This window comes from Salvia hispanica, chromosome 4 (genome assembly GCF_029641045.1).
Source record: "Salvia hispanica isolate PSC_SH4W2 chromosome 4, Shi_PSC_v1, whole genome shotgun sequence".
Classification (NCBI taxonomy): Eukaryota; Viridiplantae; Streptophyta; class Magnoliopsida; order Lamiales; family Lamiaceae; genus Salvia; species Salvia hispanica.
The window spans coordinates 49,095,627-49,167,715 of NC_142695.1; the positions used below are offsets into that span (position 1 = coordinate 49,095,627).

At 35.2% G+C, this 72,089-nt stretch overlaps 4 protein-coding genes, 2 long non-coding RNA genes and 1 pseudogene across 7 annotated transcripts; 3 read left to right on the top strand and 4 right to left on the bottom strand.

Annotated features, from left to right (window-relative positions):
• The first annotated feature begins 3,839 nt into the window (after positions 1-3,839).
• LOC125193966 (calmodulin calcium-dependent NAD kinase) lies at positions 3,840-7,319 on the top strand. The gene is made up of 8 exons (XM_048091937.1): positions 3,840-3,925; positions 4,005-4,172; positions 4,248-4,471; positions 4,746-4,804; positions 5,823-6,026; positions 6,100-6,543; positions 6,740-6,884; positions 6,954-7,319. The coding sequence occupies exons 1-8, from the start codon at positions 3,910-3,912 to the stop codon at positions 7,194-7,196; spliced, it is 1,503 nt and encodes a 500-aa protein (XP_047947894.1). The 5' UTR covers positions 3,840-3,909; the 3' UTR covers positions 7,197-7,319.
• A 9,539-nt stretch (positions 7,320-16,858) lies between these two features.
• LOC125193969 (DNA-directed RNA polymerase subunit 7-like protein) lies at positions 16,859-18,351 on the top strand. The gene is made up of 2 exons (XM_048091940.2): positions 16,859-17,110; positions 17,610-18,351. The coding sequence occupies exon 2, from the start codon at positions 17,619-17,621 to the stop codon at positions 18,171-18,173; it is 555 nt and encodes a 184-aa protein (XP_047947897.1). The 5' UTR covers positions 16,859-17,110; positions 17,610-17,618; the 3' UTR covers positions 18,174-18,351.
• A 161-nt stretch (positions 18,352-18,512) lies between these two features.
• Positions 18,513-23,532, bottom strand: LOC125193967 (phosphatidate cytidylyltransferase 1). Of its 2 annotated transcripts, none has more exons than XM_089056500.1 (12): positions 23,388-23,532; positions 22,305-22,504; positions 21,824-22,074; positions 21,386-21,537; positions 21,065-21,206; positions 20,383-20,539; positions 20,018-20,065; positions 19,846-19,932; positions 19,548-19,676; positions 19,403-19,459; positions 18,852-18,935; positions 18,513-18,776 (listed from the first exon to the last, which is right to left on the bottom strand). In XM_089056500.1, the coding sequence occupies exons 2-12, from the start codon at positions 22,386-22,388 to the stop codon at positions 18,687-18,689; spliced, it is 1,281 nt and encodes a 426-aa protein (XP_088912626.1). In that variant the 5' UTR covers positions 22,389-22,504; positions 23,388-23,532; the 3' UTR covers positions 18,513-18,686. The 2 variants fall into 2 exon arrangements, with proteins under 2 accessions (XP_088912626.1, XP_047947895.1); XM_048091938.2 differs by having other exon boundaries at positions 23,319-23,476.
• Positions 23,533-30,272: 6,740 nt separating this feature from the next.
• On the bottom strand, positions 30,273-32,027 carry LOC148929351 (uncharacterized). The gene is made up of 3 exons (XR_016128714.1): positions 30,772-32,027; positions 30,594-30,661; positions 30,273-30,517 (listed from the first exon to the last, which is right to left on the bottom strand). It is a non-coding gene; the product is annotated as an uncharacterized LOC148929351 (long non-coding RNA).
• An 8,336-nt stretch (positions 32,028-40,363) lies between these two features.
• Positions 40,364-42,123, bottom strand: LOC148929352 (uncharacterized). Its single transcript, XR_016128722.1, has 3 exons — positions 40,868-42,123; positions 40,690-40,757; positions 40,364-40,613 (listed from the first exon to the last, which is right to left on the bottom strand). It is a non-coding gene; the product is annotated as an uncharacterized LOC148929352 (long non-coding RNA).
• A 12,043-nt stretch (positions 42,124-54,166) lies between these two features.
• LOC125193968 (auxin-responsive protein IAA14-like) lies at positions 54,167-55,726 on the top strand. The gene is made up of 5 exons (XM_048091939.2): positions 54,167-54,441; positions 54,514-54,710; positions 54,794-54,929; positions 55,130-55,191; positions 55,410-55,726. The coding sequence occupies exons 1-5, from the start codon at positions 54,272-54,274 to the stop codon at positions 55,445-55,447; spliced, it is 603 nt and encodes a 200-aa protein (XP_047947896.2). The 5' UTR covers positions 54,167-54,271; the 3' UTR covers positions 55,448-55,726.
• A 13,763-nt stretch (positions 55,727-69,489) lies between these two features.
• LOC125195303 (aldehyde oxidase GLOX1-like) lies at positions 69,490-70,668 on the bottom strand (annotated as a pseudogene).
• Between the last annotated feature and the right edge of the window lie 1,421 nt (positions 70,669-72,089).

A 72,089-nucleotide genomic window follows, 5' to 3' on the forward strand; every position in this document is an offset into this window, starting at 1 on the left:
TTAGTAGAATATAAGTCTCACTTATGTATAAGTTTTAAATGATATGTGGGTCAAATGAATTAGTGGAATGTGAGACACTTATGATTTATAATGGAGACTCCTATCCGTTGACATGCCAAATAGAAAAATGAGACTCCTATAATCCTATTCTTAGAATTTGGAGTATGTATTTTTCATGTTTCTAAGAACTAAATTAGTACTACATTTTTATAAATAAATTTAATATCTATAAGTCAATCTATACCGAACATAAAAAGTCTAGTACTACTACTAAATCAGAATCAGAATATTTTTCCAATAGTACTCCTAGAATTAAAATTAAACAAACGAGGCTCAAATATAAGATAAGTAATCTATTTTCCTTTTTAACTTTTCCTTTTACTTTATACTTAGATAGTTAGATTCATCTATTTATACTTTTTTTTGGTATCCAAAACAAATAATGTCATTTCTAAAAAAACATAATTATTTCTTATATTTTATTCATTTTTTTTTTATTTCTCATATCTTATGAAGTCTCCGGCAGCTATGGTGAAGTATATCCCTTTGTGCTCCGGCTAAGATTTTTGAGGAGGGTGAATGGAAGATAACATCATCCGTGTACCCTAACTACAAATTAGTATGTATGTGGGGACTGATTTTTGAGGGCCATATGGCACTTCATTAATGAGATTTTACATTATTTAAAACACAAATAAAAAAGATTTTGGATTATATAGAGTACTCTTATGTGCGTTTATTTCTTACTCATCCGAAACAATTTTGGAATTACTCATTTATTTATTACTCTCTCTGTCCCAAAATTTAGTTATGGAATGAGTTTTAAGAAATTGGTGGAGTGTGTAATAAATGAAGTGAGGTAGTAGTTGTTGAAGTGTGTAATAATTGAGTGAAGTAGTGGAAAGTGGGATCCTTTTAGGGCATCCACAATGAGGCGGAGGATGCGACGCCCTAAGCCCCGCCCTATGCGCTGCCACATCAGCATTTTATCCTCCGCCCCTTCTACCTGCAATGAGGCGGACTATAGCCCGCCCTAAGCCACGCCCTAAGCATTTTATCTATTATTTAAATATTTAAATACTTCAAAATTTGGAAAAAAAAAAACTTCATTTCATTAAAATTAAAACATTACAATGCGAAATAAAAAAACTACAAATTCTCAACGGTGGTTGCGGTTCCAAACTTCTTCAATCATGTCGGTCATCAGCTGAATATGATCTTGTTGGCTACGCATTGAGGTCTGTCGCTGTAGAACCTCACCGAAGCCCAGCGGTAATCCTCGAGTGACAGACGGGGTCACCGTGCTGGAGCTAGATCCGGCTTCATCATCCACCCAATCGGTGACATGTCCAACTTCTTGTTCGACTATCATGTTATGCATGATGATGCACACATACATGACGTCGGCGATGACTTCCTTGAACCATAAACGCGTCGGACCTTTCAGGATTGCCCACCGCGATTGGAGCACCCCAAAAGCTCGCTCCACATCCTTCCGCGCAGACTCCTGCTTTGCCGCAAACAAGACTCTCCCGTCACCAATTGGGCAGCTGATCGTCTTCAAAAAAACAGGTCACCTTGGGTATATGTCATCAGCCAAGTAGTACCCCATATGATGTTTGTGGTCCGTCTGCAGCCATCCGATGTACTCAAATCGTTGTTGTCGGGATTCATTTTTGAGAAGATGAGAGAAAATAATTGAAGAGAAATTGGAGAGATGTGAAATGGTAGAGAATTGTGGTGTTTAAATAAGAAAAAATTTTGGTAAAAAAAAAAAACGCGTGAGCATCGTCCGTCACATCGTTCGCGATGCCACATTGGCGGATGATGCGACGGACGATGAGCATCGTCTGCGGACGATGGTTAAGCCATCGTCAGCGAAGCCACAGTGGCGGACGATGCGACGGGTCCGTCGCATCGCCCACCCCATTGTGGATGTTCTTAACTTTTTGTGTGTTTAGGATTTTGTTTTGTTTTATTTTTATGAAAATAATGACATTTGAGTGTAAATTTTATCAATAATGAGGATAAATTTTATGTCCAAATATGATAAATTATAAATAAAACTTTTAAAACAAGACTCTAAACTGTGACAAGGGGAGCATGATATAAAGATTGAACCATTTTCAAGCATCTGTACCGTGCGAAAAATCTTGAAACTGTAACAAGAACCAAGTCCCGTTGACTGAATAGAAATGAAAGGACATATCATCGCTACAGCTGTAATTACAATTCTCCACTCTTAATTATTTACTGAAAAATTATTTAAAATATCCATATCTAGATCCAAATGTATACGATGGAGTATTTGCCATGCCAGTATTTTAATTTAGTTGATCTTGATCATCATGATTCGATACAATAGTTCTCAGTTATTTATAATTAATTTGATCCGGTTGTTACCTCACATTTACACTATAGAATTGATATACTACTAAAAACTTCAACTAACAATACATCATACTACATGCCAACGCATCTTGTTATAATTGTTATAAGAGTATAGTAAATGATTTGATTTGAGAAGTTATATATCTATTCTTTTATTATTTTGGAAAAAAATATACGTATGTACTACTTTCAGAAAATATAAAGAAAGATGGATTTTAAATTGATTTTAAAAAAAAATAATTAATACATATAATCCTAGACTTAACACGATCTAGAACTATGACGAACATTTATTGATACAACTATACAAGTATTCTTTTCATCATGCTTGGTTTATTGTCTTAAACTTATCTTCAGATTAGTCATCATCAACACGATAAATATGTCGTAATATGAGAATTAACATTCGTACAATTTGATCCGTCAGCTCCGACGCAATTTCATACGATTTAAAACAATTTAAATAGTACTACTCCATAGTAAATTAGAACAATTTACATGACAAAGTTTGATGAAATTGGCTAAGAAGTGGAGAAAAGAGGGAGGTGTAGTATATTTAAAATCCCATTGTAGAGTTTACCCGTTGTAAACAATAGTAAAATATCTTAAGGCCCTCTTCAAAAGAAAATCTAAAGGTGTCTCTGTCATACATCACCATACATTGATAAAATGCAAATGTATCATTATAAAATTGTTGATGACAGCGTTTTTATGGTAGTTAATTGGGTTTTGGCATTTTTTTTATTCTTTTTAGTTGGGATTTGATTTTATACACGTATTATTATAAAAATGTATCGTCAAAGCTTCCCAGTAGCAAACTTCATATTTTAATTTTTTTAAAGAAATGTTTATCAAGAAGATTTGAAATGATATGAGAGGTTGAGATGATTGGCTTTGGTAGTTGAAAATACATTAATGTTCGTGGATTAATTTATTTTTAATTCGAAGCAATATGTCCGCATTCGCAGAATTAAATCATTGAGTTGATGCTGGTCCACTATGAATATATATATATATATATATATGGAGATGTATTCAAATCCTTTTCATATCTTTTGTCTTTTTACTTATATAGGGATGTACTAAGATGACAACCCTCTTTATTGTAACACCATACCACCATTTTAGGCCATTAGATCTAAAAATCGTGTGCTTGTCATGCTGTCACGTGTAAAAATACGGAAGAGTAAAATAGGAAATTTTTAATTTTACGTTACCAGATTGCAGTGCTGTTCATTGAATATTGCAGTCTTACCACAACAATATTGCAGTTTACCACGACTGCAATATCTAATACTGTAGACTGCAAACCCGTGTTTTTTCACGAAACTTAATCCTAGGCGTCCATAGATGAGATCTAACGGACTATATTGGTGGTATGATGTTATCCTATCTATGGTGACACCCTAATGCACCCCTATATATATATATATAATGACATATCCACATATGAATTAATTCTTCCCTCTTCCGGGAAGCTAAAGATGAATATAGTTTAGGCAAGTTTTTTTGTTGTGAATGTCAATGTCTCGAGGTAACATAAACATACATAACATATAGTATCTCGATCGATCTCTTCATATTATCAATAATCATAATTTTTCATTTTGTAGGTAAGATTGTTGGTGCAACCGCCGTTGGTCTCGCTGCCGCCGCTGTGATACACTTCCGTCGCCGTCGGTCCACACTCTCCAAACATGATTTCAACCACCTTGCTCCGCTCCTGCAACAGACGGAATCCGGCCGGCTTGGAAAAATCGAGAAATTTTCCCATTATCTTGGTATTTATTTATGCTATAAATATGGAGTAAATAAATTATACACACGTGTTTGATTTTGATTGGATAATATGGCAGCAAGGCAGATTGGATTTGAAGATGAAACAGAGTGCCCACAGCTCATAAAATTAGCATATGAATACCTCAAGAGATCCAAAGGAGTTGATGATAAAATATATGAATATTTCGCCAAACACCCAAATGCAGAGGATTTGTATGTTAATTTGGTTGAAGAACTTGAAAGATGCATTCTTGGATACTTAGCTTTTCACTGGACTCATGCCTCTCTCTTGATTACCCAGGTCCTTTTCTTTCATTTCTTTATCAGATATAATTTCCAAAATCATGCAATATTTTAAATTTTAGTTTTAAAATATTCTGGACGCAATTGCCCCCAGATTTTGTAGAGAAGTTGATATACTGTGGGGAAATGTCGTCCCAAATATCATTAATAATATTGAATATTTTTCATAATTAGTCTAAAGTTAGAAATCAAATGGTAAAACATTAGGACAACGTATCATATCGTCAACTTTTATTTTAGAAAAAGTTAATAATGTGGAGATTAATTTGCAGATACTGAGCGTTGATTCTGAACAGAAAAGGCTGAAGGAGTTTGTAATGGCAGCTACAAGGTTAGACTTCACCATTTTACTTCTTTTTTTTTTTATTAATCAGTAGGCATGAATAAATTATTCTGGTTAGGTACCGGACTTTTGAATTATATTCATGGTTAACAATGACATTAAATTATATTAAGAAGTAATAATGTTAAAATAATGCCCAGCCCTGCGGCAAGTCCCGATCCATCTCCTAATACATACTCGCAAACATAATAAATGATGGTGGGGTCCATCACTTATATTTGTGAGTGTGTATTAGGAGATGGATCGAGATTTATCGTAGGTGATCCTCTCCGATGATTAACTTGGATTCCAAATATCTTCAAACGTGGATCATATCTGGCTCATCTCAGTTTGATTTTGGTCGAATCAACGGTCTGGTCCCAACCCATTAAAAAAAATCTGGCATCTCTATCCATTTAAATTGATAGCTTATTTTGAGGAATGAGAACCATCGACAATGGCGATATTGCAGCTCTGTCCCAATCTTTTTGAGTTGTGAGATTTGTCCCCGTTCTTTGTTTAGTCCTCCATTATCAACTGCCTCTCTCTTTGAATGCCGGCGATACCCTGGGCCCACCAGTTTTCATTTCGAAATAAAATAAACAGTAAAATCCTATATACTAGTACTATACGATTCTCATATGATTGCGACAAAATTGCCTCATGACTAGCTTGCAATAAATGCATGATGCCAAACATAACCTTCCATAATTCTTACATATATACTGTACTTAAACAATTAGTTAGAGCTGTCAGTCTGTCACCAATTCAGCCCAGCCACTCGTTTCAGTTTCTATTTCGATTTCGAGCAATGTAAATATTAAGGGATAAATAACTTTTTGTCATGTCTAGATATTTGGCTTATGGCAACAAAATACACTATAGTAGTATAATAAAATAAGTCAGATACTAGTACATTATTTGAATATCTCTTTACTTGAGAAATAAATTCTTTTGTGGAGTAATCATATTGTTACACAATTCTTTTTCACTTCCTCATTCCAGTATTATTTTATTTTTTATCCAGGAAGCTAAGGTTTGATAAGACGATAAAGGACCTGAAGGTGACGAGAGTATTCTCGACACTAGTGGAGGAATTGAAAGCAATCGGAGCTGAACCTTCGGACGTCATGGCTCCGGTGGCTCTCAGCCAACGGAGCCCCGTCCTCCTCCTTATGGGCGGCGGCATGGGCGCTGGCAAGAGCACTGTCCTTAAGGACATCATGAAAGAGTAATGCCCTTTATAACTTATTACTTACCATTTCTAGTTAACTTCATGAAAATTAAAGTGTGTAATTGTGTAGATCATTCTGGTCGGGAGCAGCAGCAAATGCGGTGGTCGTGGAGGCCGATGCTTTCAAGGAGACAGACGTCATCTACCGTGCCTTGAGCTTAAGAGGCCATCATCAAGACATGCTTCAGACAGCTGAACTCGTGCACCAATCTTCCACGGATGCTGCATCGTCTCTCCTAGTGACCGCCCTCAACGAAGGGCGGGACGTCATCATGGATGGCACCCTTTCATGGGAGCCCTTCGTAGAACAGACTATTGCAATGGCCAGAAACGTCCACAGACGCCGCTACAGGATGGGAGTAGGCTACAAGGTCGAAGAGGATGGCTCCATCACAGAGAACTATTGGGCTCCAGTCGAGGAGGACGAGGAGACCATCAAGGACAGGAAGCCTTATAGGATTGAGTTGGTTGGAGTTGTGTGTGATCCCTATCTTGCTGTTGTTAGAGGAATAAGGTCAGTTTCATTTGTTTTTTTTTTTCCTAAATGAATGAAATATATTGGTGAGTTTCATTTGTTGCAAACTCAGTTGGATGCAATATATAAAAATAAATCCATGAGGCGGACAATATCTAACTAATGTGCAGTCGACGGCCCTAATAAAATAAATGGACCTTGCTATATGATTTTCAATATTTGAATCTTGTTGCAGGAGAGCAATACAAATAGGGAGAGCAGTGAGGGTGCAATCACAGCTGAAATCACACAAGAGATTTGCTAATGCATTTCAAAAATACACTGAGCTCGTTGATAATGCTAGACTATATTGCACCAACGTGCCGGGAGGCCCTCCTAGGGTAAGCCCGATCCATCCATGATTACGTGAAATGTCTGGCTTTGTCACTGATGATATTGATTTTGTGCAGTTGATAGCATGGAAAGATGGAGGAAGCAAACTGTTGGTGGATAGAGATGATATAAAGAGTTTGACAACAGTGAAAGAGTTGAATGAGGAAGCAGAGTCGATATACGAGCTGTACAAGCATCCAAGCACAATGTACGAAGCTGGGTCAGTTTGGAATGATATAGTGCTGCAGCCAACTAGGTCTGCGCTTCAATTGGAGCTTAAAACTGCCATCAACACCATTGAAACTCATGTTTCTTCATGAGATTCTGACTCTGTTTTTGTTGGTTGTATTGTTTCATGATCTAATTAACTGTATGAAAATACTTCCATGCATTTTACCCTTTCTTGTATTAACTTCACAGTACAAGGAAATTTTAATCGTGAATGTCACGTGTCAATTTGGAAATTTACAATTAACTAACTATGATGTTTAAAACATATAGAGATAATTAATAAAGTTATTTGTCCAATTGTCCTTAAATACTGAAATTCCACAAGACAATCTAAATACTGCTTTCCACATTTCTTTTCATCACACCATCATAGTGCAATTTTATTGTGAAAGTCTCATCTATATTTAACACAAGTCAATTTAATAACTAAACATATTCATAAAATTAGTTCCAAGCATTTACATATTCTTTCCGCCCCATAACACCCAACACAGATGAATATTTGAATTGGGATCATCGTCAACCAATATACGATCATAGTATTATAACACACAAAAAAGTACATAGGACAATATAGAATATATGGACCACCATATTCCATAAAAGGGACCACACTCACTTTTCAAAATTGGGGAACAACTTCGAAATAGGACCACGAACACTTTCCGAAGGTAAAAGAAAATGAGAATCAAATCAAGCCAACCTTCTCTATTTTCAATCGGGGGATGACTTCTAGTGCTTTGAACTTGATCCTCCTCTCAAAGGAGGGATGGATGTCGCGTGTGCGACGACACCCAACTCATGGGGAAGAAGATTCCCGCTAACGATTGATGATTAGTTTCAACAAAAATTCAGAAAACTGAGAGAACTAGGGTGAGTTCGTTGAGTGTTCTTGGGTTGAATGAGAATGAAGAAAGAGGAATGGGACAAAATGCTTTTTTAAGATTGGAATTCAAATTTTATATTTTGGTACAAAAACATGTTGATCATTAGTTATTGACAATGCCATAACAAAATGGCAAAAAATGGACCAATCTTATAGGTTAGGGATACGGAAGCACCAATTATAAGTTATGTACTAAAATCGTGAAATAATCATATGTTTGATAAGAATATAGTATAAAAATAAAATTGCATTCCACTAATCTTTTCCCCCAATTTTCCTTTACATTTTTTATAATCCGCACAGAATCAAAGTGCGACTATGTACCATGGATGAAGGGAATATTAATTTGATCTGAATTTAAAATCATAAGACAATATGATGAATGTTTATAGGACATAAATAATATAATGAAATTATGATTTTGTGAAAATCTGATTAAAAAGTTATGAAGATAGCAGGATAAATTCGTAAAACATATGGGATTTCTAAAAAATGATTATGGGCTTTTGGACCCACTCTATGTGCCCTAACATATAAGTACTCTTGAAGCAACCATGGTAACTGCTCTATTTTTCTCACTCCGTCCAATCTGTATTTGAGACTTTTACTTATATATTTCAGGTAGGTGGTGGTCAGGTGCCGAAGAAGAGAACGTTGAAGAAGTTTAGCTTCCGCGGGGTTGATCTGGATGCTCTACTTGATATGTCCACCGATGATCTCGTCAAGCTCCTCAGTGCCCGACCCAGAAGACCCATATTCCTTTCTATTTTACGTTTGGTTTATGTTTCTTTCTCGGATTTAGAATGGAATTGTACAATCGCAAGTGGTTTCAGATACATATTGTTAATTAGAATTTGAAGCATTCCTATGTTATTGCTTGAGTTAAATAAACAAATTATAGCTCTTAAATTGTTGATTTCTTTGGATTAACTTCTGAATGTTGAACGAGCAGTTTTCAGAGAGGTTTGAAGAGGAAGCCCATGGCAAGTTGCGCAAGGCAGTAAGTGGTTGCATCTTCACTTTTTATAGGCATTCATATCCTTTGGTTTGTGATTTTCTATGTCCTAACTGGTGTGGAATATATGAACTATTCCAGAAACGTGAAACCCCAGCAGGGGAGAAGCCGGACTCACGTGAGGAACATGATCATTGTTCCTGAGATGATAGGGAGTGTACAACGGAAACACCTTTAACCCTCTTGAAATCAAGCCTGAGATGATTGGCCATTACCTCGCTGACTTCTCTATCTCCTAGACTCCTACAAACCAGTCAAGCACGGTACGCCTGGTATTGGTGCCACCCACTCCTCACCATTCATTCCTCTCAAGTAAAACTTTGCTCGTGCATTGGCTAGGCTAGCTTTTTGAGTGTTTCTCAAATTTTGTAATTCTCATACCCAATTTTGCATATTGGATAACTATTTTGTTTCACCTTGTTTTAGTGTTACTTTTCACCAACTAATCCTTGTTTTGTTCATTACAATAGCACCCAAAATCATTAGCTTACTTAGCTCTTATTCAAGAAGATTCATTTATCCCAAGCTACGCTTCTTTCTACTCACTCCTTGTTGTCGCATTTAAGTATTTTCTACACTAACATCAAACATTTTCAACAATCCTCTCCATTCATTCTACTAGAATGTTGTAATAATTGAATGAACAATTACATAAAGCTCTCTACGATGATTAACCGAGAACGATGGAGAAGGAGCATAAACTGTATAGCGGAAGCGTACCTTGATCCATAACGAATTGAACAGTGGAATTGCTTTGCAGTGGCTATGGATCTTCCAAACGATCAGAGACATTCTTCGCAATAGTCTGCCGAGAGAATACAGAGATATCGAATGTTCTTCTGACGTCTGGGGACCATAACCCTAGCTTATATTTATATTAAATATAAACCCCTTTATTTTCTATTCGGTCCCTCATCTAATAGAAAATCACTTTATGGTATCTACACTTATTTTCATAACAATTAAATACACTTTAGCCCAAACTTTAATCTTTATTGGATCACTTTAATTGGGCAACTGAAAAATAGCCATACACATTAAATTAATCATGTGGAAGCCCAAATTTCTAACAATCTCCCACTTGGGCAACACATGACACCAAATAAATATGTATAAACCGAATGAGCGCTCAAAAGTGCTATCACATAGTGTATTTCCGAACAATCTTATTATCAACCATATCGACATAGGACTAAAGGGGCAGTCACCATATTTTTTCATGATTAAACCCATCAGTAATCACATATGCAAATATAATCAACAACAGATCAATTATGGAGTGTAGCATGAAAATTTCATGCAAGGTGATCATACATGCCTATTTCCAACTGGTCCTCCCAAATTGAGATCAAACCCAAAATAATGGACAAAACATAATACTTTATTTCTGCAGAGAATAACATGAGTTTTATAACTACATGTTCAAAACACAATATAGAGCAATAACCAAAACTACTCCCACTGAACGAAGGTATCCTTAAACAACATAACACCCATTTGGGCTACTTGCCCATGAAAGACCTTAGGACCTTAGGTGATAGTCCCTTAATGATTGGATTTGTAATCATCAAATCCATTCCCTTATGCTCTATATGTATTTGTCCATTCCGAACCCTTTATTTAACAACCAGGAAATTCCTGTTGTTTTAGAATATAATACTGCAGAGTTATTGTCACAACATAACTTAAGCAGTCTTTCAATACCTTACAATATGCAGCCTAGTGACAAAATTTCACAGTCATATTCATTAACTAGATGCCCCAAAACAAGTTACGAATTCTGTTGTCATGGCAGAAGTAGCTACAAGTGTTTGCTCAACACTTCTCCACGAAATGGCTCTACAGCCAACAGACACACGTAACCTAAAATGGATCCTTTACTGTATTGGCATCTAACAAAATCAGAATCAAAATGCCTAAAGATCTCTCCAAATGATCTAATTTTCTGTATGCGAGCATGTAATGCTTAGTTCTCTATAAATATCTCGTAACCCGTTTTGCTGCTTCTTAATGATCCATATCGGGTTATTGAAATATCTTCCCAACATATAAACAATTAAAACCAAATTGGGTCTAATACACACTTGAACACACATTAGGCTCCCACTCACCGAAGCATATGGAACCTTCTGCATTTTCTAAATCTCAAGATTTATCTTAGGGCACTGAATGGGACTAGGTTTGTCTCCTTTAGTCATAGGGGTATTTCTTTACTTGCAATTATGCATCTCAAATACTTTAGGCACCTTTTCGCTATATCCCTTCTGTGACAATCGAAAATTATTTCTTTCGATTCCAAATACAAAAGAGGCTTCCCCAAGATCTTTCATTTCAAATTTCTTCGCGAGAAAATTCTTGGTGTTAGTGCAACATATTCTTATCGAAAATTATTTCTTTCGATACACAAGAAGATGCATTTTCTCCCACTGAACTTGTAATACACACAACCATCAATAGCATTCTTTCTGAATCCAAATGAAAAAACTACTTCATAAAATTTGTGGTACCATTGACGAGAGTCTTAATTGAGGTTGTTGAGATTGACTTTAAATGATATCATCCGCATGAAATTGAATGTTTACAACAATATCATCTTGAGGTTCTTAATATGCTTCTTCTTCAATGATAGTAATTGATACCTGATCATTGTCAGAAGCAGTAGTAGGTGTCTATACAGACTCCTCCTCAAAAGTAATGTTCCTTAACACATTCTTCCCCCCAAACTCAACATCCTCAAGGAATACTATATTTCTCGTCCCAAAAATTAGTTCCTTTTGTGGGATCATAAAGTTAAAAAACCCCTAAATTTTTCTAGAAGACCAAAGTGAGAATATATGCTACAGTCTTTAATGCCTTTCCCTAAAGCGAATGCGACAAGGAAGAATGATAAATCATACTCCTTCGCATATCTTTAAGAGTTTTATTTCGTCTTTTAGCTACACCACTCATGCTAGGCGATCCCGACATGGTGTACAAAAGGACGATCCAACACTCTTCAAAACAGAAGGCAAAGGGTCTTTGACATTGTTCACCTGAGCAGTCACATCTGTCGCAGTATTCGCCACCACGATCAGATTTGACTTTCTTAATGCCTTTGTTGAGTTGGAGCTCAACATAAGCCTTGAATATTTTGAACGTGTCTAAAGCCTCAGACTTTTAATAGATTAAATGTAGGTGCCCAAACAAGAATATTCGCCTATGAATGATATAAAATATTGTTGATCATTCCAAGAAACCGAAGTGAATGAACCACAAATGTCCGTATATATCAATTCTAAAATGTATAGCTCTATTGGCACCTAATTTCTTAAGTTTGGTCTGCTTTCCTTCGATACATTAAACACACAAATCAAGTTCTGTAAAGATAAATGTATTCAATACAACATATGATACAAGTCTCACAATCCTTTATTTTGAGATATAACCAAAACACTTGTGTCATAAATTAACCAAATTCTAATTCTTTAATTTTTTTTAGTCCCTTTTGATTCAACATGTAAAGCTTCTGAATATGAAGTAACATAACTGAACATACAAAGATTGTTATATGCACTTAAGGAAACAGTGCCCACAATACTAGAATTATTTGAAGGAAGAACTTTACTATTTCTGAATGAACAAGAGAAACCAAATTTGTCCAAAGCAGAAATAGAAACCAAATTTTGTCTAAAAGACAGTACAATAAGGTATCCTTCAAAGAAAGAATAATTCCAGTCTTTAATAACAATCTACAATGTCCAATAGTCTCTACTTCCACCGATTTGTCATGTCCCACATAGATGTATCTTTCACCATCAATTGACTTTCGGTAGCTCAGACAGTCTTGCACTGATAACCTTATGTGAGTAGTAGCACCAGAATCTACCCACTAAATATCATTAGGGACTAAATCCAAATTAACTTTAGAACAGACCAAACACAAGAATTGTAACTTCCTTTGCACGCCAAGCGTGATATTTACAATTCTTCTTTTTATATTCATGTTTACCACAAAAGAAACAACTATCATTATCTTTATGTTGTTTCTTTTGTGATCAACCCTTATTCATAGTAGCATTCTCAATACACTCTCTTAATGCCCTTTTACTTTATTTCTTGAGATACTGACCAGACGTGCAACACCAAATGCACAAGCAAGTCTTTAAAGTTCAAGCTTTAGTGAAGCAACGTGAGACATTTGCATAATGTGCTCCCTTATGTTGCCCTTGCCCTTATACTTTATTGAGATCAAGCATGCTTGTCTCAACCTTATCGTTTTTCACAAAACGTTCCTTAATTTTGGCAAGGTATTCACTTGGCCGTAGTGATATACTTTGATGCAGTGCCTCGAAAGGCTTCTGGGATGCTACACCTAATGATCAGTAGACTTACACGATTAGAGTATTCCCACTTCTCATAGTTTCTCCTTTGATAAGAAGCACTATAGTCCGTAGGAGAAGTAGGTTGTTCAATCCTCAGCGCGTAATCTAGATCCATGCAACCCAGAGCAATCAAAATACAATCTTTGCAATCCCTAAAATTTGACCCATTCAACACTAACATATTGTTCATGTTGGAAGAAACTGCAAAAGCAGACATCATAATTGAACAGAGAACAAAACCAAATAAATTGTCATGCTCACATCATAAAATTCAAATAAAATGGTAACATCTCGAGGTACCGACACAAAATTCATACCAAGTCTTTGGACAGTAATATGAACTTGTAAGTGGTAACCTCTATGTAGTGATCAAACACTGACAATAAAATCATGTCAAGTAATGTCCACCTTTGGGCATCACAATTACTTACACAAAAACTGGATAATTGTCACCCATTTATCACCACAGATATGTATGTATCTCGTGCCAAATAATAATCTTCCTTTGGGCCGACTAATATCCGCATTAAAAATACACACACATCACCGTCCTAATATTCGCAATAAAGAAGTCTAGACAAGAGAGGTTACTTTTGCAACGTCTTGTTTCGACTAATCTACTTTGAACATTAGTAAAACATTACGAGGTTTCGAGCACAACATCCACATCAAGTCTTTTGACAGTAATGTGAACTTGCAAGTGGCAACCTCCTTATAGTGATCAAACACTGACAATAAAATCATGTCAAATAGTGTCCACCTTTGGGCATCACACTACTTACACGAAAACTGAATAATTGTCACGTATTCATCACCAAAGATATGCGTGTATTTCGTGCCAAATATTAATCTTCCTTTGGGCCGACTAATATCCGCATTAAAATACACACATCAATAAAAGGAACATGAGATGCACCAAAATTATTGAATTTAAAATTTTAAAACTGAATACAAACACTCGCAAGGGAGTCGTTTATAATTTTCTGGAATATAGTGGCCAGCCAACGAGTCACTGGGTTCGCGTACCTTGCGAACTCAGCAAGTCGCTAAATCCTGACGGCCAGCCCTATAACTCCCCAGCAAATCGCAAATTGCTGACTCCTTATGGGATTTCATATAATTTTTCCAAATCCGATTTTCATTAAAATCGACAAAATCCAAATTTTGATGTTTCCCAAAATTGCAACCAACAAACATAAAAATATTCAAAAACAACATCAAAACAGCCGAACAATACCATATAGCTCAATTCATACCATGACAATGAATTACCAATAAAAAGAATTCCTAATTTTTCAATCTATCATCCGAAGTTCCAAACAAATACTATATACGTGCATAAAAAATGCCGAAAAGGAATTCACGCAGCACGAATACATCGCCATACGTTAAACTTATATACATATATTACGTACGGCAACAAATATATATATATTTGGCAACAAATAAACCATAATCATGGAAACATGAATACACCGCAATAAAAAAAAAACGGAAATATGCCAATATGGAATCAGAATTATTTTAATCATGGCAATCATCTCAATTTACATTAACATAAGATACGACAATATTCTTAATACACAACAAAAGGAAAGAATCAATTTGTTGTAATATTTTAATAAGGCAGATTTGCACATAATTGAAAAAGATTCTCGGCCATAGCAATCCACAATCAAAACATGCTTTGAAACACGTGTAAAACAATAACAACAATTCAATTCCGTAAATTAACGATTCAGAATGCGCAACGATAACAGAAACATTGTACCTTGATCCAAAATTAATTCGACTCATACGAAAAAACAGATTGAATCACAGACAATGAAACAATAAAAACAGCCGCATGATTTTAATTTTAAAATCGAAAAACCATAATTCCCTTTTCCCAATTCTCAGATAATCATCAATAAAGTGGCTCTGATACCACTTGTTGTAATAATTGAATGAACAATTACATAAAGCTCTCTACGATGATTAACCGAGAACGATGGAGAAGGAGCATAAACTGTATAGCGGAAGCGTACCTTGATCCATAACGAATTGAACGGTGGAATTGCTTTGCAGCGGCTATGGATCTTCCAAACGATTAGAGACATTCTTCGCAATAGTCTGCCGAGAGAATACAGAGATATCGAATGTTCTTCTGACGTATGGGGACCATAACCCTAGCTTATATTTATATTAAATATAAACCCCTTTATTTTCTATTCGGTACCTCATCAAATAGAAAATCACTTTATGGTATCTACACTTATTTCCATAACAATTAAATACACTTTAGCCCAAACTTTAATCTTTATTGGATCACTTTAATTGGGCAACTGAAAAATAGCCATACACATTAAATTAGTCATGTGGAAGCCCAAATTTCTAACATAGAACCCTTTTATGTTTCGTATGAGAAGTGATAATAGCGATATGACATTTTGATATTTATGTATAAAATGACATGGATATATTTGGCTTAATCGTGAATGATCAAAGTAACCTTAAGAATGAATCTAGTCTAATACATAAATTTTAGTTTGTAAAATACTGAGATATAGGAGATGATATATCAGTATGCGTATCACAGGATAAGTGAGCAGCGTTTAATTTGTAGTGTTTGATTCACAAGAAAAATTACCAATCATTGTGCTAAAAATCAAAATACATGTAAATGAAATGATCATTCATTATGCTAAACATTAAAATACAAGTGATTGAAATGACTATTCATTGTGCTAAAAGTCGAATACAAAATATTGGTAAGTACATTTTACAAAATAAAATAATTAATATAATTAAAATATGTGTAATATTCTAATGCTTATAGCACCCTAATCCAAAATCAAGATCAAATCTCCACTCTTAGATTTTAAAATGAGTGGATGAGATTAAATCTTACGAATCTCAATAAATAGTAGACAAAATATCAATAAAAGGGTAATATCGTCATTATGTTATCATATGATAATTTTCGTGAATGTTTTTTTATATCAACATAGTGTATTACAAATATCAACAATATGACATAAGAATATCAACACTAGTACAAGAAAATATCAACACATATTTATTGAGATTTTTACATGGTTTTATTGAGATTTTTTATGTATTTGTTGATAAAATTCTGGTTATTAATATTTACGAAAACTAAAATAAAAATAATCAAATTTCATCATCCGAACGTCATCGGAACATATGCAATTGAGATCTCGTAAATGAAAATACAAAGACACGTGTCAAAGTTTTGTATTGTTTCACAGAAGTGGACCTAGTTCGGTAAATGACCAGCTCACTCCAATTTCCAACCTTTTAATTATTTTAATATTTAATCAATTTTATCTTTATATGTTAATCAATTTAAGTACTATAGAGTAAGAAATTCACATTTTTTTCTTGACTAACCATATTAGCTAAAACTCAAGAAATTAAGATTAAGATTGAGAATTTTTGACAAATACTGCGACAAATCAGTACAGATGGTCGAAACAAATTAAAATCATGTAAACTAAGAATTCGGAAAAATCAAATGACACAAATTATGCACAGAATTGCAACACGCAATGCTTCTTTCAAAATTCCCCCTTTCAAATTTTATCATTTAATGACATCTCAGATCCGTTTCTTTTTGACAGACAAATTATGTACAAGCAAGGATCTCTCTCACTCTCTCAAACCTGGGCTGAAATTTTCTCCGTAGCAGAGTATCAGCTTTGCTTTTAATCAAGCTGCCTGTTTTCGATTTTCATCCAAGTAAGAATTTTCCACCGATGTATCAAATGCACCGTTTCAATATCTAGTTTTCTATAGTTTTATTTTGGATTTCAGTTTATTTGACGCTTATAAATTCATGAATATTGTTAAATTCCTGCTTCCCCCTCCTCCAAAAAGGTGTATCTTGTAGACTCATCGGATTAGGATTGCGATTATGTGCAGTTAAAACTGTTTTTTTAACAAAAAAATCTATTTAAAATTGTTAATGTTGGCATTAGATTTGGTGTCACAAATTGATCTGTGTTGTCCATGGCGATCTGCATACACACCACATTTATTTGTGGGTGTTTTGGCCCTTTGGAATTGTGAGTTCAACTATAATAAAAATCGTGTCTTTTATTTGTATACATAGAGATTATTGTGCCTCTATGAGTTTTCAAGCAACAAATGATGGGCCATTTTATCGTTTTGGTGAACTGAAATGTTATGTTTTTTTAATATGTCTGCAATCGAATTATCCCTTTCTTGTTGTATGTAGGTCACTGATATGCTGCGAGAAGTAGTATTAACCCATCAAGTGTGGGTTTCTGTTAAGAGTGTGGACATAAACAAAGAGATCCTAGCAAGCTATGTAGTTGGACGCTCTCTAAAGCAATTGTCCAAAGACAAGGCCTGCAAACATGGCTACATGCTTGCGGTAACCAAATTGATCCGTATAGGGCGCGGAGAGAACAAGCTCTGTCCAGAACACATTCTTTTTCCAGTAGTCTTTCGCTGCCGAGTCTTTATACCTGTGGCTGGGGAGGTCTTGACCGGGGTAGTGCAACACGTGGTTATGGGTGGTGTCTTTCTCAAATCTGGACCCATGCACATGGTTTACTTATCAACCCGACTTATGCCAAATTACTTATTTGTTCCGGGGGAGAGAACCTATGTTCGGGACGACTCATCCAAGATTGGGATTGGTGTGGTGGTGCGATACTCCGTCTATGCTGTTAGGTGGATTGAGGACAAGTATAGGGAATTTAGAGTTCTGGCAACTATCGATGCGGATGGCCTTGGGCCGGTTGCTTTGAACGGCTTAGATGGCATAGCTTCCTGAAGTACTATTGAGAATGAGAGGTATATGCTTACAAGTTGTTTGTAAACGTGTCCAAGACTTTAACTTATAGTGTAGAAGAAAAATGGGAGCTACATCTTTAGAGAAGCTCTGTAATTCTTATCTTTTTAATTATCATGAGAGTATCTCTGTGGATATGTATGATTTCCTCGTTGTTTTAGTTCATTAGTTCTTATGTGTTCTCATTTGAAAATTCTCTACTAGCTTGTGATTGATCAACTTTGACCAAATTCTAGTTTTGCATACGAATTAGAACATGTTTATTTCATCAGATTTTGCAACGTATCAAAATGTGCTCAAGTTTTTGCTACACATTGAAACTCCAAAAAAAAGTACTAGCAACTAACCCACAAATTCAGAAGCTACACAAATGTGCTATACAATACCGGCAACCTAAAATCAACATCACAGAGCATATAGAAATGAAGAAAAAAAAGCAAAAATAAAACTAAAACACATGGCTAGTGAAAGCAAAGGCTTCTTGAACTCTGAGATTCAGGATTCTCCAAACTGCTTCTCCATGATTATCTGCCCGAGTTTTGTGTATAGTGCTCTCTGTTCCTCAAACGTCAGGTTCATTAGAATCTACAAAACCGACACAATTTTCAGTTATAAGGAGCAAACAATTGTATTCCTGTGTAGACGATCACAGGCACATACCTGGTCCATGATCATCTCGATTGACAGGCTCTGCGGTACAATGAACGATTGGTGATATATGTATGCAAAGACAGCCATCACCATCTGCATATTTGTCAGTGTTAATAACCAGAACATGGGAAGTACCTTAAGAGGACATAATTGTTACGAAATCAGTTCAAGAATTTAAGTTGGACGCAAATGTCAGCAACTGTTCAGACCAACTCAAACATCATTAAGACATTTATCAACTTCCAACTCAATTAAAAAACTACCTACTGCTTCTCGAACTACTTTTCCTCCCATCTTTCCATGTGCAGTGGAGCATTGCCATAATATCAGGGGATGGAAAAGAAAAATCAATACCCTATAACAACTATTCTATTCCAAATATACCTAATCAAAAAATGAGGACATGGTTGCATCTAGAATATTCAACAACAAAGTAAGAAGATTAACCACCAAGAGATAGCCATTGATGCGATGTACTGTAAAAATGGGGGGCAGTCATAAGGTGCAACTTTGAATTGTTAACTTGCAGTTCATAAATCACAATTTTTTTTGAAACCGACCTGGCAATCCATTCTATCTGTGATACCACCATGTCCAGGAATGCTATCTCCAAAATCCTGGAACAAACCAGAAAATTATCGAGAGGCAAGAGTATGTACAGAATTCCAACAAAAGAAATTTAACTTTGACAGATGGTTTCCAAACCTTGATTTTGAAAGCCCGTTTAAAGCCACTGGCGAAAAAGCCTCCAAAAGGTGCTATAATTGATGCAAAAAGACCAAGACATAATGCATGCCACTGGACAGGTAAAATAGATATCTCTCTCCAAGGAAACTGCAAGAAGTTTATTGTAGCTCATAATTAGCCAACTTTAAACTGGAGTTCACCAGGTAGAGTACAATGATGAATAAAATTAGCATTAAAATCAATTATCTTGATAAAAGTAAAGATCTTAGGTGATAAGAGCTATTACTGAGGCTCAAACAATAGATTAAGCAATTACCCATTCAGGAAACCACTGTGGGACAGTAAAATACTCGGGCTTAAACAGTGGACCAGGATCACATTCAAGCCAACCAGTCGACAAATCCTAAAAAAGTCACATAGAAAGTTTCAAGTGCTCCACCAACAAATAAAATAACAATAATCTCCAACTAAGAAATTGCCACAATTACCTTTCTTGGACATGTTAACCACTGGAACTGACCCAATACATTTGCCAGCTGAGGAAAAAAATGAGAAATTTGATAAATTTACTGCCAAAATCTTAGAACCAGCTCACCTATAACTATTAAGGTGGATTAGCCATAAATATACTTTCAAGTAGTTTAAAGATGAACTCATTCTAAGATACAAAAAGAGGCCTGTGAGTAAACAGATTAATCACTATTCATGATAACTTTTGGGAAATCTGAAACGATATACTACTATGGATTTGAAGAACAAAAATAGACCTTGGTAGCGAAACTAAAAACTTTTACTGAAGATGATGTATCCATTTTTTCAGGTTTTTATTGATAAAAATGGATGGCTTACTAACCACAAAGGCCGAGATCATAGTTGCAAAAGACGCTCCAATAAAGCCTTCCCATGTTTTCTTTGGTGAGAGTTTGATTAAAGGAGTTCTCCCGAAGAAGAACCCAAAAATGTAAGCAGCAATGTCATTGATGACAATAAGTGATGCTGGAAGAAGGAACCTGCAATTGTCGTTATCTTGTGCTTTAGGTTGTAACATAATAGTTCAAACTTATATAATACAATCAGCAAGCACCATTTCACTTCTTAGTAAATGGTCTATGATAGGTGTATGATTTAGGCCCTACTTTCAGGGAAAGCTAAGTTAAAGTCATCAAGATACACAAACAAAACAGTAAAAGGAATCACAGTAGTACAATTATCAGTAGTTAATTCATCCTCATTTATTCTTGAAAACAATTCTCCTACAGCATATTCAAGCTTTAATCTATGTAACTCTCTTTGTTGAATCACCCAGAAAGTTATAATCTTATTAGAGTAATATCACAATATTGGCACAAATATTTTGGGGGCACGAAATTGAAGCAAATAAACAAATTATAAAGAAGAATGACGGGGTTATAGAAATTGCATTTTTTGTTATCATCATCAGCCCATTCCCGTAACTACTAGTACTACTTTGGAGGTAGAAATCAAAAGCAATTCTTTACATTTTACAGTAAACAGGGAAACCAAAGTTGTCTTACCAGAATATTCCTTCAAAAATATTAGCCACTGTAAAGGCTGATTGGGTAAACACCACAATCAAAATCATATGCGTCCAAGCGTATTGGCTAAACTGATATTTGTACATCTTCTTCTTTAATGTAAGGATGAACCACATAAAACCTGAACCAACCAAGGGAGGTAATACTCAGTTTTGTTATCCAAATATGTACATGACATCTTACATTCTAGTACATAGACATTTAACAAACGGAAAAAGGAAATTCACTAGTTAAATACAGCCTAATGATGCATACAAAAATCTACAGAAGAAAAATGAGTAACAACAACCATTTACCAACCTGCGATATACAAGAAATAACAGGTAACCATATGATACTTTATAAGCTTTCCCACCAGCTTATACAAAAATTTGTCCATAGTCACAGTATTCACAAGCCTTTGACTGAGAATTCGACCATACACGAAAAGCATGACTGTGAAGAAGAAGTGCCTGAAGAGTATGAAGTGATCTCACGTAAGAGAATGTTAGACTAATAGACACGACAAAAAAACAAAGAGAGAGAGGAGGTCGGGATTAATGAGATAGATAGCAAGCTTAGCAAGTCCAAATTTATGTAATTGATGCCACCCTGTAATAACTATGCAAGCGGGTCAAAAAACAGAAAATTTCCAAATCATACAGAACAAGCTCAGGATTAAGGATTATTAAAATCTGAAGTCCGTAAAAGAGAATAACCTCAAAAATATGTGAGTTGGCAAAAAGCTAAGCTACTCACCAATTCAAAAGCCTAAAACCAGGGAGTTGCCGGTCTTCATGTGCCTTCCTAAGCAAATTGAACAGCTCCTTAGCCATAAATATTTGAATAACCACTACCATGGCCCATATATAAAGGTGACCCAAGTATATTATCGAGACAAAGCCTCCAATCATCCAAACAGTGGAATATGTGCGGATCAACATTGACTTGTACTTGTTACGGTCATTGAAAAGTAAACGCTCGCCATTTGTTTCAACTTCTGGAGGAACCTGACAAAAAAGGCAAATAAATGAAATCTTTGAAAGCAGTTCCAAATAAACTAGTAGAAGTCAAAAGCTAAAATAGCTTAAGGATATCTATAGATTGCCTAAGCAAAGAAAAACAAATGCAATATCAATGTACAGGGTTACTTTGAGTTATTTTAGTTACTTATATATGCAGCTGTAAATACTAATTACCAGAATTGAAATTAAAAATAACCAAACAAGTCCTGACAAACCTCATTTGAGCCTTTCCGCCGACGTAACCGTGCAGTAGGCCCACTAGGTGTTGATGGACCACCAGAACCAGTATCCCTGTCCATGGTTTCTCTATGTATACCCACTCGAAATATGTTCACTTTAGAATATCAAATTTTAAGAACCGAGAGCTAGCATTGGGAATTTGGAATGTTAAACCCCCGCTTGAATTCCCAAGTAGCTGGAATAACCAAAAACAGAGTCCTTATTAGTGCACAGCCAACCCATAAATCCAGAAGTTTTTCAACAGATTAAGGAAAATTAAACATTATTAGAATCTACAATTCCATAAATTCAGCCACTCAACTTAAAAATTTAAACAATTCTAAAGCCAAAATAAAACGACATGTGGAGAGTTTTCCAAAGGCATCTATCATATATATGCTTGCAACACATCTTCTATCTACAATTCTGCAATCTTACAGTCATGAGATATTCTCCAAAGCAATCTCTCCAGAATGATCAGAGTAAACGGAACATAGCACACAAACTTCTCTCAATCGCTCATCCTAATTCTAAAAGCAACCAAAATCGGCAAAAGCACACTATTACAACAAAATAGAAAAATAAGCTGTTTACCAATAACAATCATTCTCAAAATAAACACACTTGAACAGCCCAAAACAGAATCACAGCTTACAAATTCATAATACACCAATAACATAGCAGAAGAAGCAGCAATAAATACAGTGCCAAAAGGTTTTCTCCATCATGCTTCTACTACAATCGAAGGATTCATATAGCCAGAAACACTGGAGCCACTTCACGCAGATATACACAATTGAAACTGCGAAATGACAAATCTTCACCACTTAAACCCAAATTCAATTAAGAAATTACAATTGAAATAATGAGGAGGAACATGTGCATAATAACTTCACAACCCGGAGCTAAACAATTCAGCCGTCATTAACAGCAACTACACTGCTAAACAACACGGATATTAATTCATACAAGAAAAACTAGCAGCAGAGAGCTGTGAAGAAAAGCGAAACCTGAGCAATAACAAAGTGACGCGCTAACTGAGCAGAAGCGAAGAGATTCAAGAGCGAGGGAGATCTGACCTTTGCCTCTCTCTTTCTCTCTTTCTGTAGAGGGAAATGGAGAGTGGAATGGAGAGTTGAGATTGGTGGGCTTACTTCTTCACTAAACAGATTTGGGGTTGAAAATATATATTAACTCAAATTAAGAGGGTTTCAATAAAGTTTGTCGCAAGTGTTGTTTTTATCACTTATTATACTAATCATATTTGTTTAATACATTTCCTCTTTAATTAATCGGTCAAAACATTCGAAACCATCGTCGATCTAATTCTATTATTTAAATTATTGTAAAAACATTAAATTCGAAGTTATTAGCTCACTTTGTACTGGCCATTTATATTCAAGTTTTAACTTTATAGACGATTGATTAGACCATGAGGATATTTTGGCTGTTTACTAAGTCAATAAGCTATTATACTCCTATAACCCCATTACAAAATTCTAAAATTGCATAAAAATATAACAATCCAAAAATCTAATTCAAAAAATAAATAATTTAAAATCTAATACTCCTATATAATTAGAATTGTTCATCACAAAGATCTTATATTTGTTATGTTTTATAATTACAACTAGGGGTGGGAATACGGATATCGGGTATTGGATTTACCCGTACCCGGCCCGATATTCGCCGGATTTTGAATACCCAATATCCAATTTTATGAGATTGGGTTTGGAATTGGGTATTGAAATATAAGATAAATCGGGTATTGGATAACCCGAATGGATATTGGGTATTACCCGAAATGCGAATATCCAATTTATTATTTTAAGCATATTTTAAATTACATTTAGTCATTTTGCATTAAATAATCTTATACTTTAAAATAAAAGTGATCCATTTTTTTTTGTTTTATACTACAAAATAAATAAAACATTAAAGACATTAGTCAATTTAGATATTTCTATATTTTCATTAATATATAATATTCAATTTTATTATATTAGTTATTAACATATGTAAAGAGTCGGGTATTTGGGTACCCGATACGTCGAGAATGGATACCCGAGGCGGATATTGGAGTACCCAAAAATATATCAGGGCGGGTTTTGGATAAACATTTTAGTGATTTTCGGGTTTGGATACCCGGTTTTTTCGGGTCGGGTATCCATGGATACCCGTATTCCCACCCCTAATTACAACACTATAGATTTTATATTTTAGATTTTAGATTACTTAGGATTTGAAAATAAATTGTGCAAATATCTAAAATTGTTAAAAAATCTGATCCGATTTGAAATGAAAATTCAAAACATCCGAACCAAAATTTTAATATCAATTTGATTTGAATCGAATTTTTTAATTTCAGGTATTTTATTCACCCCTAAATCGAAGTTCTAAATTATGGTGCAATGCAACATGATGAATATGTATATCATAAAGTTTTAACCCCCACAATTGTTCACCACTAAATCAAAGTACTAAATTACTATGATGCAACATGATGAATATGTATAAATTAAAGTTTTAACCCCCACAATCTAATATTCCTATCTAAAATATACGTTGCCACAATTATGCTTTAGGAATCTTTGAAAGTTGGTCAAAGTTAAAGAGGAGATTATGCGGATTTGAGCATCACTTCAGATAAAAGTATCTACGCAACATGCAACCCTCAATTGATTTGATGCCCCTTATAGAAATTACATTTTTTTTGTTGGATTCGATTGAATTGCAGAAGGCCGAATCATGCATATATAAAATATTTTATTATGGTGGAATTGTGTGACAAAAAAATTAGTTTCTCTCTTAACCTTATGCTCCAATATTCTCTCGGGTTTATTGCAACTTAATGCCTGATATTTGGGGTTATTTGTATTTATACTCAAATTTTAAAATATAGCAATAAAGACTTGGGCCGAACATTTAACCTTGAACAATTCTTTTTCCAATGACTAATTGTGATCAGAGGTAGAATAGGAATAATGTAAGTTGGATCCCAATTCTTTGCTCAGAGGTGTATACGTTTTTTCCAAAGGATGGTTTATCTGTGCACCAACCGTCGCCACTTATACATCAGACCATAACTTCAATGGCGACATCTATCTAACTCATTCAATTTGCCAACAAACTAGGTTTGTTGGCAAATTGAATGAGTTAGATAGATGTCATCATTGAAGTAATATTATGAAGGGTTTGTTAGCAAATTGAATGAGTTAAATAGATGTTACCATTGAAATAATGGTGTGATGTAGGGATTGTTTAGGACATTGTATCTTCTTGCGTGCTCCACAAGCAACGCTTAGCCCTTCGTGTCCTAGCATTCATGTAGCGGTTGACAAGTACAGTCGTCTCTATTTGGTATACAAGCATGATATCATCTAGGAGTATGTATAGCCGCACATAGGTGGGGAATCTCATCGTGCTACGTACGTTGTGTCCTACCAAAACAAAACTTTCCGCAGTACCCAACAACACATAAACAGAATGTTGATCAAGGTATACAAGTAACCACGAACCACCGATTGTGCTAACACACCACACTTTACGGGCCATCTAGCTTCACCCTAAATTTTATACAAGTGATTTTATAAGCGAAATTATACGCTTGCAACTGAAAACGTATATGCTCCTCAATTGCGTAAAAATGAAACTTCTCGTAGGCGAATATGTGTAATCAGGGGGTATTTGTGCTGAAGAACTAAAATTGCTAATCCAGTGCACTTATTGCTAGAACGACTATGCCGCTCGTTTCCCACCGACTATCTACGACAACGCCATAGACAAAAATCATAATACGCCGGAGGACATCTGTAATCGAACAATGTTGTGTTGTACATTACCCTCTGGTTGTCGGAATAGAGGTTGCCGCAACTTCGTGTTTGAGTTGAGGTGGGCGCCAATCCTCGGGTTCAGTTATGTGAAAGAAATTGTAACCAATTAGTATATCCCCAGCGCGTTGCGCAACTGATAAAATTCGTACCAAATCCTATAATCCGAGCGAGGTGTGAATGAAGGAAATTATTTAACAATATTTTAAGGCTATATACTTAATATTATAAGTAGTACTACTATTACTTTTTGTGGTAAAAATAAATGATTCAATCTATTTAAAACTTTACAATATAGAAAAATTACTATTAATATACGAAATACAACGAATTGAATATGAATAAATAACTATTAATATTGCTTTGATATATCATGATTTGTACAATATTATTAGTCACTTTTATAAGATACAATTCAATATTCCATATAATGTTAATATAATATTTAATAAAGCAAGTGCAAATGAAATAAAATTATACGCACTTCAATATTGAGTTATTTTAAAATATTTTAAAATGTAATTATACTCTTTTTAAATACTCGTAGATTTTCATCAAATTATATTAGTTATTTAGTTTTCACCTACCAATAAATAAAACCAACAGCAACTACACCTGCACAAAACAAAAACTCACGCGAATCTTCTCTCAAGTCACTCCACTTAAATCTTCAACAAAGTTCTCTCTGTCACAAAATGTCTTTAGATTCTTCATCTTACAACATAGTACACATGGAAGATTTTAGCAAATTCTTCAAGATGATTGATTTAGAACAACAATCAAAACTGGTATGTATATGCTGAACAACATCTTTTAAGATAGATTATCAATTATAATGAAATTTGTTTGGTACTTTTAGTTTTCAAATAGCGAAACTGATCTAGATAAGCAAAATGAATACATTCATTTTAAATATTCAAACAGATGTTTCCAAGATGTTTTCAAAGACATTATGGAGATACAATGGGACCAAAGTGCACAATAGAGAACAAATTTGGCAAAACTTGGAAGACAAAGCTCAAAATACTTCCAAATGGAAGAATGTCCTTGGATGAGGGATGGGAACAATTCCACAAGGCTCACAACTTAAACTCTGGAGACTTCTTGATTTTTCATTATGTGGCACACAATCATTTCTCCGTGGAAATGTTTGATAAATCAGGGTGTGGTAAAGAGTTCCAACAATCAGGTAATTAATTAAAATAAATTCAACTTTGTCAATAAAAATTTTAGTTCTTCATGTTTTAATTACTCCTTTATAGGTTCAACTGGCCAAGAAATGCACAACGCATCATCTTCACATTCGATTGCTTCACCTTCATTCAGATCAACCATCACAAAATCAAACCGAAAAACATTTGTAAGAATTTATATTTTTACTTCATATACACATTTGAGATGAATATAGTGTTAATTTATTTATAAATTGAACAATCGAAACTAATAACTTAATGTAATCGACATCATAGCACATACCAATCCAATTTTGAAGAGCACATGCCACAGGCAAAGATGTTGAAGTGGTTGTTTTGGAATTCCAAAACAACACATGGCAAATGATGTTGAAGAAAGCTGAAGATAGAGTTGCAATTTACACAGGATGGTCCACTTTCTACAATGCAAGTTCATTGTATGTTGGAATGCAGTTGAAATTTGAATTGCTAAGCAGTAGCCCTACCATCAAATTCAAAGTTACTGTGACCGAGGTAAATAATAATTAGTGGAGTACAAAACTTATATTTTAACTCTATAAAACAATAAATGTTTGCTTGATAAATAAAAAACCAATCTTGCACTATATCTTATGCAATGATAACAGCTGATGACATGAAGTATTTTGAAGAAAAGCCTAATCAGGTAATTTAATTTGATGACAATATTTTAAAGACCAAACAATATGTACTTTAATTACCTCTATTTCTAATGCTTTGTAGAAGTGAGTAATATTTTGCATATATTCTACTCCATGTTATCACTTTAAAAATCTCTACAACTGTAACTATAAAATAATAATATGATATTACATTTATGGTGCAAGTATCGATAGCCTAGTATATATTACAAATACAAACATTTAATATAAATATAGTAAACCTAATGATAAACAAATTTTTTTTTTAGGTAAATGATAAGAATACAATTTCTAAAATCAAAACCTTCTTTTATGAATAAGAACCACATTTGTGCACAACAGGTTTTCCAAAAACATGACAATCTAGAAAATCAAATAATAGTGTATAATATAATAATATATAAAATAAATTACAAATTTATTATACATAATAAACCAATTTTTGGATGTACAAAATTTGGAAACATAGGATTATATATATACATCTTTATAATTATTAGTTTAGAAATATTTACATGACAAATAAAAAAGTATATATACAAAATATTGTAAAAAACATTTAATAAACTAAATTTGTTGACAAGATGTTTATATCTGTAGATCGATATTATTACATCTACAATGACACAGAAGTGAATTATTACATCTACAATATAGAATGCTATTACCTCATTTTGGCTCTTTCTACACTCCAATAGCTAGATCAGCAATCATTCAAAATGTTTATATTTATTTTTATTATATTTATATAATAATATGAAATATTAGTATTACAAAATAAAATTTATAAAAATACAATAAGTAAATTAAAAATTAGAAAAATAGACAAATAAAAAATATGAAATTATTTTGTGTACAAAACTATACCAAATGTGATCTCTATTTATAGAGGATGAAAAATTATGAATTTTGGTATAACTTTTATAAATTTTTAACATAACATATAAAAGATATATAAATTTTATAAAAACAAAATATCAACCAATGATATTATATCATTTGGCACAATCTCATTGGCTAACTCAATAAATGACATGAGCAATCATAGTTGGAGGTTGCCAACCATGAGACCACGGTTGAAGAGAGAAGAAGACCTTCAATTCCATTTTTTTTAATTGAGTAATGACATGGAGGTGCACCTCCACCAACCGATAAACATTAATAAACCTATGTGAGTTAATAATGACGGGTACTGATAAAATACAAACTTATATACTGTACAAACTCAAAGCTCCTTTCAATACAATATCAACACAACGTAAAATTTTAAGATTTTAATGTCAACACAGTATCAACACAATATCAACAAAGCATCAATCACTAACTACCGTTGAAATTCGGTTGACATTTTCTTGTTGATGCTTTTTTGTGATCTGTTAACATTTTTCAATTGTCCAGATCACAGTTTTGAGTTTGAACAATATTTAGAGTTTTCATTTGATAACATCCCTAATGATGACAAATATATAGATAATATTAATTAGTTACGTAATGATATAATTATAATTATAATATTATTTAATAACAAATTTGTCAACAAAGAACACGCATGTACAAAATCGAATACAAAATATTAAAATCTTTCTTACCTACCATTCAATAAAGGCAACAACCATTTCCATCTTCCACAATTACTCCTGTAAATTTTCTCTCTTACCAAAAACCATTTTCATCTTCAATTATTCTCTTTGTTAGTCTCAAACGTTCAATTTGTTAAAAAAATGTCTATGCAACCAGAGAAGAGATACTCGGCAGATAGCATTGCACAGTTCTTTACAGTAATTTCATCCGAAAAACAATCAAAGCTGGTAAGTATTGAAATTTATTTAATACTTTTGTTTTTTTTATATATAACATTCTTTATGTCATCTAGATTCAAAAATATAATTATATTTATGTTAAATAATACAACAGATCTTCCCACAAAAATTTCAAGCAAAATATCAAAATGAGCTTGGCCCAATATGTGAACTCGAAAACGGTTTCCACAGATTCTGGACAACAAAACTCAGAATACTTCCAAGCGGAAGACTGTGCTTGGAAGACAGATGGAAAAACTTCCACAATGATAACCACTTGAAAAAAGGAGATTTCTTGAGTTTGGAGCTGATTTGTAATACCCGCTCTTTGTTACCTTTTCTTTAAGACTAATGTCAACCTAGAGAAATGTTTGTTGTTTTCAAATCAGAAATATTAGTCGATGGTCTTGCTTGGTTGCTAATTTGAAGAGTGTCGATCAAACTAAAACAGATTTTCGTATATACGTGTGAAATACAATAAACGTCAAGAAATAAAAATGATTTACACATGTGTTGACAAAAAAAAAAAAAAAGAATTTAAGAATACAAATATACAAAGAGTTGGGCCTCGACTCTCGAACACGAGATTTCTTTCGGCCCAAAGACTTAGAGGGCAGCCCGAAGGCCCGTGCAGCCAGCCCGACTGCCTCGTCTCGATCCCAGGCCACATCCCCAATTTTTTTTTAAAAAAACCCTTTTCCTTTATCTGCCATTAAACCTGCAAGAACCTACAAAACTAATAAATATTTTAGATTACTTTTCCCAACATCAAACCAAACAAGGAAGGAGGCATCCTTTCTTTACCAAAGGAGGTCTAAATGATCCCAAAATGGGAGGTACACTCCTACACAGCCAATGCACCAAACCGAGAGCTGTATGTGAAAACAAAAATTCTTAAAACTTAGGAGTACAAGGCTGCAAACCTGTGTACTAAGTAATAAATGAATGAAGGGACAACTGAGATAAAACATTTAGAATTTACCTCTCATTGCTGCCAAGAATTTGAGACTTGCCTCTTTTGGAGTGGCAACCTATCCTTTGACCGATACCTTGCTGATCAGCTAGCCCAAAACGTGTCCCTCCAGCTGCGCCAAATCAGCCCAAACCGAACAGCCACCTGCTTCCCCTGCACATCAAACAAAGTAACCTAATGAAGGTAGTACTTATGTTTCAAGAAAGAGACAAAGGAAGTAAACTAAAGGTGCCATCTGCAGCATGAAAACAAAGAGCTTTGACAGCCATTTAAGGCCTCACGAGTACACCACACTTCGCCTATATAAACCACCATAAACCGCCCCTGACTCCCTCCCCAGAAACCACAAATTCACTCACAATCAAGGAGTGCAGCAAGGAATCGGGAGGAGCAAGAAGGCGAGGAGGGGCAGCGGCAACACGGAGAAGCAGCCGTAAAACGAGAATCGCAAAGGAGAGGTATTCCATAGCCCACCCTCACCAATGCATCATGATAGCCAATCATAGATAATCAAGAACTTAGAACTATAGGTGCTCAAAAATCCAATGTGAACTTAGCAATATCGACTGATAGAACCCATACTTTGAGTAAGAATACAAACCAACACAGTAGGCCTCATGTACAAGTTTTGATATCAAAGTTTTCCCCAATTAAATTACTACCCAAGATGGTTTCAACATCACACAGTAAGATACACTAAGACTTCATCTTTGAAACATAGTATTGTTACAAGGAAATAAATGAGAGGAAAAAAAACTTAGCTTTGGAGCAAGGAGTGATGGGAGAGCTGCCGGACGGCGAGCTGCGATGACGGCGGTAGAGAATTCGCCGGAGGGAGCCAGGAGAACGCCGGAGGCAGGGAGAAAGAGAGGCGATGCCTCCTTCCTGTCGGCGACTCCGCTAATAAAGATGAGGCGACGGCGGGCTGGTCTTCAAGGCGGGCCAAGCCGCGTCTACCTCAGCCGGAGACGTCGGCGACGGCGCTGAATCGCCGAGAACGAGCAAAGGATGAGCGGAGAGGGGAATTTCAGAGGCGCGGCGTAGCAGCCGAAGGAGGGAGAGATTAGAAGGGAAGAAGGAGAGAGAGAGTTGGAGCAGCGGCGACGGCGGAGCTCGCCGCGCGATAACGGCGACACAGGCGCGCCGTCGATCCAGAGCTGGAGCCGGCGACGAAGGGGGGGGAGATGCGCCGTCGTTCCTCTCCAAAGCAAGGATTAGGAATTGGGGTTTTTGATTTTGATTTTGGGGATTTTGTGTTTTGAGAGAGAGAGGCCGATAGTTTTGAGGGAGGAAGAAATTGGGCCTCTTTCATTTGGGCCTCTCCTTTTCTTCTTTTGGGCCTCTATAAATTAAATGCATGGGCTAAGGTTTTGTTAATTAATGGACCAATTCTTTAAATAATCTAAGGAGTTGGGCTAATAATTAAAATAAAATGGGAGTTTGCTCTAGCCTAATTAAATCATGAGCCCACCTATGTTGCTAAATCAAATAATTGAGGTTAAGTAATGGTCCGCTAAATTTTTTTCACGATGATAAATTTAATTCCCAGACTTTAGTATTAGCGCTCGAGTAATTTATGGTGCGAAATGATGAAAAGACCTCGAGTCTATTTTAGTACTCAGGGACTCTTTTTTATGAATTAAGGAAAAGGAATAAAATGATCACGCACTTAGGATGCATCCACGTTTAAGCTTAATTGATTTATCAAAGTCTAATTAAATATTATGCTATTTCCTAAAGGGGCGTCTACGAACGTCATCTAAGGCCAAGTTAAGGAAATTACGGAAAGAGCTTTAGCTTTTGAGGTGGGCATTTCTTTCAAAATGTGATTTCAGTATGAAAATGTGAATCTTTGCTCAAGTATGTTGTCATGCCATGTTTTGTTTTATGATTACCTATCTGCTTGGCTATGCCAAATCAAGTTAAATCGAATTCGGGTCCCAGTAGGGCCGCAAACCCTACTCGGACTAGTGTACACATAAGGGGACCGTGAGCTAACAAAAGGGGTTGGCCGGTCCAGTGACCGTCGTGGAATGTGGCCACATTCCCGGTTCACATCAGTTTCAGATATGGTATATCTATGTTATGTGATTGCGCAATCAAATCTTTACTAAAGGAAAAGTATTTTAGTGACTCGGGTCTTTTTAAGTAAAACCCCGTGATCACTCAACTCTGGCATTGACAATTAAAGATAAAACCATTTTTGGCAATGTGCCCACTGAGTATATCAAATACTCAGCCCCGCATGTTATTTTCAAATGTGCAGGTTGAACGTGTACGAGGAGGCGAAGGTGTTGGGACAAGACTTTTAAATAAGTAGTTAGGTAACCCAAAGTAGCATGTCTTCATACGTGCTATTTTGTCTTGGACTCTTCCGCTGCAAATCTAGAATTAAGTGCTAGAAAGCTATGAACTTAGTCTTGATACTCTGAACACGTTTTGACTATGAACCCATATGCCTTTGATACTATTGATTTAAGTGATTTCATCCTTTTATTGTTGTCCCTTGATTATTGAGAATTTTTAGTCGCGAAATAGCTACGCTCACTAGCACTAGGGAGTTGTGGTCGTGACAGAGTGGTATCAGAGCACCGTTCTTTCGCTCTGGACCCAAGAACCTTCTTTTCAAGCCTTAGTCGAGAATGATAGTACTAGACTAGGATAGTACTAAAATGGAAAGCTTAAAAGGACCCAACACCTCGACTCGTCACGTTCAACTGCAGCAATGAGGTAAGAAAGAAGTTTTTACCAGAAAAATTTTCAGTTATTCATGAAAGAACTTGAAAAAAAAAAATGATTTCTTTTTGAAGATATTGTGAAAATATTCAGGGTTTTCAAGGAAAAGCATGTAAATTCCATTTTTCCTACGAACCATGGAATTTCAAGTTTAAATTGTTAAGCATAAGGATGTCTTTGAGACAAATGCTAAAGTATTATCAGTTACACATGCTCGATTATGTGAAGTATGATGATAGATTAAGGAACTTTTTAGGAAGTTACGGAATGACTAACGCATGCGAACATAGAATGCCTAAGAAGTACGTTAGACTAAACGCTCTTGAACAGAGTTGTAAGTTGATGACTTCCTTACCGCTTTTCTAAGCGATAAAATGAACGAGTATATGCAAGTTAGGGCAAACCCCTAATTTTGTTTTAAGAATGAGGAAATATAGATGAATGTGTCTAAAAGTGGACCCCACACCTTTTCCTCTACCCTATCTCTTGACGAGACCACGATCCATGATGTTGTAATTGGAACAATTCCAAATGTACAAGAATGAACCTAACAATTTATAAATAACCCATCTATTCTTAGATGGTAACGATCAGACGAGATACGAGAAACTACCTACGGCACATGGGCGTCTGTTGAACGTTTTAAATGATGGGAACAACATGAAGTTCCCTTTGTCTTCATGAACTCAATCATAATCAAAATGAGCGTACCCTTGATCTAGTAAAGGAGGTGTATCCTTACACGAAAAGATATCGTACTTACGATCAAATTAAGTGATCCAGTCTTGCGTAGCAAGTCAAGGAGGCTACGTGATCTAGAAACAATGCTTATAGCACGCTGTGAAGCACGATGGAGAGTGCAATGTTTTACGAGAATGAACGTCCTGACTTATCGAGATCATTATGAAAATATGACCTTCAACGACAGCTATTAGTTGTAACACCAGGAATCCTAGCTTGGAATCTATGGTTTCCTGGAACGCTCTGATCATGTACAAGCTCCGAAAGAACAAACAAGAAAGTGTCACATAAGTGGAACAGATGATTATGATCAACAGTACTTACTTGGATTCCCATCGATTTCTTTCTATGAACCTCCTTAATGAAAATGCCCTCGTCTACTTTAGACCTTAGATTGACTTGGATTTATGCAACTAATGCCTCATTTTTTTTTTTCTCCTACGAAAGTTGTGACTCTCTTTCAATTTGTTGGCTATAGTAGTTGAGCTCATTGTTCAGAAAATGTAAGGTGTTGACTTCATAAGCTCCGGTCATAAACCTTCGACTCTAAAGTTGCTTACGGCCATGCCCTCCAGAATAATCTCATTTTGAACATCCTGAACAAGGGTGTCCTGCCGTCTTTTTAAGACTTTTGATTGACTCACGTTTTTGCAAGTAATAAGTCACTATCATTTTATTTATTTATTTTTTTTTTACGAAAATGGTGACTTACTTTCAAATCTTAAATTCGAAAGACTTATATGTTCTCAAGCATCTTTGTTGTTTGTTGTCCCCCGTATGACCCACCATTGATAAAATCAATATCCCAGATTCTTTAACTCTCACGGTATAACTTCACCCTTAAGTTGCTGATTTTTTTCAGACATTTCTTCTCAGAGAATGGCACAATAAGTGGAACTTTTGTTCACCTCCTTATTTGGCAACCATATTGTGACTATTTCGTTCTTATATGAGTGAATTTTTCTTGTCCAGTTCCACTACATGCATTATTTCTAGCTCAAGATTTCTTTCTGAAACACTAAGTTAAGGCTAATGTATTGCATTTTCCTTGATGGTAGTTGACTTTTCCAAAAATATTTCTTTCACTTTGGTCGCTACCTGTGAATCCATTGATGTATTTCCATGATTTCCACATTATAATGTTGGTGAACCATGATCAACGTTAATCAATGGCAATTGTTTACATTTCTAAACCCTCTTGCGACTAATCATCTGAGATCTTGACATGTTGAAATCATCATCCTTGATGTCCGGATCTAGTCAATTTGAACGGACAATTTAACCATCTTATTTGACAAGCCTACTATGGAAATTGAGAGTTCATACAGTATCATCTTATTCTCATGACCTACCTCATGTTCTTTCAAGTTCCCATAAGAATTGAATTCACAAATTCGATGGGTTTAAGTATTTGAAACCATTTGAACCTTGAAGTTCTTTGAATGGATACGATAAGTTCAATTGAACTTAGTACTTGCCTTCAAAATCAATTGTCACGATTTGAGGTCGAAAATTCACAACAGTCGAGCAAGAGATGTTATTCTTATCCCTTTGGATATTCTATAGTCCTTTCAATAAAAGAAATTTGCAGTCATGCTTCTTCTAGGTGACATCAGTACCTATCCAAGTTAAGACTGTTTGATTAATCATCGAGTTCTTAGTACAAGGCAATCACGAAGGGCATAGTTGTTTGGACTTTTCGCACTTGTGTGCCGCCGGTCACGAGCTGCTATGGGATGGATCGTTACGCTATATACATAGAATGTAGGCCACAAAAAGAGAAATGTAAAGGAATCTTATATACGTACAGACCTAATGACTTTTCGTTGTGCAAGACTTATTTATCTAAGTGATTAATCGTTTGGGGCACAAATAACAAAGTGAACTAGGAGAGCCACGAGGAAATGGAGATCAAGATCATCGTTAGGTAACGAAATCTAGTGAAAATATGAACACTCTCATAGATTACGTTTTAATGAACGGATGTCTTCGACAAGAGGAAAATCATCTGAGATATGGCGCAATAAAACCAACGAATGAAGGAACGATCGGGAAAACGAAAACGTACTTCAAATGAGAATAAGAAGCAACAACTTGCCCCAAAACCATCGCAGAATGGCGGTAGAGAAGCCGATCTCAATAAGAAGGTTGAGTACCGACCTAAGGCCCATCCCCGCGCTAAGTGGTCAAGAAACCACCGTGGAAAGTGCATAGTTAGGACACATAGGTGCCTTAATTGTGGCAGAAGCGGACATTTCTCCAGGGAATGCTGTACAAGAATACTAGGACAGGAGGGAGGCAGGACTATTAAGGGCAGCGTCCGTAGTTGCGGGCACTTCAAGCTGAGCCAAGAAGAAAGACAGTCCTAATCACCATATCACCAGCGGCAGCTACGCCAGAGGTTTCCCACTCAGACTATAGTTACTGCACCGAGGCAGAAACAGCCTAAGATTGAGCAGGGAACCAAGAGCAAGACAATTTAGCAAGTATGGGAACTCTCCTCAACATACCTATTGTCATTCTTTCATGTCAGCACCTTGCGTGGATACTTTAGAATTGCCTACTGATGAAATCGAACATAAGATGAGGGTGTTCTCACCCATAGGAGGCCTTAAAGATACCTCACGAACTTGCTCGAACGTAGAATTCACTATGGGAAACCTTAAGTTAGTGGCTCACAATTTACATGTAACGTTGATGTGGAACGTCGACATCATATTGGGAATGGATTGGTTAGCCGAGAACTACGCTACCATTCTTTGTAAGGAAAGGCAGATCTCTGTGCAATACCCAGGGAAAGAACCCACAATCTTTCACGGAATATCCGTGAGGCGACGAAAGTCCATAGATTCTGCGCTACAAGCGGCCACTATGATAAGGAAAGGATGCTCTGCATACCTCGTTTATCTGAATGGAGAAGAGAAAGAGGACCGTAAGATTGAGGATGTAGAAGTGGTACGAGAATTCCCAGATGTCTTTTCGGACGCACTACCAGGATTGCCGCCAGACAGGCAATTAGAATTCACAATCGATCTCGAACCAGGATCGGCCTCGGTATCGAAGGCACCATACAGAATGGCGCCTAAAGAGTTAGAAGAACTCAAGATACAGCTACAGGAATTACTAGACCTCGGTTTCATCCGACCCAGTGTGTCACCATGGGGCGCACCAGTGCTCTTCGTGAAGAAGAAGGACGGAACACTGAGAATGTGTATCGACTACCGAGAGTTGAACAAGCTGACGCTCAAGAACAAGTATCCTCTACCAAGGATTGATGACCTTTTGACCAACTTCGAGGGGCGGGTGTATTCTCGAAGATGGACTTGAGATCAGGCTATTACCAACTGAAAGTCCGACATGATGATGTACCCAAGACGGCGTTCCGCACTAGATGCGGCCATTACGAATTCACTGTAATGCCTTTTGGACTTACAAATGCCCTGGCAGTGTTCATGGACTTAATGAACCGCGTGTTCCATCCATACTTGGACAAGTTCGTCCTAGTCCTTATAGATGATGTACTAGTCTATTCGAAGAACGAGAAGGAACACGAGAAACGTCTGAGAACCACCTTAGAGACGTTGAGAGCCGAGAAACTCTATGCTAAGTTTGGAAAATGTGAGTTCTGGCTTAACAAGGTGAACTTCCTTGGACACATAGTAACGGCAGAAAGGACCCGAGTGGACCCTGCAAAGGTGGAAACAGTACAACGTTGGCAGTCACCAACAACGCCTAATGAGATTCGAAGTTCTTAGGTTTGGCTGGATATTATCGAAGGTTTATTGAAGGATTTTCTAAAATAGCCAGACCACTGACTCAACAGCTCAAGAAAGGAGCTAAGGTCAATTGGACGCCGGAGTGCGAAGCAAGCTTCCAACTATTAAAAGAAAAGTTGACCACCGCACCAGTCCTAGCCGTGCCAGCACCAGGAGCAGGCTATGTAGCGTACACCGATGCATCAAAGATTGGACTTGGATGCGTACTGATGCAGAATGGCAAGGTGATTGCGTACGCGTCACGCCAACTCAGGCCACATGAGCTAAATTACCCCACTCATGACCTTGAACTAGCAGCAGTGGTACATGCCTTAAAGATTTGGAGACATCACCTCTACGGAGTTCGATGTGAGATCTTCACGGACCACAAGGGCCTTAAGTACTTCTTCGAGCAGAAGGATTTAAACATGCGACAACGCAGATGGCTCGAATTAGTCAAGGATTATGACTGTGGTATAAATTACCACCCAGGCAAGGCCAATGTAGTGGCAGATGCCTTGAGCAGGAAGACTATGCCCCAAGTGGCCACCTTCCTCACACAGAATGAGGAGCTCATACGGGAATTTGCTAAGATGCGGCTGGAGGTAGTAAGAGCACCAGAGACGGTGGAAGGTAGGATCGCCCCTTTAGTGATTGAACCAGACTTAAGGGCCATAATTGTTGAGGCTCAAAGGAGTGATGAAGCATTAGAGAAAGTTCGTCTTAAAGTGAGGTCGGGAAAAGAGGTGAGTTATCATGAAGAAGCGGATGACGCCCTCACTTTTGAAGGGAGATTATGTGTACCCGATGACGAGGTTCTCAGAAATGAGATCATGAGCGAAGCGCATGAAACACCCTATACTGCCCACCCAGGAAGTACGAAAATGTATCAAGATATGAAGAAGCAGTTTCGGTGGGATGGCATGAAGAGGAGCATAGCGTCGTTTGTAGAAAGGTGCCTAGCATGTCAACAAGTGAAGGCTCTACATCAACGACCCTATGGGAAATTGCAACCCCTAGAAATCCCCGAGTGGGAATGGGAACACATTGCTATGGACTTCATGACAGGGTTGCCAAGGTCACAAAAGCGCGCACTTCGTGACAGGATTGTTATTTGGGTGATTATAGATCGCCTCACCAAAAGCGCGCACTTCGTGACAGGATTGTTATTTGGGTGATTATAGATCGCCTCACCAAAAGCGCGCACTTCGTACCAGTTCGTATTACTTACGAATCGAACAAGTTAGCTCAAATCTACGTGCAAGAGATCATACGATTACATGGAATACCGGTGACGATCACATCAGACCGTGATACGAAATTTACTTCTAGATTTGGATAAGCCTGCAGCAAGAGCTAGGCACCAGATTGAATTCAGTACGGCATTCCATCCACAGACTGATGGGCAGTCTGAGAGGACAATCCAGACCTTGGAAGATATGCTGAGAGCCGTAGTGCTCAACCGTGGAGGAAACTTGGAGCTAGTACTACCATTTATAGAGTTTGCTTACAACAACAGTTGTCAGCATCTATAAACATGGCCCCAAATGAAGCATTGTATGGAAAGAAATGTAGACCACCGCTTTACAGGAATGAAGTCGGAGAGAGAAAGATACTCGGACCGGATTCTGTAAAGGAAATGATAGAGATTGTCCGTCAGATCCGTGAGAGAATCAAGGAAGCTCAAGATAGGCAGAAGTCTTACGCGGATGCTCGCCGAACCAATCTGCAGTTCAAGGCGGGAGACAAAGTTTTTCTGAAAGTATCTCCGTCTAAAGGGATTACGAGATTCGGCGTCAAGGGCAAGCTAAGGCCACGTTTCATCGGACCCTACGAGATTCTAGAAGAAGTGGGTCCTGTGGCGTACGGATTGGCACTCCCACCGAGTTTCGGGAATGTACACAATGTCTTTCACGTATCACAATTGAGGAAATACGTGTTCGACCCGAAACACATAGTCCACCAAGAGGAAATGGTTTTGGAACCAGACTTAAGCTATGAAGAGAAGCCAGAGGAAATATTGGATAGGAAGGTCAAGGAACTGAGGAACAAATCTATTGTAACGGTGAAAGTTTTATGGAAACACCATGGTCACGAGGAAGCTACGTGGGAATTTGAAGACAAGATGAAGGAAAGGTACCCAGAGCTGTTTGAGTAACATAAGCAAAATTTCGGGACGAAATTTTTGCTAAGGTGGGTAGAATGTAATACCCGCTCTTTGTTACCTTTTCTTTAAGACTAATGTCAACCTAGAGAAATGTTTGTTGTTTTCAAATCAGAAATATTAGTCGATGGTCTTGCTTGGTTGCTAATTTGAAGAGTGTCGATCAAACTAAAACAGATTTTCGTATATACGTGTGAAATACAATAAACGTCAAGAAATAAAAATGATTTACACATGTGTTGACAAAAAAAAAAAAAAAAGAATTTAAGAATACAAATATACAAAGAGTTGGGCCTCGACTCTCGAACACGAGATTTCTTTCGGCCCAAAGACTTAGAGGGCAGCCCGAAGGCCCGTGCAGCCAGCCCGACTGCCTCGTCTCGATCCCAGGCCACATCCCCAATTTTTTTTTAAAAAAACCCTTTTCCTTTATCTGCCATTAAACCTGCAAGAACCTACAAAACTAATAAATATTTTAGATTACTTTTCCCAACATCAAACCAAACAAGGAAGGAGGCATCCTTTCTTTACCAAAGGAGGTCTAAATGATCCCAAAATGGGAGGTACACTCCTACACAGCCAATGCACCAAACCGAGAGCTGTATGTGAAAACAAAAATTCTTAAAACTTAGGAGTACAAGGCTGCAAACCTGTGTACTAAGTAATAAATGAATGAAGGGACAACTGAGATAAAACATTTAGAATTTACCTCTCATTGCTGCCAAGAATTTGAGACTTGCCTCTTTTGGAGTGGCAACCTATCCTTTGACCGATACCTTGCTGATCAGCTAGCCCAAAACGTGTCCCTCCAGCTGCGCCAAATCAGCCCAAACCGAACAGCCACCTGCTTCCCCTGCACATCAAACAAAGTAACCTAATGAAGGTAGTACTTATGTTTCAAGAAAGAGACAAAGGAAGTAAACTAAAGGTGCCATCTGCAGCATGAAAACAAAGAGCTTTGACAGCCATTTAAGGCCTCACGAGTACACCACACTTCGCCTATATAAACCACCATAAACCGCCCCTGACTCCCTCCCCAGAAACCACAAATTCACTCACAATCAAGGAGTGCAGCAAGGAATCGGGAGGAGCAAGAAGGCGAGGAGGGGCAGCGGCAACACGGAGAAGCAGCCGTAAAACGAGAATCGCAAAGGAGAGGTATTCCATAGCCCACCCTCACCAATGCATCATGATAGCCAATCATAGATAATCAAGAACTTAGAACTATAGGTGCTCAAAAATCCAATGTGAACTTAGCAATATCGACTGATAGAACCCATACTTTGAGTAAGAATACAAACCAACACAGTAGGCCTCATGTACAAGTTTTGATATCAAAGTTTTCCCCAATTAAATTACTACCCAAGATGGTTTCAACATCACACAGTAAGATACACTAAGACTTCATCTTTGAAACATAGTATTGTTACAAGGAAATAAATGAGAGGAAAAAAAACTTAGCTTTGGAGCAAGGAGTGATGGGAGAGCTGCCGGACGGCGAGCTGCGATGACGGCGGTAGAGAATTCGCCGGAGGGAGCCAGGAGAACGCCGGAGGCAGGGAGAAAGAGAGGCGATGCCTCCTTCCTGTCGGCGACTCCGCTAATAAAGATGAGGCGACGGCGGGCTGGTCTTCAAGGCGGGCCAAGCCGCGTCTACCTCAGCCGGAGACGTCGGCGACGGCGCTGAATCGCCGAGAACGAGCAAAGGATGAGCGGAGAGGGGAATTTCAGAGGCGCGGCGTAGCAGCCGAAGGAGGGAGAGATTAGAAGGGAAGAAGGAGAGAGAGAGTTGGAGCAGCGGCGACGGCGGAGCTCGCCGCGCGATAACGGCGACACAGGCGCGCCGTCGATCCAGAGCTGGAGCCGGCGACGAAGGGGGGGGAGATGCGCCGTCGTTCCTCTCCAAAGCAAGGATTAGGAATTGGGGTTTTTGATTTTGATTTTGGGGATTTTGTGTTTTGAGAGAGAGAGGCCGATAGTTTTGAGGGAGGAAGAAATTGGGCCTCTTTCATTTGGGCCTCTCCTTTTCTTCTTTTGGGCCTCTATAAATTAAATGCATGGGCTAAGGTTTTGTTAATTAATGGACCAATTCTTTAAATAATCTAAGGAGTTGGGCTAATAATTAAAATAAAATGGGAGTTTGCTCTAGCCTAATTAAATCATGAGCCCACCTATGTTGCTAAATCAAATAATTGAGGTTAAGTAATGGTCCGCTAAATTTTTTTCACGATGATAAATTTAATTCCCAGACTTTAGTATTAGCGCTCGAGTAATTTATGGTGCGAAATGATGAAAAGACCTCGAGTCTATTTTAGTACTCAGGGACTCTTTTTTATGAATTAAGGAAAAGGAATAAAATGATCACGCACTTAGGATGCATCCACGTTTAAGCTTAATTGATTTATCAAAGTCTAATTAAATATTATGCTATTTCCTAAAGGGGCGTCTACGAACGTCATCTAAGGCCAAGTTAAGGAAATTACGGAAAGAGCTTTAGCTTTTGAGGTGGGCATTTCTTTCAAAATGTGATTTCAGTATGAAAATGTGAATCTTTGCTCAAGTATGTTGTCATGCCATGTTTTGTTTTATGATTACCTATCTGCTTGGCTATGCCAAATCAAGTTAAATCGAATTCGGGTCCCAGTAGGGCCGCAAACCCTACTCGGACTAGTGTACACATAAGGGGACCGTGAGCTAACAAAAGGGGTTGGCCGGTCCAGTGACCGTCGTGGAATGTGGCCACATTCCCGGTTCACATCAGTTTCAGATATGGTATATCTATGTTATGTGATTGCGCAATCAAATCTTTACTAAAGGAAAAGTATTTTAGTGACTCGGGTCTTTTTAAGTAAAACCCCGTGATCACTCAACTCTGGCATTGACAATTAAAGATAAAACCATTTTTGGCAATGTGCCCACTGAGTATATCAAATACTCAGCCCCGCATGTTATTTTCAAATGTGCAGGTTGAACGTGTACGAGGAGGCGAAGGTGTTGGGACAAGACTTTTAAATAAGTAGTTAGGTAACCCAAAGTAGCATGTCTTCATACGTGCTATTTTGTCTTGGACTCTTCCGCTGCAAATCTAGAATTAAGTGCTAGAAAGCTATGAACTTAGTCTTGATACTCTGAACACGTTTTGACTATGAACCCATATGCCTTTGATACTATTGATTTAAGTGATTTCATCCTTTTATTGTTGTCCCTTGATTATTGAGAATTTTTAGTCGCGAAATAGCTACGCTCACTAGCACTAGGGAGTTGTGGTCGTGACATGATTTCACCAAATAGGTTCCACGTGACTATATTTGATGGTACTGCGAGTAAAGAATACCAGCTAGATTGGGGTAAGTAATTACAGTAAATTCAACTTTGTCAAAATATTTCAATATTCCATGTTTTAATCAATCCTTTATAGAAGACGCTATCATTGAAATCGACAGAGCATCATCTCCAGAACCTATTGCTTCGCCTTCTTTCAAATCGATCTTAACAGCATCAAATTACAGACTATTGGTAAGAATTAATATTTCTATTTCGTAAATATATTTAATAATGATTGTGTTTACATATTTATAAACTGAAAAACTGAAATTGATAAATTAATGTAATCAACATTATAGCACATACCAATCCAATTTTGGAGGGCACATGTAATAGACAAAGATATTGAAGTCGCAATCTTTGAATTCCAAAAGAAAACATGGCAAACAAAATTGAAGAAGGCTGAAGATAGGGTGATAGTCTCCAAAGGATGGAAAGATTTCCACAATGATAACTCGTTTCATGCTGGAATGCGATTGAATTTTCAGATGATAAGGAACAACCCTACACTCAAATTCAAATGCTGGAACTCGTTTATTATAAGTTGAAGACAAAACATATTGGTTGCAATCTGAATTTACATACACAAACAATGTAAACCAATACTCACAAATAAACTTTTTAATTTATGTCAATCAACAATAAATATAATACTCATCACTGCAAATGATATTAGTTTTACATTAATTGGCAATATCAACTTTCTGCGCAAAGATAATTATTACAGATTTAACCTATACATTAAACTAATGGATACATACACACATCTACACATTCTATCATAAATATTAAATTAAGCATAATCTTGAAAAACATGTCAATCAACAATAAATGAAACCACCTCAAAAACAGTGATTTAGATAATCTATGCAACCTTCAATATATACAAATACGTAGAACACATTCACAACTAATTTGTCAATTATTTAAATTACATAAATGAAGTTAGACAATCAAAGAAAATATCTGTAAACATATTCAATATTCAATGAAAAAATAAAATCTAAAATAATAATTCTACAGCAAAACAAATTACTAAAGTTTGAAATAATATACGATCACAACTAACTTCTTGATTGATTTAATTATTTAACATAAATAAATTTAAATAACCCTAGAGTTTAGCGTGTGTTAACTTTTTATACATACAAATAACTTTAACACATTCAAATTAAAAACTATGAAAATATCGATGCAGAAACCTAATAACTACAATCAAAATAAATTTTCATAAAATTTTAAATATAAGTATTAGTTAATGTAGTAATATATGCATAAAATTACTTAGCAAAAAGCAATGTACAAAACTGTAAACAACATTTGGGGTTTAGGTACTACACCCTAGCCATGTGGATTACTAAACCCTTAGGGTTTGGATATCACTTGGATAAATTAGACAACACTATGCCATGCTTATAAGACTTTACTGCTAAACCCTAGAGACCAAACCCTAGAGATTTGTGTGTATTAAACTTTTAATACATACAAATAACTCTAACACATTCACATTAAAACTATGAAAATATCAATGCAAAAAACTAATAACAACAAACAGATGTAAATATTGATAAATTTTGCATATATTAGTTAATGCAGTACTTGACGAAGCAATATAATCATCATCAAAAAGTACTGTATTAAATTATAAAAAATACTACTATCTGCTAACCCTATGCATTACTAAACCCTTTGAGTATGGATATATAACGATTACTTAATCAACACCATGATATGATTAATTAATGTATTAGTTAATAACTACACTCAAAATAAATTTTCATAACATTTTAATTATAAGTATTAGTTAATGTAGTATTTTATTCATAAAATTACATACAAAAAAGTAATGTATAAAACTGTAAACAACATTTGCTAATTAGGTGCTACACCCTAGCCCTATGGATTACTAAACCCTTAGGGGATGGATTTAACTTCGATCAATTAGTGAACAATATCCTATTGTTATAACTTCTACCAATAAGTAGGTGCTACACCCTACCCTCATGGACTACTAAACCCTAGAGTTTTGTGTGTATTAACAAACACAAATATGCATAACAAATTCAATGTTATTCGAGTATTATTATTTGAACTTCCACTCATTATTCAACATTCCACATATTATACAACTGCTTAATTACACAAAGATACTGATACTCATCATTCAATACTAATACAAAATAATATGCATGACAAATTCAATGTTATTCCATTATTAGTTGAACTTCAACTCACTATTCAACATTCCAAAAAGTGTACAACTGATTAGTTCCACAAAGAGACCAATACTCACTATTCCATTATATATTTGCCCTACACAGGGTAACAACTTTACACAGTTACTCAATTGTCTGAGCCATCTTCCAAACTCAAACTACGTTTTCGCCTGTTCAACCATGTCCACCTTCACTCTTCAAACTATCTCTCCATTAAATCGTTCTCAGCTCTTCCTGCAAAAACCATACTGAACAATGGCGAACATCTGCCTAAAACTCGAAGACGATTACTGCAAAAGAATTGAATATATTGTTATTATAATAAAATAAAATTTAAAAATAAAACGAAGAGGAAACAATACTAAAATACAAGAATGAAACAACAAATATCTCACCTTTATAATCTGCAAAATAAGATATCATCAGCGTAAAATGAACTAATCAAAAAAACAAAAACGAAACAATACTAAAACACAAACAATGAAACAACAAAGATTTCACCTTTATAATCTGCAAAATAAGAAATCATCAGCATTTAATAAACTAATGAAAAAAAAAACGAAAACGAAACAATACTAAAACACAAACAATGAAACAACAAAGATTTCACCTTTATAATCTGCAAAATAAGAAATCATCAGGATTTAATGAACTAATGAAAAAAAATGTAAACGAAACAATACTAAAACACAAACAATGAAACAACAAAGAGTTCACCTTTATAATCTGCAAAATAAAAAATCATCAGCGTTTAACGAATGATTAAAAGAAAATTAGAAAATACTAAAACAAAAACGTAAAAACACACATATATTACCTTTATTATCTGCAAAATAAGAAATGGTTAATATAAACAACGTTATTCGGATTAAAAGAAAATAAGAAGAATAAGAGAGATATAAAAGCAACAATAAGAGAGTAGAGAGAGAAATAAGAACCTGCAGCAAAAGCATTGTTTGCAATGACAACTGGTATTTATAGAGAAGTTTCTATTATGAATGTGGCAAAAACGCTTTTTTTTTGGAGGGGGAAACCCTCTCTCTTTTTTTTCGGGGGGGAGGGGGGAGGAGGGACCCTCCCTTTTTTGGGGGCAAACCCGATTTCAATGCTTAAAAAATGTTGCAGAGCTTAATCTATTGGTTAACAGATGGAATTGCAAATTGGCGGATGACTTTTACAACTTTCCATGAATCGCAAATTTGAAAACAGGGGGAAATCCCTTTAATTTGCCCCTAAAATTATAGCTTTTAAGTATAGTATAGATTTTGATATGTTTCTTGATATGTTTCGATTTTGGACGGGGTTAAATGGGTCATTTCGTCAACCAAGTCAACCATTACTTGCTTTACCAGAATTGTAGTATATCACATTTTTAACAAGAACTATATCTGATCTAAATCGATCCAAACTGTGTGGGCCTGCTTCCAAGTTTCATATCACACACGGCGGACGCATGTAAGTGGGCTGATATGAACCCATAAAACTGAACGTCTCCTATTTTCATTTTTTTTTTCTTTTGTGACTTAATAAAAAAATGTCACAATTAATCGAAAAGGGATTAATAAGAATTCGATACAATTAAATATCATGTGACCTAATAAAAGACTTTTGATGTCTCAATTTAATTGACATGGTGTAGAAGACTAAAAAATTGGTAGGAGTATAAAAATATGATAATTATTACTAGTGATTAAGACAACAATAAGAATTCGAAACAATAATTAAGAATTCACCGACATGAATAATTATTATTGCGCCCACGATTCTCATATTGCAGGTGTGGGGTGCCCACAATTTTAATTAAGCAAGAAAATTAATAAGTTTATGGACACCATTTTATTAGCTTAATCTAATTTCATATTGTTCAGTTTATGTAAGACGTATATAATTTTTTGGACTGAAACATATTAAGACCCACTTTTAACTATTTTTGGACTTTGGATGAGGATCTATAATTTTTTTTTCTCAGTGCACTAATATAATTGCAATTGAGATGTTCATGCACGTACATTGAAATTCAATATTGGTTGAAGCTTTGAAAGTCCATAAGTGGGACGATTCTCTCGTATCGTCGATTTCATCAGTGAATATCAAGTGATTGAATAATTGAGATGAGAGTCAGCACAATGGAGTTAAGACTTTGAGCTATAGATACGATCGATACATATATATGGTATTTTGGATGAGCTTCAAAAACCCTCAATTAATTATTTAAAATTTGACGCATAGCAAAATGTCTATATCTAAAATTTAAACTCAAATCTCAAGAACAAGAAGCTTAAACTTTTTCCCTAAACTGAGTTGACTTTTTAGATCTTTATTCAAGCCAAATTCATGCTCAAGCAAAGAAGATCGAGGCGAGGAAACCCAAGTAGATTTCAAAAACTTCGTTTAAATTGCGCAATTATATGTGCATATTTTTATATTTTATGACAAAGGGGAGTGTTATACTGTTATCTCAATACCTAATTGCTAACTACAACTAAATAATAGCCATTAGATATTCAAATTAAGGGTCTAGATCATCAACCAAGAAATATCAATACGATCAACAAAAAACGTCAATAAAGCCATATGATTAATTCCATAAAATATCAATAGGGGTATTAATGTCAATTAACTACATGTTTAGTTATAACTAACTTTTTAAAGAAATCCCAAAACTTTAAATTCATATAACATATATCAAATTAACGATAATTTTATAAGGATTCCAACAATATCATATATGCATATGATCCGACGTCAAAATTTGAAAAAAAATTCGAAAATTTTTCAATTTTTTCGTAAAGCAGAAATGTCAACATACTATATAAAATATGTCAATATAATACATGTAGAATGTCAATATAAGCAATGGGTTAACATTCTTAAAGCATCGTGTTGACATTCTCAAAGCATTGTGTTGATATTTCCGAAACACTATATTGACATTTTCATCTAAAACCCTAATTTGGCGTTTTTTTTATCTTTTTTTATTTTATTAATAAAAATGAAAATTACACGTGGAAAATTGTAGACCACACATTTTCTAAAATCCTATGGCCTTAAATTAGTTGTAGTTAGCAATTAAATTATGAGTTAGCAATTGATCACTCTCCTTTATGACAATATATTATATCATGCATGTTGAATATAATTTTTCAAATTTCACATTTAAAGTAGACCTTATACACGTATTGATTTCATTTGATTATATCCGATGTGGCCCAGGATCAGTACGTACCTTATGGTTTCTACACAATTATATACTACCTCTGTCCCTGAAAATTTGATATAGTTTACCATTTCGGTCCGTCCCTAAAAATTTGATACACTTCACTTTTACCATTTTTGGTAGTGGACCCCATATTCCGTTAACTCATTCCTACTCATATTTTATTATAAAACTAATACTTTAAAAGTAGGACCCACATCCCACCAACTTTTTCAACTCACTTTCTATTACTACATTTCTTAAAACCCGTGTCGAGTTAAAGTGTAGCAAATTTTGGGGGAAGGAGGTAGTATATGCTTATTTTAGTGGGATTTGTTTGGACCACAATTAATAAAAATACTAATCAACTCAAAAACTTTTAAAATAAATTGCACAAGACTCCGCAAGTAAACTCAAATATGCTTCACTGTCTCTCGTTGCCTGTTATTGCAAACTATTCATGAATAACATAGATATTGAATTCTTCCAAATTAAAAGCTTTTCAAAAACCCAATCTTGTAATGTTATGTGATTTTGACTGCACCTTGTTCCAAAAACCAAAAAAAAAAAATAATAATACTAAGAGAAATGAAAAAAACAGACCATGTTTATCTTTTCCGGAGGCCTTTTTGGGCATAATATTTTTTTAGGCTAGGAATATGTGGATGGGAGGGATTAATATATGGTGGGGTGGTATCAATGGCGGATCCCAAGAATGGAATTCGTGTAGTTGGACATAGTGAAAAAGATAGTCGGTGACAGTGAAAGACAGAGGCTACGTGACAGTCTTTGCTGACAATTGCTAGTTAATTAACGAAAAACATATGGGAACTTCAATCATGAGCAGGGCTGTCACAACATAGAGTCAATAGTAATTTTAGAAGCCGGTTTTAATAGAGCTTTGCAGATCTTCGCGATAGGGTCAAAACCCCAAAGGGTCGGGGATAGTGATGGGGCATGACCACACAACTAGGGTTGGGGATGTTTCCTTCTCTTGAGGATGTGACTTGTCTCAAACTCACCACCATTACAATAAAGCTTTAGAAGAATGATGACATGTGACGATGATTGATGCTTATGGGACTTGTGGCCATGTAGGTTAGTTTTACATGTAATTCAAATTTTAAATTAGTTTACACTACCCAATTTCATTAGAGCTTATTTATCCAATTGCTGTGAACTTGTAATGTTTTTGTTGAATTTTTAGACAAGTTTTTATGTTTAAATACGTATGATATATTATATTATTAACACTCAACAATGAAAACAAATTTGTATATTGTTTTTTTTTAAGTTACAACTCACACGGACAAATAAACGCATGCAATTAACTAAATCTCGATCAAATGATTGGAATTTGGAGGAAACATTCTATCCAATAAAATGCGTTTTATCGTTAACAATTACTAACATATTGTGGTAATTTTCTAAACCTATTCTCTATAATACATGATGCTAATATACTTTTTTATGTTTGGACTGAAATAAATTGATAATCTGCATATTACTATTATTTGATACTTTATGATTTATTTTTATAATTATGATGATTTAATTTATTTTCTTTAGTTTTTTTTTTTATATATATAATTACCAAGAGTATCCATCGGCAAGCCCAGTGACTATTCCTCACGCCGATTTGTTTTAGTTTGTTTTATCAGTGTCGAGTTATGTTTGTTTATTAAAAAAAAAAGGAGAAACACTAACGATATGACATGACCATATATATGTAGCAGCTCCCAAAAATAGTTATGAGTCTTATGACGCCTATAATCATGCTTATTCGTAAACTTTTATTGCTCATATATAGCTATAGTACGATAATAGGAGAAGATATAAATATAACTCTGTTCTCAATACGGTCATGTCACACAAATTTGTAGGCCAAAATACTATATGGTCGTATTACGTTACACTCAATGCTAGATTTAGGAATGTAACTGGTGGAATCACATATAGTGAAGAAGGTTGACGTCACCGCTGGAAGGTTGACTTACGAAGAATGAAAATGAACCCCAAGTCGGCAGAGCTATCACACCGTGGGATGGATGACAACTCCAAACACTTAATTCAATTAGAGTTTTCAGCTCTCATGCATTGACAGTGGAGTTAGTTGACTCTGGAACCCACCTAGATTCGCCATCGGTTATACATAGCTAATTTAACACTACACATATAATTCCTAACTGAATATGTATTGACATGCATATCTAGACATGCAACGCCGAATAAATTAGTAACATGGAAAGTATACAAGTTCATATAATGTATGTTCCACTAGTTTTATCCCCGACATATTTTCTCTATGTTTTTGTTAACTTTCAAAGTAATTATTGATGAGTGATTCAAAGTCTTAAATACGCCAGTTGGTCTAAAAGTATAATCATTTTTATATGTTATTCTGCATGTGTATAGATCAATTCATTTTTTCTTGACACCAATCAAGCTCATATAATTGCATGTTAGTAGTAGTATACATTTTTTATGTCATGCATGAAATCGTACCTCTCTGTATTAGAGAGAGATGAGAACCAATGAATGATCTTCATGCGTGGTGGGCAGCTTCCTCGAAGAATCTATTTTCTTACATAAATCAGACACAAACACAAAACAGATACACATATGTGTTAGGTGTATATGGTTACATTAATATATGTAGACTATTCATTTAATTTAGTGTAAAAATTATCCATTGGATCAAATTTAAATTATCAATATTTTATCAAACATATGTTATTATAAATTCAATACATTAGAGCATTAAAGGTTGATTAGTAAATGTCGTACAGTAATTAGTATTGGCGATTATATATATTTGGAGAAGACGGAAAAATACAGAGAATTGGTAGTACATATTTTACTCCAAAACTAGCTAGTTATTATAAATCTGAAAATATGCTTAATCATAACATTGAATTTAAATTAATTATAACGATGAATTTAAATCATCATAAGATTAAAGGCAAAACACATTCTTAGGTCCTTATACTTTAGTCAAAAAGTTAATTAGGTCCTTGTACAATTTTTTCGTTTTAATAAGTCTTTATACTTTTCACAATATTTTTATCAGGTCCTCGTACGATTTTTCGTTTTAGTAGGTCCTTATACTTTTATCATAACTTTCATTAGGTCCTTGTACAATATTTTATTTTAGGGACTTTTTTTCATTTATCTTGGATAATAATCTAAATTTAATTAAACTTAATGAACTTTTTAATATTCCATTATTTAACTTAGCATAGTCTACGAAGATAATATCATCTTGTTATCCAATAATCTCAGTAAGTTGTAGAGAATAATAAAAAGATTAATCGTGATGATTGAAGATTAAAACCGAAGTTTTTATTTATTGAATAACTATCCGAATTTTCAATTGATTATTTATATTTATATTGAAAGATACGTTTTCCTGAATATTTATAATCATAAGATAAGTTAAATAATAAAATTAAAAGGTTCATTAAAATTAATTAATTAAATATAAACTATTATCTAATATAAAAGTAAAAAAATATCTTAAAATAAAAAATTGTATAAGGACCTAATAAAATTTATAATCAAAGTATAAGCACCTATTAAAACGAAAAAATTGTACGAGGATGTGATGAAATTTATGAGAAAGTTATAAGGACCTATTAAAACGATAAAATTGTACGAGGACCTAATGAACATTTTGAATAAAGTATAGGGACCTAAGAATGTGTTTTGCCTAAGATTAAATGTATGATGTATGAGTCTTTAAGTTTTGAAAATATACATCATCATAACATTGAATTTATAGCATATTATAACTACAAATTACATGAATTTGGTCATAACTAACAAAAATGCAGAGTGATTGATTGAGTTGCTGGGATATGTTCCCTTGAACATCCTACCGACCACATTTATGGTGGGGAGGAAGTAAACCTTCCATCTACTATACAACTTCAATTTACATGGAGTATGTATGGGGTATTGCTTTTACACTCATCCACATTTTCTCTACAAATTTATTTCGTCATCTTAAAACCTTTAAATCAAATGAAAACTCCTATTAGCATGCATGGCCGAGAAATAATTTTGATAGTATTTTCATCATTGGCGGTAGCCATTAGTTCTACGCCATTTTTTCACGAATTATCTTAACGATAGGTTTATATATTAAATCTCACTGTTAATACGATTGGTATTAGTGCGCACTTAATCAACCAAAAATGTTGAATTTGCAACATCGTTACGCAACACAAGTGTGGATATAACATCAGTTCAATTCTAGACAATTTATAATGCTTTCAACTGTTGCCTAATATCACAAGTACAATTTCTTCATTTAGCCATAACAAGCACTACACAACTCATGAATTTTCCCTAATTTTGCCATAATTAATCAATCATCTTAGACAAGTTATCCTATTACCTAATTTTCTTGGTTAGTGCGGTACTACCAAATTAAAGAGCGTCTAACACACATGATCGAAACAAAGTAGTAGTACTATATATACTTACTAGTCATCATATTATTAAGCATATTAATCTACACGTATATGTCTAGTACCTAACTATGGGTTGCGTTAGTGTGCTAACTAATTTACAGTAATAATTAATAACTTTCAATGTTGTGTATTAAAATTATCAACACAAAGACATAATTATATCAATACAACATGTAAATTTTTAATATCAACACAAAGACATAAGTTTATCAACACAAGAATATTGATAAATTTATATATTTGTGTTGATATTTTTAACATACAAAATTGATATTAGTTATTAGTTATTACTGTAAAGTAGTTAGTATTTGATGACACTCAAATTAACCGACATTACATTTAATACTCCTACAAAATAAAAATAAAAGTGGACATCTATACGGAGTAATATTTTATAAAAATATAAGTATTAGTACTATACTTGAAAGTGTTGAAGGAGAAGGTTGATTATTGATCTTTTATGGACCACATCCATTAATTGTTCCCCTAATCATGCCATTCCCCATTTAATATGCTTTCTTTAAATTTTATACTAAAGAATCATCCACTTGACCCATTAATGTAAAAATATGACATAAATTATAAATCCATATACTATAACTATACATTTCACCTTACGAAAAATTAAAATAAAAGCCCCTTTCTTATGATTTTTCTCGGGCAACGTGATTACTTTAGTAATGTGCTCTCGATCCTAGAAGATCAAGTAATTCCTATTCCACGTGTCAGCACACGATCAGTAGTAAATACACACATTTTAAAACTCTTTCATCTATAAAAAAAGTAGTCTCAGTTTATTGTTTTAAGAGTACTTTACAATTAAACAATCACTTTTATTAAAATTCTGTGGAAGCTCCATATACATTAGTAACATAACTCTCATTTTGATCTAGAAGGACTTCATGGAAGTTGGCCTGAATTTCAAGGATACTGAGCTGTGCCTCGGCCTTCCCGGCGGCGGAGGCGACAACAAGAGCAGCGGCAAGAGAGGCTTCTCAGATCTGAAGGAGACCGTCGACAACTCCTCATCTTCAACCGCTCCTCTTAAGGATCCAATCAAACCTCCGGCCAAGTAAGCCACGATTAATCTAGAATTGATTTTTGAAAACAAATCAAGTACGGAGTACTAATTTTGTTGATCTAGGGCTCAAGTGGTGGGATGGCCACCCGTGCGGTCATTCCGCAAAAACGTGATGGCGACGCAGAAGAGCGAGGAGGCCGCGTTGGTGAAGGTGTCGATGGATGGAGCGCCGTATCTTCGGAAGGTCGACCTGAAAATGTACAAGAGCTACAAAGAGCTCTCTGATGCCTTGGCAAAGATGTTCAGCTCCTTCACCATGGGTACGTTCTTTTTTTTTTATATATGTTGAAAAAAATAAAATCAATTGAATGATTATTTAACATTATGTGATTAATAATTGTAGGTAATTATGGGAGCCAAGGTATGATAGATTTCATGAATGAAGGGAAATTAATGGATTTGTTGAACAGTTCTGATTACGTTCCCAGTTATGAGGATAAGGATGGCGACTGGATGCTCGTCGGGGATGTTCCATGGGAGTAAGTTCATCAGACTTAGAATCAAATTAAATGTATAAAATAAAATGAATAATGTCAACGTGTAGTAAACGATAATAGTAACACTAAAAAAGGTGGTTGTAAGTAAGAAGTGTAGCGTAACAATTCTATCTGAATGTATGTAATTTAATTAAGCAAAGTTATTGAAACTTATTAGGATGTTGTTACTTAAAAATGTGCAGGATGTTTGTTGAGTCTTGTAAGCGTCTCCGTATTATGAAAGGATCTGAAGCCATTGGACTTGGTATGTGTCTCCATCAAACCTACCTTTCGTTTTCTTTAAATGTTTACTATGAAATAAATAAATAAATTTAGGGTTTCGTGCAAAGAGATAGGAGTATATCCAAATTCTTTATGATATTGCAAAAAAGCAGGTCGATTAATTATTAGTGATGAATATGTTTTTTTTAATGCAAAACCATTATAATCGTATCTTTTTGTTTTTATTTTTTTGAATTACAGCACCAAGAGCTATGGAGAAATGCAAGAGCAGGTGCTGAAGCATCTTGTAATGATCAACTTGGTATGATCCAACAAAAACTTGTTTTATATTTCCCCACTAGTATTGTTTTCTTGTAATATTTCTTTTTCTTTTTTTTTGTTATGTTTTCCGATTTTATTTCTGGGTTTCTTGTGGATGTGGTTGTATTTTGATATAGCATAGTTATTGAAAAAAGACGCATGTGTATTGGACAAGAAGGCAAAATACACTCATCCGTGTCTGGCTTGTTATTGTGATATTTATTCTATTATAATAACTATTGACTCAATTAAATTAATGCATTGCTTAATAATTACACCATTGATTTTGTTTGCTACATTTTTGCTGTCAACCTTATGTCCTCCCCTTTCACATATATAAACCGTGTTGTTTATTTCACCAGATTCTCCATATCTTGATATTTATTTTTAAAATTATTGATTATTGCAAACACTATTTCATGAATATTATAGTCCCCCAACTAGAGGGCTGGATAGAACAAGGCCATGTGCATGTTCATGGGACTATTCCCTTACCACCAATACTTATTATTTAATTCACATTCAATACTTTTTTTTTTTAAACTGAATTCTCATTTTCTTGGAATTTAATAAACTACTCCCTCCGCCCCGGCTAAGATGACACATTTCTTAATCAGCACGAGATTTTAGGAGTTGTTGGTTTATGTGTTTAATTGAAGAGAGAAAATTGAGTGTGTGTATTAAATGGAGAGCAAAGGACAGTTGAATATTTTAATTGGATTGGAGAGAGAAAGTTACTAAATATAGAAATGTGTCATCTTATTTGAGATAAATTAAAAAAGAAAAAGTATCATCTTAATTGGGACGGAGGAAGTGTTATTTTACTTGGGATAAATTAAAAAAGAAAGTGTATCATCTTAGTTGGGACGATAAAAGGGTACTTATTTGTCTTGATGATAAATGTTAGTCAACTTGGATGTGATGGAAAAATTTAAAATAGACAGTTGGGCGCATATGCATATGTTCCCAGATGGAACATTTTCTAGATATTAGTAGTAGTATAAGTTTTAATCAGCTTGTGTTGTCTAAATTATTAATATATACTGTATTAAACTTAGGTAAATGGAATTTGAACTTCGTTTTTCAAGGATGCAGCCATATATCTGAGCATGAATATATCTAGTTAATGGATTTAAATTAATTTATTTTTTCGTAACTTTGAAGTAATTAATTAACTATTTCTGGTCAATGATACTGCATGCAATATTCATCGTGTAATGCGATTAGTAGTGTTATGGTCTTATGGATGTGTTGCAGCCATACCTTCCAAGTGCATCGATAATCGATTACGCGCCTTACTTCAACCAAAATTACAATTAAAGACAATAATAACAGTGGATTCAGCCAGTGGCAAACTTACGTTGTGGGTTGTGGTCCACTGGAACCTCTAGTATCGTTCAAGTGATTGTCGAGTTGGTCTTAAAAACCTCTTATTCTTATTCTTGGGAGCTAAGTTCAAATCCTGACATTTGCAATACTTGATTTTTAATGTTTTCTCATCCTATAGTGCAAAATTTAGAGCATCTCCGATGCAAATAGGCCAGTCACTCTCTCTCTCTGTCACGTCAGCAGCACTAAAAATCAATCTGCCACATCAGATTTAGGTCAGCCATAAGCCAGCCGCAATAAAAATAATTCAAAATATACTACATATACGAAATTAAAATTACGATTAAATTGCGGAATTAAATTTACGACACATATACGGGAAATTTCATTAATTGCATTAAAAAAAAAGGTACATAGATAAAAAAAAATTACATAATACAGAAAAAAAACTAACGGCGTGCAGTCCTCCGTGCCCACAACTCTTCAATTATATCCTTTTGGAGTTGAATATGAGCTTCCACTTGGCGCATGTCGGCAAATTCCTTGAGGCGGCCGGCTTTATCGAGAGGTACCCCACGTCGTACGCTAGAGGTGGCCGTTCCGTGGCTTGGACCGGCTTCATCGTCATTGGCCCAACTAGTCAGTTGTACGCCTTCGTCTTCGACGATCATGTTGTGCAGGATAATGCAGGCGTACATTATTTGGGAAACGCATTTGACATCCCACAAACGCGTTGGACCCTTAATTGCCGCCCATCGAGACTGGAGCACACCAAATGCGCGTTCCACGTCCTTGCGCGTCGACTCATGTCGTTCCGCAAAGTAGGCCTTCCTTTCATCACTTGCGTGCCTGATCTTCTTCACAAAGACAGGCCACCTAGGGTATATCCCATCCGCCAAGTAGTAGCCCATATTATGCCGGTTGCCGTTGGCCACAAATGAGACGGCTGGACCGACGCCCTGGCACTTCTCGTTGAAGAGGGGAGACGAGTTCAGGACGTTGAGGTCGTTGTTCGACCCGGCTACTCCAAAATACGCATGCCAGATCCACAGCCGGTAATCAGCTACGGCCTCGAGGATCATCGTGCGATTCTTTGACTTGTAGCCGGTCGTGTAGGCCCCCTTCCAGGCAGTCGGACAGTTCTTCCACTCCCAATGCATACAATCTATGTTGCCTAACATCCCGGGGAACCCATGCTTCTCCCCATGCATCTGCATCAAATTCTGACAATCACTACAAAAAACTGTCAGATTACCAGCGAAAATTAGTAGCGGATATAGTATGTTGCTGTTAGTAGCGGATTGGCAGCGGAAGGTCCACTAGTAATTGTACCAACGGAATTAGTAGCAAATTTATGATGAATTTTGATTTCACAATTACGGGTCATAATTAGCAGCGTATATAGCAACAAATTGATTGTCACCGGTAAGTAGCAACGACCTTATGTCGCTAGTAATAAATTACCAACAATATTGCAACGGATTGATATTCACTAGTAAGTAGCAACAGACAAATGTCGTTGGCAATAAATTACCAATGGAATTACAACGAGCTACTTTTCACTGGTAAGTACCAACAAAAAAATGTTGTTGGTAATTTATTACCAACAATGTTGCAGCATATTGATTTTCACTAGTAAGTAGCAACAGACAAACATCGTTGGTAATAAATTACCAACAGAATTACAACAAACTAATTTTCACTGGTAAGTACCAACGAACAAATGTCACTGGTAATAAATTACTAACAATATTGCAGCATATTGATTTTCATTAGTAAGTAGCAATAGACAAATGTTGTTGGTAATAAATTACCAACGAAATTACAACAGACTAATTTTCACTGGTAAGTACCAACGAACAAATGTCGCTGGTAATAAATTACTAACAATATTGTAGTTGATTGATATTCACTAGTAAGTAACAACAGACAAATATCGTGGGCAATTTATTATCAACTAAACTATAGCAGACTACGGGTAAGTAGCAACAGACAATGTCGTTGGTAATAAATTATCAACAAATTAGCAACGGCGAATGATCTGCGACTAATTAACAACAAAAAATTCCATTGGTAATAACTATTTTAATAGAAAGTTGCAAAATATTACTCCCTCCGTCCCAATAAATATGAAACGTTTGCTTTTTGGTACGAGTTTTTATTTAGTGTTGTTTTTGTGAGTTTTAAAAAAGAAAGAGTAAAGTAAGAGAGAGGGAAAAGTAGAGATAATGTTATTTGTATTTTAGGAAACGTTTCATTTTTAATGGGACAACCCAAAAAGGAAAACGTTTAATTTTTAATGGGACGGAGGGAGTAATTAATAATAACTCTGACTTACATTATTATTATGTTTGTTAATTTTAATGTAAATTAATAATAATAAGAAGAAGACATTTTCAATCATACTCTCTCATTATACAAGTGATTGATTTCCCTTTTATGTTTGTCTAACCACCAATGATTGATTTTGATATTTCGCAAAAACAAAAAAAATATTACTCTCTTTTAATTATTTTATTCTTTTTTATCTCTATTACTTTTATTTTCTCTCATTTAATTGAATACGATTTTCTAAAATCCAGTCTCGAAGAGAAATCAATCATTTGTAATAGTCACAAGACATTTCTACTGTCGGTAATAAAAATAATATTATGAAATCTATTAATACTCCCTTCGTCCTAGCTACTCCCTTTGTCCTAGCTCAAGTGATTGATTTCTTTTTTGCCGTTGTTTTGTGAAAATGATAATAAATAGTTAAAGTGCAGAGAAAGTAAAGCAATAGAGAGAATAATATAGAAGAGAGTGGTATCTACATTATTCTCTTACTAATTTTACTTTCTCTCCACTTTAACTATTTATATCGTTTTCCCCAAACATGTGCCGAAAAGCAGTTAATCATTTGAGGTGAGACGGAGGGAAGTATTAGTTAATTATGAGTTCTCTTTTCTTATTCTTTCTAGTTTTTGAAGCTTTTTGAAGCATTGGTAATATAATTAGACACACAAATTAGCATTAAAAAATGTCCTTATCTTATTGTAGTGAATTGATAAAATTTAAATATAATATAATGACAAAATAAACTAAAATCTTTTAATAAACCATTGTAAGGAAGAGAAGTGATTAATGTAATCTACTTATAATAGTAACTCGGTAGAAATTTGCCGATGGAAATAAAATTGTATTAAAAAAATATTGTTTGCATTAAACTAATGATAGATAAATACAAAAATAATGTAAAATAATTTAGAAGCTAGTGAAAAACATATTTTGCAGAAGAAAACATTTACTATTAGCTGATAAAAATAGAGAAGAAAATTTGAAAAATAGCAAAGTTATGTAGGCCTAAACAAAATAAAATAAAGTGTCCAAATTAATAAAATTAAATCCGATCAAGATGAGCCTAAGAGGTATGTCTTGAGCCCAAAGACTCCTAATTATTTTTTATTTTCAGCGCCAGAGATCTTCTTCCTTCTCACGCAAATTAGCAGAATAATTGCCTACAATAGAATAAATCAATTTAAATGAATCAACAATTACTTCCCTAAATCACTCACGCTCCAAAACACGGTTTTGTACCCTAATTTGTTCCTCCTCCCTCACAAACACACACACACACACACACACACAATATTCTTTTTGCTTTTCACAATCACAAAAGAAGTAGAGAGAATCAAGATAGAGGCCAGAGAAGAGGAGACACTACTTTCAATTCTTTCTCCTGAAATTTTCAAGTTCCGCCAAAGGTAATCACTATCACACCATTTTTTTTCTCCCTTCCTTTTCACAACAATTAAAGGACTCCCACTCCTTAGGATTTTCGAGAAGAACAAGCCTACTCCCTTTCGATCCTAAGTTCAATAAACTAGAGAAGGGAGAGAGTAAGAAGAAGATTACACTTTTTTTTATACTAGTTAATAACATATGGACACATTGTGATATAAAAACTACCGTATATCTGTGTTGGTTTGTTCGCATAAACTACAATCAATTTTAACTTTTTTTTTTTTGCTAATATGCATTGATGGAACCAGCAAATAATATGTGTATTAATTTTTTGTATTTATAATCGGTATTATGTTTGTATATTAATTACTAAATCTAGTTTATTTTACAATATCCTTGTAATTTATTTGTATTTGTATTAATTTATAAATGTACTAATCTACTAATCTATATTTACTTCGAATCTATAAATTGATAATATTGAATACCTTTGGATAAAGGATGGCCTCTCCCAAAGATATGAATGCGGCATTTAAGGATGTCAATCTCATGAGTGATGATGGGAGGCTCATCATCTTCCGCAGCAAAAGCTCCGAAGTTGGTAAGTGATATATACTCCCTCTGTCCCATTAAAAATGAAACGTTTTCCTTTTCTGATTGTCCCATTAAAAATGAAACGTTTTCTGAAATGGAAACAACTCTATCTCTACTTTTTCATCTCTCTTACTTTACTCTCTCTTCATTAACTCACAAAACAACACTACATAAAATCTTGTGCCATTTCCTAAATGTTGCATTTTAAGTGGGACGGAGGGAGTATATAAATTCTCATAGTAGATTTATCATTTGTAGTAATGTTAGTCTTATTATATTTTGATAAATAGGCGGCAGAAAAAGGTGTTCCTGTTAGTGGCAGTGAAGACTATAAAAGAGAGGATCGACCAATATATGCCCCAATAGTCCCAACACTCGAGTCACTCTAATGCTCCGTCTAGTCGTGTTGATTCTACAGAATTAGAAGATTGATATTTTTTATTTTCACATCGTTACAGTTTAAACTCGTAACTACATCAGACATCATGTTTTTTTGAATACATTATTATTTATCAATTACTATATTATTTTTGTCTACAAATTAATTTATTTATTTGATAATTTGTTGGTTTGTTGTAATCATTTTGTTGTAACTGGATTAGAAAGCAAATAATTGTAACAATAATGTGCAACTTAAGCTTTAGATGCCTATTTAGTGCCGAAAATTTTAGGACATATTAAGTGTGCTCCTAATCCGTTGCTAACAATTTTTAACGGACAAAATTTGTTGCTACAGGCTTCGATCCCTTTTTAATGCCAATAATTTAGGAGCGGATTTGGTGCATTGTTAATCCGCTGCTAACAATTAGTAACAGACTGGATTTGTTGTTAAGTTTTCGATCCCTTTTTTATGCCAATAATTTAGGGGCAGATTAGTTGCGTTGCTAATCTGCTACTAACAATTAGTAACGAAATGGATTTGCTGTTAAATTTACGATCCCTTTTTGATGTCAACAATTTAGCGGCAGAGAAATGGCGTTGCTAATCGGCTACTAACAGTTAGTGACGAACTGAGTTTGTTGGTAAAATTTTTGATCCATTTTCGATGCCAACATTTACTAACGGACACGTTATGTTGCTAGTTCGTTACTAAAATATTAGCAACACAATTTTGCCATTGCTAAAATTTAGCAGCGAAGTATTTAGCAGCGGGACAGATCTGTTGTTATTCCGTTGCTAATCAATTTTACCAGCGGAATTATGATAATTAACAACAAGATTTTTCGCTAGTAAACCGACTGTTTTTTGTAGTGAATCTTGGGGAGTAGGGCTTCGAAGGTACTCCTCACCGAAAATGTTTATCACGCCCTCACAGAAATACTTCAGACATTCCAGGGCTGTCGACTCACCGATGTGGAGGTACTCATCCCACATCCGCGCCTCCGTAGGCCAACTGCCTGATTGCCGCCGTGCACTTTTGAATAGGGGTGTGGCCGGGTCTGCCAACCGCATCGTGCCTGAAGCGGAAACACAGATATTGACGCTCCAAAGCGTCAACGATACGCATAAACAACTGCATGCGCATTCTTAAACGCCGCCGGAACATGTTTGCGGGAAACCGCGGGTTCTCTGAAAAGTAGTCGTCATACAACCGCTGATGTGCAGCTACGTGATCCCGATCAATCACTGCTCGGCGGTGGACAACCCGTGGAGGGTGAGGTATCGCCTGCTGTTCCACCCTACGCATGTACCGCTCCATCTCGCGGTTCATGTAGGCCTCCATAGCCTCGTTCATCCTCCGTTCGTACTCCTCAGCATCCCCACCACTACCACCACTGCTACCACCCGCGTTACTCATCGCTCGATGATGCTCTTGTACAGAAAGTTAGAGAGAGAGAAAATTCGTTAAAATAAGTGGTGCAAATGAAAATGAAACTAAAATCGCGTTTATATAGGTTTTAAAAAAAAATTAAAATTCGGCAGTGGCCGATCGCTGGCCGATCGGGCCGCCACAATGGCGGCCAGCGCATCGGCCAGCCACACGCGATCGGCTAGCCCTGGCCGGTTTTTCCGCCTATTTGGCGCTAGCCTACTCCAATAGTTCGGCTAGCCGGCATTGGAGATGCTCTTATGGGTTCGCCACTTATTTTAGCAATTACTCTCTCCGTCTCTGATTAAGAGTCACACTTTGATCGGACACGGGTTTTAAGAAATGTAACGAAAAGTTGGTTGAAAAAGTTAGTGGAATGTGGGATCCATTTTTTTATATTGGTTTTATAATAAAATGTGAGTGAATTGAGTTAGTGGCTAGTGTGCCCTATTTACTATTTGTGGTAAAAATGAAGTGTAACTCTTAATTGAGGATAGATTAAAATAGAAAAGTGTGACTCTTAATCGGAGACAAAAGGAGTACTATATAATGAAACGAGGAATTCGATAAGCAAGGAATTCGATAAGCAAATGCGATGGTATAAATGAAATCTAATCTGCTGCCACGTGTCCTGTAATTGTGCCCGTGGGCTATATATTCAGTGATGACGCTATAACAATTAATAATGTTAATATGTACAATAAAATTATTCTAATGGAATTAGATATCCCTATGTTTCCTAAAAGTAGAAATTTTTCATTTTTGGTCCATCTCCTAAAAATAGAAATTTTCTATTTAAGGAAATTTTCTTTCTATCTAATGCGGTGGTACTTATTTTCCAATAATATATTTTTCTTCCTATCTCTTTCTTAGTTTTTCAATTTTGCAATAAAATTCGTGTTATTTCAAAAGTTTCTATTTTTAAGGTACCGAGAGAGTATTAATTTATTTTTGTTTGGTGAAAATTTATATTTGTTTGGGCTTGGGCCTATAGTTTCTTGTTTATATGGGCTAGGGATTCGGAAATGTGAAAAGCCCACTAGAAGCCGAAATCAAACAAATCAATGATTTCACTTTGCCTTTCCTTTCTCTTAAGATTTTCTTATTATGGTTTGATATATAAGATTATGACAATTCCAGAAATTATGGGTTTTTCTAACAAGTAGCTAGTGAACGTATTTTACATAAATATTACAGCGAGAACAAACATTCCAAGCACCTTGATGCGGCTGAATTTGTATGTGCTCGGAAATTTTCCGAGTACCTCCTTACATATCACATGTGTAGCCTTCTTCGAGTGAAACAAGCCATCCTTTTTATTAGTGTCATAAAAATATCCTATTTCGTTCAACAATGTATTATTTTTCTATTGAGTGAACTACAAAAATAGTCTTTGGACTATGCGTTTATCTCACCAATGAACCCTGGACTTTAAAAATATCCCCTAACAACCCTGGACTAAGCATTTATCTCGAAAATGGTCCTTTTTCACTGTTTCGTGATGAAAAAAAATACCCTTTTAGGGGGTTTTGGGGGGTTTGGGCAATTTGGTCTTTTTACATTTTAAATCTGATATTATTTCAGTTATGTATTAAATCTGATATAATTTCAAAAGTATCATTCTTCTTCCCTTTTGGCATCCTTCACTTTGTTTCTTTATTTCAATATTAGGTTTAATTTTATAAAATTAATTTTAAAATTCTATTTTTAAATATTAATAAAAAAATTTGATTATTAAAATTACTAATAAATAACAAATTAATAGTTTTAATCAATATTTGATAGTGTCTAATATTTAATCAATAAGGTACGACGACGCCTTAGTTTTAATCAATATTCAATAGTTTTAATCATAAATAGATCATATAACACGATTTAGTCAACTTCATAATATTTTTAGTCAAATTCTCCTATACATTAGATGTATATTTATTTCGGAATAAATCGTGTTATATGATCTATTTATGATTAAAACTATTAAATATTGATTAAATCTAAGGTGTCGCCGTACCTTATTGATTAAATATTAGACACTATCAAATATTGATTAAAACTATTAATTTGTTATTTATTAGTAATTTTAATAATTAAAAAAATTATTGATATTTAAAAATTGAAATTTAAAATTTAATTTTATAAAATTAAATCTAATATTGAGATAAAGAAACAAAGTGAATGATGACAAAAGGGAAGAAGAATGATAATTTTGAAATAATATAAGATTTAGTACATAACTGAAATAATATCAGATTTAAAATGTAAAAAAAAAAATTGTCCAGACCCTCCAAAACCCCCTAAAAGGGTATTTTCGTCACGAAACAGTGAAAATAGACCATTTTCGAGATAAACGCTTAGTCCAGGGTTGTCTGGGGATATTTTTAAAGTCCAGGGTTCATTGGCGAGATAAACGCATAGTCCAGGGACTATTTTTGTAGTTCACTCTTTTCTATTTAGTAAAATTGAGTGAACTTCAAAAATAGTCCCTTACTCGTTTATTTCGAAATTGGTCCTTTTGGCTTTTTTTGGTACGAAAATGCCCTTTTGGGGGGTTTGGGCAGTTTGGTCTTTTTACACTTAACATATTAAATCGATACTCCCTCCGTTTCACTATAGTTGAGGCGGAACCTTTGGGCACGGAGACTAAGAAAGAGATATTGTGTGTGTTAAATAAATAGATAAAAAAGTAAGAGAAATGAAAAGGTAGAGAGAATAAAGTAGAGAGAATAAAGTAAGAGAAAATAAAGTAAGAAAGAGAAAAAAGTTACCATATATGTGACAAACACGGATTTTGCATGTTTTTAAGGGCTAGATTTGACTCATTTTAAATGTCAATCATGCAAATTATGTTCTTAAATTGCATGTTATACATTTGGTATTTTTGATGTGTTTGTTGGTTAATGATAGAAAAAGATAGAAAAAAGGTGCAAAAAGGTCAAGGTGCATCAGCCTCTGTTCGATCCCATTCTGCCAGCGTGTTTAAAGTCCAATCAGTACTTAATACATGCCATTCTCTTCGTCTTTGAAAGATCTTTGCGTGGATATCTCGCACGTCTCAATCGGAGTTCTGTGGAGAAAGTCATGACCATTCTATGAACATTGCGCAGTGCAGTCAAAGCTGGCGGAAATTAGGCGAAAAATCAAGGAAGAAATTATTGCCCAAATATCTCGAATTAATTGGGCAATCAAAATTATTAAATTTTCTATTACTTGGTGGAGAATTTTTACCATGTCTAAGCCTTTTTTCCACCTATAAATACATCTTAACCTAATTCATCATTCTCGATCTCAGAGCCTCCAATCCTTCTTCCCCTCTACATATTGTTCCCGTCCATAATCCACACATAATTGATCCATCTTCCATTGGAGCGGAGTCTGCAGATCCAGGCAACAGAAGACTGAAGATTGAAGATTCAACCTTGGGTTTTATCGATTTCTTTCATGTCTAGTACTTTTACTGTTTTTACTACTTGTCTATGAGTAGTTAAACATTATTTGTAGATATTTTGGTGAAGACTCTTATGAACATGTTTTGATCTATTAAATTGAACTTTTTCCTAGCTCTTGTGATTGTTTTGCTTGTTCTTGTGCTTTTGTTGTTCTTTTGTCTGGCCAACTTTAGAACTATGTCCGTTTAACTAGATTAATTGAGACATAGCTAGTTTTACGTGGTAAAAGGAACGAATACAACACATAGGTTTATCTGCACTCGAGAGAGGGGACCCTTTGTGAGGGCTTGAGTCTTAAGAACTTAAGGAGTTATAATCTAATCTATTGGAAGGAGACTTTGATAGTTTCGAGAGAGGGCTTATCCTAGAATCGCGACTTTCCTAATAATCCTGGAGACACATAAAGGTAAAGGTTCTATGAGATTAATCATCATTAGGTCGTAGTAGTTGGATCCTAAAACTCTACATTCTTTAGTTTGCTTTGTATTATTTTGTTTTCTTTTATTTGTTTATCTATTTCAGTCTAGTTTTATAAATACAAAATCCCAAAAGTTCGTGTCTCTAAATAATATATGACGCTTAGTATATGATAGCCAGTGGCAATCTTATTTCCTGTGTTCGATGTCCCGGTACTGACCTTTAGCTATACTAGATCTACCATGTAAACTTGTAGGTATTTTTAGTGCTAATAAATAGTGCATCAATATGGAAATGACTCAACTATGAAGAAACTTCCTGAAATGGACAAATGACTCAACTATAGTGAAACGGATGGAGTATTATTTCAGTTATGTACTAAATTTGATATTTATTCAAAATTATCATTCTTCTTCCCTTTTGTCATCCTTCACTTGGTTTCTTTATTTCAATATTAGATTTAATTTTATAAAATTTTAATTTTTAAATATCAATAAAAAAAATTAATTATAAAAATTATTAAATAACAAAAATTAATAGTCATAATCAATATTTGATAGTGTATAATATTTAATCAATAATATATGATAACGCCTTAGTTTTAATCAATATTTAATAGTATTAATCATAAATAGATCATATAACACCATTTATTCTGAAATAAATATGCATCTAATGTAAGACTAATATAATTTTCATTTTTTAATTTGAAAACAATCAAAATTTACTAGAAAATTTCAACAAAAATACTCATATGTAAAATTTTTAGTAGGATCAAATTTTTAGTCAACTTCATAATATTCAATCATAAGCAATTATAACAACCGAACGAAGGCTAAATAGAATAGCTCTTATTCTTCCGTTATGATTAATAGTATTATTTTTCTATACTTCTTCAATTCAGGTGAATATTATATTAAATAACAAAAATTAATACTAGTTTTAATCAACATTTATAGTGTCCATGAATTAATAGTTTTAATTAAAAAAATTTATTAATATTTAAAAATCAAAATTTAAAATTTAATTTTATAAAATTAAATCTAATATTGAAATAAAAAAACAAAGTGAAAGATGACAAAATGGAAGAAGAGTGATAATTTTGAAATAATATCAAATTTAGTACTCCCTCCGTCCCGCCTAAGATGACACATTGCTTAGCCGGCACGAGATTTTAGGAGTTATTGGTTAAAGTATTTATTGGAGAGAGAAGAGGTGGATGTAAGTATTAAAGTAGAGAGATAAAGAAAGATAGATATTTTAATAGAAGTGAGAAAAAGTGGTTGAGTGTATTAATTGGAGAGAGAAAGTTACCAAAAAAGGAAATGTGTCATCTTAGTTGGGACAAACTAAAACGGCAAACGTGTCATCTTAAGCGGGACTGATGTGGATCCATGTATTTTATGATCCATTTCCCAAGGATTACCCATTTAATGATGCTTGATCTAAATATTTTTATGAGATTGATTTTCAATTTATCAACACAAGACACAAGATAATAAAGATCCAACCAACAAAAATTGAATCTAAACAAGAATGGATGGAAGATTAGGAATGGAAAGCATGTGTATAAAGATGAGATAAGAGAGCTACAACCATAGGACCTTAACCAAAAAGATGGAGACAACCCTAGGCAACTTTCATTAGCTCTATCACCCCTTGGCTCCACTACTCAATGGATAAACTCCATTGATGCATACCTCTACTTGAATCAATCAAAGATGGAAACAAGCAACCTTCAAGGAAGGAATTGGATACAATCCTCAAAGATGAAACTCTCTAGGGTAGAAATTTTAATTCAGCAAAAATCTAAAGAAAAGAAATGACATCAAGAGGTATTTATACTATGGGTCCAAAAATAGAAAGTTGGCCCACAAAATCTAAAAAAATCGGCATAACCGCCCGGTCGGGCGTTTTTCACATGCCAAAATGCCCGGCCCGGGCGTTTTCCCTGTCCCCGGGCGATTTTCACAAGCGAAACGCCCGGTCGGGCGTTTTTCCCGAAGCTCCCGGCCTTCTCTGCGCGACTTCCGTAAAACCGCCATAACTCCCTCATTCGGACTCCGATTGGGATGTGCAAGATACCCACGCGAAGCTGTTTCCAAGACAAAGACAATGGCGGTAGTTTCATAGCTTTCGGATGTCATCTCAATAGGACAACTTCCAGTTGAATCCAACTGGTCGGCCCTCGTTCTTCAGCACGATCCTCAACTTTGGCTCATCCGTCCTCCTAGGCTCCTCCCGCTTGGATTTTTGAATGAAAGTTGCGAGTCCATCCCGAAGCCGCCTCGTCATGGCTCTCGTCATGGGTCCAACACGTGAGGTCGTATCAGGGACGGAGGGAGTACATAACTGAAATAATATTAGATTTAAAATGTTAAAAGTGTAAAAAGACCAAATTGCCCAAACCCCTCAAAAGGGCATTTTCATACCAAAAAAGCCAAAAGGACCAATTTCGAGATAAACCCTTAGTCCAGGGACTACTGACGATATTTTTGAAGTCCAGAAACTATGGGCGAGATAAACCTATAGTCCAGGGACCATTTTTTAAGTTCACTCGTAAAAATTAAACCAAGAAACATGCACTAAAAGATGCCATTGGAAAATGGAGTATTAAATGATAAAAGGAGATCCTATAAGAGAGCTTACAGAACAAGCACTACATTTAAACTAACAATTGGCCCTATCAATTGATATGGATCTAGATAGCCTCACTCAAAATATCTTTGTGAACTACAAGCAAAATATAGTACCCGGTCGGTGCATGATGGCCCGAACCTGGTGTCAAGACCCGAATTTTGCATGCTGATCTTCCAACCTGGTGTCACGACCCGAATTTTGCACGATGATCTTCCGATCTGGTGTCAAGACCCGAATTTTGCACGTTGATCTTCCGATCTGGTGTCAAGACCCGAATTTTGCACGTTGATCTTCCAATCTGGTGTCAAGACCCCAATTTTGCATGATGATCTTCCAATCTGGTGTCAAGACCCGAATTTTGCACGCTGATCTTCCAACCTGGTGTCCAGACCCGAATTTTGCACGCTGATCTTCCAACCTGGTGTCAAGACCTGAATTTTGCACGCTGATCTTCCAACCTGGTGTCAAGACCCGAATTCTGCACTAGTAATCTTTGACTCATCGAGAATGAATGAGTAGCAAACGATAGCGATATCATTGTCACCATGATGATCGAGCCTTTGTCTAGCCGACCCAGAGGGATGCTAAACCGGACCGGAACTTGCTGCCCTTATCTGAATCTAGATTCGGATATGGGTGAAAGGATCTTTGGCAAATACCCAAACCACAGATGCAAATAAGCCAGTGAAAATGCTTCGAGAGTCAAATCCGTTGGGAATATTACATTAGTAAAATTGTAATATGTATGTGGGTTACTTCCACCAACATGGATTCGACCATCGCGAAGCAATATTGCTGCAGTGGTACATTCTGGGGGTCGAGGTTGGGTTCTGAACCTCAAACCTCGACCCAAGTCACCTATCGGATAGTAGACAACCGGCGACAAAACAGGGGTCCGACCGGAGGGCATGGTCTCCATAACCCATCGGGGACCCAGGTCGTTTATCTGGATTCTCCCACAATTGTTGAGAGCCTTTTCAAAATGACCATTATTGGCTTTTGTAAAAGATCTTTTCGGTGCGCCGCCACACACCATGACCTCAGCTGTGCTGGGGTAGTTCCTCGGGTCCCCACCTGGGATGGTCGGGTAGATTTTGGTCACCCTCGAGCTCTTGTGATCGAACATTATTGCTCGATTGTTGGCGAAAATGAACAAATTTCCGTCAACGTTCAAGAACACAAACGGATAGAGATTGTTTTCAAGCCGAGCTTCGTTAGTATGGGCTAGGAATGGAAGATAGTGGGAGTGTCACAACCGCCCTTTCTAGGGTTAATAAATACGGGTTGTTTCAGGCAGCATGTTTTTTCAGGCGATGAACCGAGAAAGGTTTTTAGAGAGATTTAAATGGTGTTGGTAATGTGTGCACGTAAAAAAACGTTCTATTATATTTGAAGATGGTTAATTAAAAACAACATTGTTGTTTTAAAGTATTACAATTTCATGTGACCTTTATTAATTACTACTCCCTTCGTTCTATAGTAATAGAGTCATTTTGCCATTTTGGTACGTTCCATAGTAATAGAGTCATTTGACTTTTTAGTAAAAGTCAACATATTTTTCAACACCTACTTTTCTCTCTCTTACTTTTTTCTATCTTCATCTCTTTACCTTTTTCATTTCCACTTTATTCTCTCTTTACTTTACTAGACTAATCTTACACAATTTTTCTTAATCTCCGTATTGAAAAGAAACGTCTTCATTACTATGGAACGGAAAGAGTACAATAATTCTCATTTTGTCCATTCACAGCCACAAATTTTAGTTAGTGACATTTTTGTGGTTAGGGTTATGATTGGAATTGTAATCCACTGTCACGAGAGACAAGAAATAAATCGATCGAATAATATCCGATCAAAAAGTATGGCCAACATAGATACATAAATCTTTTTAAATTTATAATGGTCCGAGTAACGAATACCCACGGATTCATAGACAATTTATGTATGTTGTCTCATCCTATATTATGGAGTAAATCTGTAAATTCCATTCTTGGACCATGTCAGAAATCATAAAAATAGGATTTAAAAATTATATAAGAATTTGATTTAACTAACAAAATGCGAAACTTGATTTGATTTTCAGTTAGTCTATGATTAGAATTACTTTAATAAGTCCAAAAAAGGAGGTTGATATCACAGGGGCATCCATGTGCAATAGGGATCACTTAATATTTTCCCTTCTCAATCACTTACTTTATCCCTCACAAACATAAAATATGATGATAAGTCCCTTACCTATGTTTATAAGGAGTAAAATAGGAGATGGAATAGAGAAAGTATTAGGTGATCCCAAGTGATTTATGTGGGCTTGCTTTCGTCATTGTGATTATCGGCCAACTAAGATTTGGCTTTAAAATGTGGCATCGGTAACCACAACATGAAGTTGTGGACAAGAAGAAAATAGGTTTAAATTTGGTTGTTATGCCTCGCTATCTTCCTCTGATAAACTCCATCCGTTTTCTAAAAATAGCAACTATTTTTATTTTGGATTGTTCCTTAAAAATAAAAATTTTAAAATCTTTCTATTTTAGGACATGGACCTACAATCCACTAACTCTACTTTCATTACTTTTTCTCTTTTACTTTCTTACTTTACTCATTTTTCTTTTCATCTCTCTTACTTTACCAATTTTTCTCACTTATTTTATCAATTGTGCATTA

Excerpts from the sequence above, each read along its gene's own strand:
- LOC125193966 (XM_048091937.1), top strand. Across the intron at positions 4,472-4,745 it reads CCTCTCTCTTGATTACCCAG|ATACTGAGCGTTGATTCTGA; the intron begins GTCCTTTTCTTT and ends ATTAATTTGCAG. Across the intron at positions 6,027-6,099 it reads CTTAAGGACATCATGAAAGA|ATCATTCTGGTCGGGAGCAG; the intron begins GTAATGCCCTTT and ends GTAATTGTGTAG.
- LOC125193969 (XM_048091940.2), top strand. The coding sequence starts at position 17,619 with ATGCTGCGAGAAGTAGTATTAACCCATCAAGTGTGGGTTTCTGTTAAG.
- LOC125193967 (XM_089056500.1), bottom strand. The coding sequence starts at position 22,388 with ATGGACAGGGATACTGGTTCTGGTGGTCCATCAACACCTAGTGGGCCT. Across the intron at positions 20,066-20,382 it reads CTATGATCTCGGCCTTTGTG|CTGGCAAATGTATTGGGTCA; the intron begins GTTAGTAAGCCA and ends TTTTTTCCTCAG. Across the intron at positions 18,777-18,851 it reads TCGAGATGATCATGGACCAG|ATTCTAATGAACCTGACGTT; the intron begins GTATGTGCCTGT and ends TCGGTTTTGTAG.
- LOC125193968 (XM_048091939.2), top strand. The coding sequence starts at position 54,272 with ATGGAAGTTGGCCTGAATTTCAAGGATACTGAGCTGTGCCTCGGCCTT. Across the intron at positions 54,711-54,793 it reads GTTCAGCTCCTTCACCATGG|GTAATTATGGGAGCCAAGGT; the intron begins GTACGTTCTTTT and ends TAATAATTGTAG. Across the intron at positions 55,192-55,409 it reads ATCTGAAGCCATTGGACTTG|CACCAAGAGCTATGGAGAAA; the intron begins GTATGTGTCTCC and ends TTTGAATTACAG.